Source organism: Phocoena sinus, chromosome 6 (assembly GCF_008692025.1).
Source record: "Phocoena sinus isolate mPhoSin1 chromosome 6, mPhoSin1.pri, whole genome shotgun sequence".
In the NCBI taxonomy this organism is placed as follows: Eukaryota; Metazoa; Chordata; class Mammalia; order Artiodactyla; family Phocoenidae; genus Phocoena; species Phocoena sinus.
In genome coordinates, this window is record NC_045768.1 from 6,528,258 (window position 1) to 6,596,418 (window position 68,161).

The 68,161-nt window shown below is 57.6% G+C and overlaps 3 protein-coding genes and 1 long non-coding RNA gene across 12 annotated transcripts; 2 read left to right on the forward strand and 2 right to left on the reverse strand.

The window, feature by feature from the left end:
• Positions 1-2,253: 2,253 nt before the first annotated feature.
• ASB6 (ankyrin repeat and SOCS box containing 6) lies at positions 2,254-7,523 on the forward strand. Of its 2 annotated transcripts, XM_032636205.1 has the most exons (6): positions 2,254-2,503; positions 3,540-3,721; positions 4,755-4,861; positions 4,962-5,070; positions 5,794-5,880; positions 5,984-7,523. In XM_032636205.1, exons 1-6 carry the CDS (start codon positions 2,391-2,393, stop codon positions 6,649-6,651), a joined length of 1,266 nt encoding a protein of 421 aa, XP_032492096.1. In that variant the 5' UTR covers positions 2,254-2,390; the 3' UTR covers positions 6,652-7,523. The 2 variants fall into 2 exon arrangements, with proteins under 2 accessions (XP_032492096.1, XP_032492097.1); XM_032636206.1 differs by lacking the exon at positions 5,794-5,880 and having other exon boundaries at positions 2,263-2,503.
• An 851-nt stretch (positions 7,524-8,374) lies between these two features.
• On the reverse strand, positions 8,375-36,059 carry NTMT1 (N-terminal Xaa-Pro-Lys N-methyltransferase 1). Of its 8 annotated transcripts, XM_032635682.1 has the most exons (6): positions 17,064-17,226; positions 11,986-12,046; positions 11,450-11,711; positions 10,823-11,035; positions 9,757-10,009; positions 8,531-8,918 (listed from the first exon to the last, which is right to left on the reverse strand). In XM_032635682.1, the coding sequence occupies exons 4-6, from the start codon at positions 10,982-10,984 to the stop codon at positions 8,662-8,664; spliced, it is 672 nt and encodes a 223-aa protein (XP_032491573.1). In that variant the 5' UTR covers positions 10,985-11,035; positions 11,450-11,711; positions 11,986-12,046; positions 17,064-17,226; the 3' UTR covers positions 8,531-8,661. The 8 variants fall into 8 exon arrangements, with proteins under 8 accessions (XP_032491579.1, XP_032491573.1, XP_032491577.1 ...); XM_032635686.1 differs by lacking the exons at positions 11,450-11,711; positions 11,986-12,046 and adding an exon at positions 15,365-15,452; XM_032635685.1 differs by lacking the exons at positions 11,450-11,711; positions 11,986-12,046; positions 17,064-17,226 and adding an exon at positions 35,962-36,059.
• Positions 20,397-26,757, forward strand: C6H9orf50 (chromosome 6 C9orf50 homolog). The gene is given in 11 exon segments (XM_032635302.1): positions 20,397-20,474; positions 20,476-20,700; positions 20,702-20,751; positions 20,753-20,882; positions 20,884-20,928; positions 21,090-21,268; positions 21,372-21,490; positions 23,970-24,257; positions 25,776-25,938; positions 26,092-26,178; positions 26,582-26,757. Coding segments are annotated over 11 exon segments (1,422 nt in total). The 3' UTR covers positions 26,640-26,757.
• An 11,232-nt stretch (positions 36,060-47,291) lies between the features above and the next one.
• On the reverse strand, positions 47,292-49,609 carry LOC116755993. The gene is made up of 3 exons (XR_004350502.1): positions 49,418-49,609; positions 48,311-48,429; positions 47,292-47,878 (listed from the first exon to the last, which is right to left on the reverse strand). It is a non-coding gene; the product is annotated as an uncharacterized LOC116755993 (long non-coding RNA).
• Positions 49,610-68,161: the final 18,552 nt, after the last annotated feature.

A 68,161-nucleotide genomic window follows, 5' to 3' on the forward strand; every position in this document is an offset into this window, starting at 1 on the left:
GAAGGGCCTTCAGGTTACAGGTGGGGAAACTGAGGCCCAGAGACCAGAAGGGCCATGCCTGGGGTCATCCATTGGAGCACCTTTAATTGTGTCCTCCAAAGAGATATTTTCAAGTCCTAACCCTGTGGAAACTATGACAGTGATCCTATTTGGAAATAAGGTTTTTGCAAAGGTAATCAAGTTAAAATGAATTCATATTGGATTAGGGTGGGCCATAAATCCAGTGACTGGTGCCATTTAGAAAGGACAGGGAGATTTGGACAGAGAGACAGACACAGGGAAGAAGGCCATGTGAACACAAAGGTAGGCAGGGATTGGGGTGACGCTGCCACAAGCCAAGCCATGCCCGGGGCTGCCAGAACCTTCCCTAGTGTCTACAGAGGGAGCATGGCCCTGCCTACACTTTGACGTCAGATTTCCGGCCCCCAGAACTGCGAGAGAATACATTTCTGTTGTTTGAAGCCATCCAGTTTGTGGTGCTTTGTTACCACGGCCTTATGAAGCCAGGGCAGAAGCTGGCCTCAGACCGGGCTGTGCCCACCACTCCCTGTTCTGCCCTGGACCCCATTCTAGGTGGGCCTCCTCCAGTTACCTCCACGTGCTCTAGTCTTCTCCAGGCCCCTCAGGGCTCTCACCTGCGCCATGGAGCAAGTGACCCGGGATCAAATAGGGCTGTGAAACCTGGGCTCTGCTGCACCATTCAGGGCCTGGGGACCAATTGAGGGGTGGGGTGTGGATCCTTCAGACAGGGGCAGACATTCCCAAACCCCCAGGGTAACGTCTGGAGAGACTGAGGCACTTCAGAGCAAACCCCCATCCAGATGCGCCTTGTTGCCAGATAGGAATTTGGGCCCAGGTGCCCGATCTTTTGATTTTACCAGACAAGCTGGAAATTGGCTATGTGAGCAAAAAAAATGTCCCAATTTCACTTAAGGAGAAGATACTTCTTCCTGGAGTGAGAACCAAGGCAGATGTGTGCTGGGAACCAGGTACCCTTTGGTCTGGAGCCCCTTCTGGCAACCCTAAGCTGGCCCGTCCTAACAGGGCTTAAACCCCACCCCTCTTTCTTGCTCCTTTAGGCAACGGAGGAGCAGGCAAAATGAGGCCTTCTGAGGCCCGATGGGGATTTTAATAGCTCATCACTTGATATGCACAACAACCTTGTAAACTGAACAATAATAACAGTGAGCAATTATCCAGCCCCTGCTGTGTACTCCACACTGCTGGGTCCCCATAGCTGGACCTGGAATACCTTGGACTGGGTTTTCTTGCTAAGACTGTTTTTGCTCTTGGCAGGGGAGCCTTATTCTATCTATCTCTTTACATTTAATCATAGACACACGGGGTTGTCTTTAAATTCATCTCTAAACGTTTTCTACTTCGCTCAACAACGCTTGCCTCTGACAGGTGCCAGGCGGGAGAGCTCCCACGCCCATGTGGTGGAAGTGGGGGTGGATGGGAGACCAGGGCTGCCACGGGCACAGCTGGGACTGGCGCACCTCTTCATAACGGACTTTCCAGAATCACGAAGACATCAGGGCTCCACTGTGGGCCTCAAGGTTGTGGAGGTTCAAATGCGAGGCCCAGGGCCGGATGCCTACACCCCAGAAAAGTGGCCCCAGGCTTGGGCTCCTTCCTGCTAGACTCCACTTCCACCCACAGTGACAGAGCTCTTGATCCAGGTTCTCGCGTGCGTTTGATTATCCCCATTATACAGATGAAGAAATTGAAGTTCATTGAGTCCATCAAGGCGGAAAGTGGAAGGAGACGGCAGCCTGTGGGGCCAGGAGCTCCAGGGGACAGAGACTCAGGAATCATCCCCATCGCCCGTCGGGCTGGGTGTGGTCCAGTCAGCGTGGGGCGAGGCGAGAGCCAGGCCCAGCCGTGGTCCGACCCGAGTCCATGGCGGCTCGCGGGCGCCGGGGGTTCGAGTCACCTCCACCGCGGGAGGGAGTTGGACAGGGGTCAAGCCGGTGTGCTCGCTCAATGGGCGGAGCTCGGACGACGCCCAGCGGCCGCGGGCGGGATCGCAGGGCGGAGCCGGGCCGGGCAGGCAAGGGACGGGCCCTCCAAGGGCTGGGATCCGGCTGGGCTGCAGGTCCGCACCCTCCAGTCCCCCAGGGCCGCCCGCCGAGACACCCCCAAGCTGGCGCGCCCAGTCGCGCCGCGGTCCTCCCAGCCCACAGAGGGCGCTGTCGTCCCCCGCTCTCTTTCCCGGGCCGGAGCGGGCCGGAAGTTTCAGTGTTACTTCCGGCGCGGAGCAGTTGGTTGGGCGGTGCAGTTGGCCGGCGAGGGGACTGGACCAGCAGTGGCTAAGCCTGGCCGAGGCCGCGGCCCCCGGAACGTGCCCAATCGGCGTCTCGGCCTCGACGGAAGGTGCGGCCGCCGCAATGCCGTTCCTGCACGGCTTCCGGAGGATTATCTTCGAGTACCAGCCGCTAGTGGATGCGATTCTGGGCTCCTTGGGCATCCAGGACCCCGAGCGGCAGGAGCCCCTGGACGGGTAACTCGCTCCCTTCCCGCCTCCGACCCGGAGCTGCATCCCTTTCATTGTCACTACAAACATGGCGGGGCGAGGCGGGCGGTGTCCCCACCTGACAGATAAGACAGACGGCGGTGGTGAGGGCTCCCAGCTAGCGCAGGAAGGGCCGGAGGGTGGGGTGTCGGTAGGGCCTCCGCCTCAGGGCCCCACCCTGCGCCCTGCCTGTCCTGTGCCCTCCACCTGGAGTTGCAGAGGAGCAGGGTGGAATCTGTGAGCAGTGCGAAATGCGCTTTTCCATAGCCGAGTTTGCACAGGAGCGGGTCTGTCCGTGAACCGGTGGGAACGGTGTTAGAAAGCGCATCGTTCAGGGCTACGTCAGTGAGCTAAACCCCCAGCCTTCATGATGCTTGTGCTCCAGAGGAGAGAGACCGACAGTCATAAGTGAACTTAAGTAAATAGTGTATTAGGTGGAACAGAGAAAAGAGCAGAGGAAAGGGGGATCAGGTGTGCGTTTTGGGGACCCGTTGGAATTGGCGAGGGAGGTAGGTGGGTTGGGACTTTGTGTGCGCTCAGCCTTCGGAACACCGGACGTCCCTGGGTGTGAGCGAGGGAGGAGGTCTGCTGACTGCCCTGGCTGTGGGGTTGCCTGGGCTGGTCTGGCGTCCTCTGCCACTCAGGGACAGTCAGTGTCTGCGGTGGGAGGGTGTCAGTGTCTGGTACTTGATCTTGGCCACAAGAGTTCCCTTCAGTGCCAACAGCCCAGGTGTATGAGGCTTTGTACCCAAGCCAGGGGCTAGATTCTCTGGGCCGCTTGGAGGGAGGCTGAAGACAGCCCCAGTCCTTTCTCAGCAAACCCGAGGGGTCTGCTCCAGTGAGCAGATCCAGCTTGGCCCTCTCTACCACCGACCTTTTCTAAAGAGACTTTCAACCCCACGGAGCCAGGGCCCTGCCTGTGTGTGACAGCAGGAGACTAAAGGCCACCTGCCCACAGGGTACCCAGCCGGCTGGTCCCACTGCTGTTCCCACCCTCAACTGGTCTGCCTCTCTCCTGCCCCAGGCCCAGTTATGTTGCCAGCGAGGAGAGCCGGATCCTTGTTCTCACTGAGCTGCTGGAGAGAAAAGCCCACTCTCCATTTTACCAGGAAGGCGTGAGCAACGCCCTGCTGAAGATGGCCGAGCTGGGACTGACGCGTGCAGCTGACGTTCTCCTGCGGAATGGGGCCAACCTCAACTTCGAAGGTCAGCTGGAGCCCAGAGGGGCCGGGGTGGGTAGGTGGCTTAAGTGTGGCCCTGCTTTGGGTGGGCGGCCAAGCCTTCAGGCTCTGCTTTTACTGTTCTCTTGGGAGATACTTCCCTCATTTATGTCATGGGTGATGACTAAGGAAACCCACATTGGGTGGCCTCCCATCCCCCTGCGGGCTTTCAAATGGCCCTTAACCACCTCTGATCAAGAGCGAGTTTGCCACTGCTTCTACCATGTGATTGCTTTAGCAAACTTTCCCCCAGCTCCCAGCTAAATCCCTGCTTCCATTAATGTGAAAATGTGGCTGCTGGCGCTGTGCCCAGAGCTCAGGGAATGTAATTTCTTGACACTCATTCTGTGCTACCTTGCATTCTTGTTCCTGCCACAGGGAGAGGGGAAAACAGATAAGACTCACTGGGCATAAATGACAGCAGGACGGTGTTGGCTTCTAGCTTGTGTGCTGGGGGTGGTGATGGAGCCATTATTCCTTCCCTCTTCGCTTTCACCCTGGGAGGGCAGGCAGAGTCGGCCAGGAGACATGCAGGGCTGACTTGGGGCCGACTTGGGGGTTTTGTGCTGACACAGGATGTGGCCAGGCGTGTCTCCCCTCCCCATTTGAGGACAGGCTCAGAGGCTTCTAGGCTCCTGGAGGGTCACAGAGCTGAGAGAGGTGGGGGGGGCGTTGTGAAGTCAGCCACTGGGAGACCCAGCTGTGAGAACTTGGCTTTTATTGCAAGACTTACGGAGCTGTCACTCTGCGTATTCCTCCCAACAGCCCTGTTTAGGTCCCATTTTACAGAAGGAACCAAAACCCGGATTAAGTACGATGTCCATTAATCAGAACACCCCCAGGACCCAAACCTAGGCCTGACTCCATGCACTGCCCGACGAAGACAGTGTGTCCTGACCCCTCGTGGTGCTGGGAGCCCTTAGGTCGGAGCACTGCGGCTGGGCTGCCAGGCTGGTCCTGGGACCCTGCGAGAGTGTGCCGACAGGCAGGGCTGACGTAAGCTGTGTCTGTGCCCTCAGACCCGGTCACCTACTACACGGCCCTGCACATCGCCGTCCTGCGAAACCAGCCTGACATGGTGGAGCTGCTGGTGCGCCACGGGGCCGACATTAACCGCAGGGACCGGGTAAGAGCCAGGCCCGGCCTGCTCTGAAGGGGCGATGTGGTCGGGGCCCTGAGCGGCTCACAGGCCCCCGGGCCGACGTGGCTGTGCTTTCTTGACTCAGATCCACGAGAGCAGCCCCTTGGACCTGGCCAGCGAGGAGCCAGAGCGCCTGCCCTGCCTGCAGCGCCTCCTGGACCTTGGAGCAGATGTCAATGCGGCCGACAAGCATGGTGGGTGCCTCCTGTAGAGAAGCAGGGTGGGCCTGGGCCGAATTGCCTTGTGAGGTTACCCGGGGTAACCTGGGGCGATGGCTTGGCAGGCAGGCTGGAGGCAGTCCCTCTGATGGCACAGCACGGCCGGGCGCACACTGGTGCATTTTGCTGACTCGCCGAGGCTTGAGAGGCAGTGCATCATCGGTCCCGTAAGGGCATCTGTAGGAGGAAATGGGGTACCTGTGTGCTCAGCTTCTGAGGGACGGGGCTCCCTGTCGGGAGATGTCAGGTAGCATCTCAGGGTCTAGAAAAGTCCTGCTTTCCCTGGCCCTTCTGTTCCCATTTTTGTGTGAGTGGAGAGAGAATGGCCAGAAACCTGTCATCTTCCACGCAGAAGTAGAGACACAGATGTAGAGAACAAACGTATGGACACCAAGGGGGGAAAGTGGCAGGGGGGCTGGTGGTGGGATGAATTGGGAGATTGGGATTGACATGTATACACTACCATGTGTAAAACAGACAGCTAGTGGGAACCTGCTATATAAAAAATAAATAAATTCAAAAAATAAAAAAAATTCAAAAAAAAGAAACCTGTCACCCTCAGCCCTAGCTGAGAGAGGTCAGTCATTTTTGAAGTTCGTTTTCTGATCCCGAGGGTCTGTGTTTCCCTTCCACCTCTGGGATTGGCCTGACCTCGGCTTCCTGGCCTCCCACTGCCCCCCACTCACTCTCCCTCCCTAGGAAAGACTGCTCTGCTCCATGCTCTGGCCAGCAGTGACGGGGTGCAAATCCACAACACTGAGAACATCCGCCTCTTGCTGGAAGGAGGTGAGCCTTGTCCTTCCACGCTGCCCCCCTGGAACACAAAGCATTGCTTTGCCAGGGTTTAAGGCCTCCTCCCACCGTCTCTTCTCCCTCCTGGTTCTTCTAGGGGCGGATGTCAAGGCTACCACCAAAGACGGGGACACCGTGTTCACCTGCATCATCTTTCTGCTGGGCGAGACGGTGGGAGGTGACAAAGAGGAGGCCCAGTTGATCAACCGCTTCTGCTTCCAAGTAACGCAGCTGCTGCTAGCTCACGGCGCCGACCCCAGCGAGTGCCCGGCCCACGAGTCCCTCACGCACATCTGCCTCAAGAGCTTTAAGCTGCACTTCCCTCTCCTGCGCTTCCTGCTGGAGTCCGGGGCCGCCTATAACTGTTCCCTCCACGGCGCGTCCTGCTGGTCCGGCTTCCACATCATCTTCGAGAGGCTCTGCTCCCACCCAGGCTGCGCGGAGGACGAGAGTCACGTGGACCTGCTGCGCAAAGCTGAGACCGTCCTGGATCTCATGGTGACTAATTCCCATAAACTCCAGCTGCCTGAAAACTTCGATATCCATCCCGTGGGCAGCCTGGCAGACAAGATCCAGGCCCTTCACTTCTCCTTGAGGCAGCTGGAGAGCTACCCCCCACCCCTCAAGCACCTGTGTCGCGTTTACATCCGGCTCTACCTTCAGCCGTGGCCTGTGGACGCGAAGGTCAAGGCCCTACCTCTGCCCGACAGGCTCAAGTGGTACCTCCTCAGTGAGCACAGTGGCACCGTCGAAGACGACATCTGACAGCTGCGACTGCAGGGAACAGGGTCTGGGCAGCTCAACCTGTTGGTGGATTTAAGTACCTGTGGCGGCCTTAGGGGGGAACCTTCAGCCCCGTCTGTCAGAAGGTGCATGTTGGAGGTGAGACTGGATCCTTACTGAGGACAGAGAAAGCCAGGTGGAACCCGGCAGCTGCAAGCACTCCAGTGGGGAAAGGCTTCCGTCTTCCAGGCAGACCGCCCCCGCTTCCCTCTGGCAGCACCCCCAAGTCTCACCCCACAGTGGAACAAGGGACCGGGTTTAGATTTGGGACACGTTTGTACCCTCTTAACCTGAGGGAAGCGCCAGGCATTTAGAGAAGCAGGGTAGCTCCGAGACTGGGCCCTCCTGCGGGCTGCAGGAAGCTGGCCTGTTCTGCATGGAGACGCGGCTGAGGCCGGAGAAGGCGGGAGGGGCCCGCGGGGTGCAGCCCAGCCGAGACCCTTTACACGCGCCTCCACTCCAGAGTCCGTCAGAAAGTGCGTGCTTCTGGGCAGGCAGGGAGGAAGCTGAGCCGACTCCTGCGGCACCTGCAGCTCTGGGCCCGGGTCGCCCACCAGGGTGCAGGGCTCTGCTCTGGCGGCAGCTGTTGGTGCCAAACCTGGGGTTCTGGGGACCATGCCTTCTACAAAGCAATCATGCGTGGCCAGGGGCTGTCCTTCCAAAGTGTCTCGCTTTGTGGGGGATCATCTGACGGAGGAAGCCAGCGAGACTGAAAGCCAGCCTCCGCCCTGGGCTGAGCCCTCACCAGGCTGTCTGCGAGTCACACAGGTGGTCACTGTGAATTGTGTAAACGCCTGGGAGATGAGCTGAGACAACCAAATGATATATTATAAAATTAAACTGATTTCCCTTGGCCTTAAAGGTCCTTGTATATAACACTTCGGCCCCGCTCCCGCCCCCGCCCCCCCCCCCCCCCCCCCCCCCCGCCGCCCTTTCCCGAGTTCAGGGTAAAGGATCCACGGCAGCCGAAGAAGAGGTGGGCAGAGGCACGAGGAGATGCCCAGCTCAGGAGAGGAGTTTCCAAGCAGCACAGCACTGTTGTCCCAGTAAAGAAAAGCACCACTCCAGACTGGCGAAGGCCTTTCCAGTACAGGGGGTCACCCTTTTATTTTTGACTGAAAATGCCCCCTAAGGAGGAGCCACAAGGCACAGCCGAGAGGGAAGCTCCAGGCCTCTCCCCTCCCTGCAGGCTGTGGTGACAATCACGTTAAGGGCCCCAGGGCCCCATCTCCAAATAGCACCCGGAACGTGGACATCCCATCAACTGCACCACTCGGCAGGCACCATGTAGGCTCAGCGCAGGCGGGAGGGTGCCGAGAGCCACAGGCTCCACGGGCCCAGCTCCGCTCCCCTCCCCTCTGCAGGCATAAAGTCCTCGGCAACCGCTTTAGTGGTTACTCTCTTCCTCTTAAGCCAGCCAGGCCTGTGGCAGGAAGGCCAGGTGGTGTTACTGGAGAGCAGGGAGTCTCACTTCTGATGGGACCGCCGGATTCCCACAAGGCGAGCACTGGAGGCCCAGGGGTCGCATGGGCCCACAGGGCCCAGTCCCCGCCGCTCACTCCGGCCTCGCTGCCCCATTCAGTGGCACCCCTCCCGACTGGGTCCCCTTATGCCTTTTTTTTTTTTTTTTTTTTTGCGGTATGCGGGCCTCTCACTGTTGTGGCCTCTCCCGTTGCGGAGCACAGGCTCCAGATGCGCAGGCTCAGCGGCCATGGCTCACGGGCCCAGCCGCTCCGCGGCATGTGGGATCTTCCCTGACCGGGGCACGAACCCGCGTCCCCTGCATCGGCAGGCGGACTCTCAACCCCTGCGCCACCAGGGAAGCCCCCCTTATGCCTTTTTAATAAGAGTCTGTATAGTGAGTGGACGGCAGACAGGTATATTTCGCGGCCCCGCTCAGCACCCCCGAACCATCGAGGTTGAGCGTGTGAACCGCATGCAGCTGTCAGTCCTTCCCCACCCACACTGGTCCCTCTCTCCTGCCAGCCCCGCTCATCTCAGGGCTAAGCTGTACACGTGGTAGATCTCGTCTGGAAGGTTCTCCTGCCGCTCCTGGGCCAGGAGGCTGAGGCCCGCGCTGCGGACGATCCTGTGGACCACGTCGAGGTCCCGGCACACGCTGCTGTCCACATCGTCCAGGATCACGCCCTCCTGGGCCATGTTGTCTTTGATGACGATGATGCCGTTGGGGCGGAGGCCCCGCTTGCAGCGCCGCAGGAACTCGGCCAGGTGCTGATCGGTCAGGTGGCCTGGGGGAGGCAGAGGCCGTCACGAGGGAAGGATGCCAGCCCCTCCATGCCACTGCGTGTCCACTTGCTGAGCACTTACTCAGTGCTGAACACACAGGGCCACTGGCTTTCAACGGCCCGGAGGGGTTTACCAAAGCCCATTTTAAGAGGAAACGGGCTCAGAAGTCACCTACCCAAGGGCAATCACAATGTATGCTGCTGGGATTTCACCCTGACTGGGTGACTTCCAGGCCGTGCCCAGCACCTACACTCCACCCGCCCCTCCTAGGCCTGGATCAGCGGAGTGTACCAAACAGAGTTCCTTCCCTACATCACGACTCCTAACAGGCTTTTGAGGACCACAAAATACAGGGCGAATCCAGCGTGTTCCCAGCAGGCCTGGGCCGCCCACCTGGGGGAGGTGGCCTGCTGCTAGGTCGGCAGCCGAGGAGAGCACCCTGGGTACGCCGTCAGGCCAAGTGGGTGCAGGACCGCGTGATAAAACGGCTCGCTCACCGCGAACAGCAGAGGGGCAGCCAGGGCTTCAACTTCTCCTCTTACTGAAAGCCCCTTCTTATGAAAACTCATTTCCACATTCTTTGAATGCAGCAAGTTATTGACAATTAAAACTTTTCGACCACAAAATCTGCCCCCAAATGGGTCACAGCAGGTACTGAGTTGAAACAAAACACGGAAGCAAGTGAACCTTGTAGTCCTGGCGAGTGCAGGGAGGATTCGAGGAACGCCCGCTGGCCGCCCTCTGCAGCAGCGCCAGAGCCTCAGCTCCACGGCCTCGGGAAGCCCGGCCTCTGCGGTGAGAGATGTGCAGGCAGGTGGAGAAGGGGTGCGGGATGCTCACCTATCACCCACTGGATCCAGATGACGTCGTAAGAGAGCGGCTCCGGGCTGAAGTCCTGGAGGCCGCAGCAGAAGAAGTTCCTCACTCTCTTGCCTTCCTCACCCAGGTAGGTCTTGGCCTTGACCAGAAAGTCCTCTGTCACGTCCACCATGTCCACCACTCCGAAGAGGGGCAAGAGCAGCGTCTTGGTGACCCTGCCGATGCCGGCTCCGCAGTCCAGGGCACACGAGGTTCCCGTCTTGTTTGGGCCTTCCTGAAAAAGCAGAGAAGGCACAGACTGTAAGGAAGGGTTAGAAAGCCACAGGGACCCTGTCACTGCGAAGGGGCCTTTCCTCACGAGCCCCTGGAACTACTCAGATCAGGCCTGGGCACAGGCCGGCAGCTGGCACCGGTGGGGCCAGCAGTGGGCGTAAGCACAGCACAGCCTTTTTCTGGGCCACATGTTCCTAACGTGAAAGCCAACCTCCACTTAAAGGTGTTAACTCAAATAGGTGCGTTCATCTCCTGTCACTCCTGAGACCCCATTAAAAGGACAGCAGCAGAGAGAGAATAAAGAATTCAAGCAGTGAAAGGATGGAAGAGGGCACTCAGTGAACAAATCTGGGAAGATGGAACGTGGGTGGAGCAGGGGGCAAGCAGCAGCCTCAGTGTTTGCTGAGGGACAGGCAGGGAGGCTCCGGCCACGGCGATGCCAGCCTGGCACAGAGGAGGGTGGCGGGGCGAGGAATGAGAAGCCAGTGCTGGCCGAACGGCCAACACCCACAGCCCAGATGCTTGCAAACACGGCAGGAGAGCAAAGGTTTTGCCTCTGGAAAAATAGAACAGTTTGTGAGGAGACTGCTCCGTTCCAGCACCGAGAGGCCCCAGCGTAACAGCTGCCTCCTGTCGGGTGACCTGGGGGCAAAGCCTGTGAGTCACCCCGCCCCACCCGCTCTTCAAGGCCTGGGTCGTGGACACACTGGGGTGACCCTGTGGCGGCGAGTGGGAAGGTGGCGCCCCACGCAGAGCAGGCAGTGCCACCGGCGCCACCGCCTCTCCTCCTGGAGAGCACAGCAGCCCTGCCTACCCTCAGAAACCTCTGCAGGAACTTCCGGGAGCTGGTGATGTCGATGCTGGAGATGTGGCCATACCCCCCGAGCATGCCGTCCACGGTGGCTGGGACCTCCTTCCAGTACGTCTTGGCCTTGGAATAGAATTGTTTCTCGTCCTCTATCACCTCGCTCGTCATGCTGTCACCAGCCACGTCTTTGCTCAGGCACCAGACTCAGCAGCGGTGTCCCTGAATACAAAAAGGAGGGAGGCAGCCAGGTTGAGGGCCCCGGGCTCCCCGCATGCCTCTGCTGGTCACACGATCCTGCCTGACGCAGAGGAGTGGCCAGTGTCCCACAACCCGCTTCCACCCATTAGAGGGCACTGCCCCCCGTCTCTTGCATTCAAGTCATTTTGCAAAGCTATCTTCATGTCAGAGCAGGACATCCAGAGTCCTGGCTTCTAGTTCTTTCCTTACCCTACATGACACCTGACTCAGTGGCTTCTGAACCCAAGGTACAGAGAACCCCGATCTACACTTAAGAGAAATGAAAACAAAGCAAGGAACCCAAGCCTCCTACAGCGGACATTCCGGGTGATCCCAGCAGGGCCCGAGGAGCCCCACGCCTCCCTTCCTCCGTCGCGAGCGCAGAAACAAGCTCACTTGGGGGTCCAGTCCACGGTTACCCATGAGCCTGACTCTGTGCCAGGTGCTGTCTGTGAACAGGGAGACGGCCAGGCGGATACACACGATCAGGCATGTGTGAGGGCTGCGGAGAGGTACAAGGTGCTGGCAGAGCACAGGTGTCAGGAGAAGTGACACACCAGCTAACATCAAGGATGAGGAAGCGTTCGCTCAGCAACCAAGAAGACTGTTCCAGGAAGACAGGTGCGTGCGTTGCCCTTCCAACGGGAAACTCGGGGTCCTAAGGGTCATGTTTACTAGTTCCGACTTCACAGCAAAGAACAGCGAGCCGGAACTACTCTAGGTTAAGCAGGGAGTGGCCTGACATGTGTGCCTCTGAAAGGCTGCGTTGGCAGCTGCATGGGCTACAGGGGAGAGTGAAAGCAGACGGCCGGGCCCTGATGGCAGAGCGGAGGCCCACCGCGAGCGCCACATTCAGCCAGCTGGGCCACACCACGTAGGGGATGGAGGGTCACACCTCTCCCGAGGCACCGCGTTCATCTACAGATGCTCACCGTGCGCAGGGCTGTTCCAGCTGCTGTGAGGCTTGTCCAGATAAAGCTCAACACCCAGAGGCTTACAGCAGGGGAGACAGGGAAGAAATGGAACCAACGAGAACACAAGGCAGAAATGAGGACTCTCGTTGAGACAGAAAGTGCTATGGGAACTTGAGGGATAGAGGAGTCCCTTCCGAGTGGCAGGCGGGGCAGCGGCCAAGAGAAGGCCGGGCCCGGAGGACAAGGAATGCTCTGGAAGGGGACAGGGACAGAGCAGAGGTGGCACGGCACGCGTGCCACACACAGGGCTGCGGACGGCCGGGCTGGCTGCAGTGTGGACAGAGAAAAGAGTGTGGGAGGTGAGCCCGTCCTGGCAGACAGGGCCTGGAGTACAGCGCCCTGAGTGCAGCCTGGGGCCATGGGTCCAGTCTGTCAACAACGGGAAACTGATCAGCTGAGTTTCTGAAGGGCAGGGGTGTGCGGGGACCCAGCCTGCGGGGGCTGAGTGGCGACGGTGCAGGAACGGCAGGGCCGTGCCAGGAGACAACGGGGGTAGCAGCCACCCATCCTCTGCCCACACGCATTGCGCACTCTTCGCTGGCCACTGGACCCTCACGACTCACCGCGACCCAGGCACCCCACGAGCCCCCTGTAGAGGAGGGAGGCGATGCACACGGTGGCATCCTACCCAAGGTCAGGGGGCCCGTGCGTTTGCCAAGCCCTGGGCCTTCCCCCGTGAGCAGCTGATTTTCAACACAGGGTTTCACTTACATGTCACCTCAAAGAGGCCTTCCCTGACCAGTCTAAGGTGCCTTCCTCCAACACGCTTACCCGATCCCCGTGGTTCCTGCCTTCAGAGTGCGTATTTCTAGCTGAAATGACAGTTTACTGACCGTCTGGCCTCCACTAGAATGGAAGCGCCCGAGGTAGGCCCTTGCCTTTTCCCCACTGCATCCCGGCACCGAGCCACAGGAGTCCCTCAGTACAGGGGTGAAAGCCCCCCAGTCCCCCAGGAAAGCTGTGCAAGTCTGTGCTCCCGGGGGCTCACTCCGCCCCCTTTATAGCACTCCACGGGGCTGTAGTTAAGTCACTGACCTCCCGGTATGGTCCTCAAAACCAGCTGAAACCCCCGTAAGACCGAGAAGTGCTTTAAGAGCTTCAAGAGAAGTAACAGAAAAGTGCCCCGAGGACAAGCACGGGCCTTCGACACATAACTTAGAGACCAGAAGCGAAGGGGAACAAAACATAAGAAACGCTGAAGATCTTCACTGCCATGTCTGTAGTTAGCCTCCAACATACACCTGCACTCTGAACTTGTCCTGGAAGACAAGGAACCTTCCAGAAGCAGCAGGACCACCCCAGCCAAACAACTCAGAAATGCTGCTCCCTGATGCAATTCCACTTCTGCCACGGCCAGCCCTTTCTGGAGACGCCAGCCAGCCAGTGGGGGCACCGGGGGAGGGCCTGGCCTGGCTGCTGGGAACAGATGGGAAGGGGGCCGCCGCCTCGTCCCCGGACCCGGCTCCTTCCGTGGACCCGGGCGTTCCCCGGGGACAGGGGTCACACACGGGCCTTCTGCGGAACGGGAGGGAGCCGACAGCATCCACAGGCCCCACCAGGGTCGCCCTTAGACCTGGACTCTGCCACTGTTTCCACCCTCCGTAGACCCCTTCCACTGTGCCCCCAGAGACCCCTGGCTCCCCACCCCCCCTTCAGGTTCTCGAATCAGCTCTCAGACGGATCCCCTCCCTTCCCTGTTCAGGTACAGGGCTTGGGACTCCAATGAGGACGGTTCCAGTTATGGCACCACCCCAAGAGCCCTTTGGGGTAACGGGCTGGGGGGGCCTCAGTTCTAAATACTGCCCCTAGCCCTGGCTCACGGCCGTGTCCCACACCCGCGCCCCAGCCCACAGGAGGAAGCGGCTGCTTGTGACAATGAACTCTCGTTCCACCCTCGAGGAACATGACAAGCAAAAGCACGTGGAGACCTGCCAGTCCCCGAGAATGCAGATGTGGCACAGTAAGTGTCACCGTAGCTCCCTGAGAACTGACAGGAAAGGGAGCCACCAGCTTGAATGTTACCATTCACTTTCCTGGGCTTGGGGGCTGCTTATGCGGACGCGGTCTGAAAGGCCAAGTGGGCTCCCCAGCCCCCGCCGATAGGCACCACGGCAACTCTTTCCCAGCCCCTCCGCTGTCATCCAGGAAGGACAGCACCAAAGCCGGCCACACAGCAGTGCTCCCACTCGGACGAGCACGGCGAGTTCGGCCCTGTCCCCCTCACACAAACTTCCGGTTTTGTATTCGCGTCTGTCACCCCACTGGACTGGGAACTCCTTAGAAAGCAGTGGCGACACCCTGAGACGTGTCACTGTATTTCTCCTGCGTCTCATGTAGCTCATAGGTATTCAACAAAGTTCCCTTCCGATCAGATGAACAGAACAAATCCGGGGCCAGACGCTTCCCTGGCTGTACTCTCTCTGCCTATCTGTCTGCCCTCCCTCCCAGGAGGCCCAGGGATGCTAAGTCTACACCATTAGCCTCACACCTGCTGCGAGGTGGGTGTTCACTAACTGGTTTTGCTGAATGAATCACAGAAGGACCTTTGTGCGGCCAGTCATTCTCCACTTTTAAGAAAATCCTACAGACAAAAATCGAATCATTCAAACCTGATATCACTGAAGCCCTTTACTGACGATACAATTTTTTGCTTTACCAAAAGGCTTACAACATGCTTCCTTTAAATGTCAAGGTCCCCCGAATAACCCAATTTACAAGAATTCCACTTACGGGTACATTCTAGGAACAAGCCAGGGGAGGCACATCTAGGCCGGGAAATGGCAAGTATAACCCTGACATTTGTCCTAACAGCTTAGATTCATTAGTAAACATGACTTCTGGGGCCCTGTCTACACTTTGCCTCCCAGCGTCCAGACTGAGGTGGGCAGGAGGTCCCTAGGAGTCAGAGGGAAGGGCGGGGCTGTCAGTCAACCCGCAGGAGGTCCTCCTGCACTCTGCCCTGCTGGGATCACGGCAAGGAAGGAGCCACATGGCCCCAGGGACAGGGGAGGGGCCTGGGCGGTCTGGCTTCGTGCGCTCCGGGCTAGCTTGGAGGGGAAGTGAGACCCTTTGCTCCTAGGGAACTTCGGCTCCTCAGCAAGTGGAATGTGTCTGTGAATCCTTCATGATCATCTGGCCACCCACCCACGCCCCCCTCCAAGGTGTTCAGGGCCACCCCGGCCAGCCGCCCCAGCTATTACTCTTTTCCCAGGATCCATGGAAGAGAATGGGGTTGGAACTGTCACCGTCAGGCTCTGCAGGCTCATCTCATCCTCATTTACCAGTCTCTAAGGAAAAGCCTGGAAGCATCGGGAGGCACGAGCCTGCCTGATGTTACCTCTTCCTTCCCACACCCTCGTGGACAGGGCCTGTTCTCCCTGGCTCTGTGTGGACAGCCGTTGGACTTCTGAGAATGGCAGGGTGTTCTATGAAAAAGAAAGGGAGGGAGGGAGTAAAGAAGACCAAAAAAAAAAAACAGGGTGGGGGGAGCGGGATTTAAAAACAAAGGCTCTGGGCTTCCCTGGTGGCGCAGTGGTTGAGAGTCCGCCTGCCGATGCAGGGGACGCGGGTTCGTGCCCCGGTCCGGGAGGATCCCACATGCCGCGGAGCGGCTGGGCCCGTGAGCCATGGCCGCTTGGGCTGTGCGTTCGGGAGAGGCCACAGCAGTGAGAGGCCCGCGTACCGCAAAAAAAAAAAAAAAAAAAAAAAAAAAAAAAACAAAGGCTCTGATGGAGTTGAATGAACCAGGTGTGAATCCTGGCTCTGCTTCTCACTGGCTGTGTAAGCGCAGATAAGACACAACCTCAGTTAAGTGTCTTCATCTATAAAATGGGAACAGCAACACTGACTTTATAGGAAGGCTGTGATGATTAAACGTGGATATACAAGCATAAAGTGATCCATACACTGCTGGGCATGCATTAATCCCAAAAATCTCTGTCAGATGAGATTCTCATCGATTCTCTCTGCCAAGTGTGAAGCCCTAATGAGAAAATGTGCTGAAAGGCCCTCTAAACCAGAGTACTGGCCACACCTAAGGGATCATGACTGTTACTGCTGGGTGGTCGTTCCAGTGACTCAGCTCTGCCAATCCGCAGAGGGGAGTGAGCTTCCCATCCACGGAAGCACGGAAACGCTGCTGGATTTGGTGACTCTGTCTTTGTGATTCTACGGCTTCTAGTCTCCACCAAAGCATTCTACATGTATTTCAACCCTCCCACAGTCCCTAGTTCACAGAGAGAAAAACCATTCCACTCATGGAGGGCTGCACACACACAGAAAACCAGGAATAGAATAAGGACGGAATCCAGACTTCTTACTGGGTCAAGGCCCTAGTTCTCCCAGGGGTTCATCCCATCTCACTGGGCAGATTCCATACATCCAGACCATGTGCAATACTGCCCAGCCCCACCCGCAAAAACTCTGACACCAGCTGGTTCTATCCCTTGTTGCACAGAGAAACCACGGTCCAGAGAGAGATCACACAGTTGATGGGCAGCAAAGTCTGGGCCTTCTGATATGGCAGCCTCTCTGCCAACAGGCTGACCTTGGCTCCAAGGGCTCCTCGCGGCGGGCTGTCTTTTGAGCGGCACCTATGTTGACCCCTAACTGGGGTCGGGTCCAAGGTGAAATATGATAGCAACGCCTATGTAACCGGGAACTGCCCTGTGCCCGACTCTAATCTGAGCATTTTACTGAATCCTCACACCCACCCTCCTAGTGGGTGCTCTCCTTACCCGTTTCTCACAGGGGAAACTGAGGCTCAGAGAGGGAAAAGAACTTGCTGCGGCGGGGGCCGGCGTGGGGGAGTGCCCTGATCAGGCTTGGGGGGCCTCGGCCTACCTCCTCCCACCCCACCTGGGGCCCAGGGCCGGCCGGCCTGCCGGCGGACCTCCCCGGAGTGCGCACGTGGGGCCCTGCCGGCTCGCGCCCCGGTCACGTGAGGAGCCGGGGCCTCAGGGCGCCCAGGCCGTTGGGGGCCGGGGCCTCCCCTCTCCCGGCGGCCGCCGTCCCCCGCTCCGCCTCGCGCTACTCACCCCACGCGGGGGCTCCTAGGACCCGGGAGAAGAGGACGGGGAAAAGGAAGGGAGGGCGGAGGCGGCGGAGGCGGCGGCGGCGGCGGCGGCGGCGGCGGCGGCGGCGGCGGCGAAAACCCCAGCAGCCACCAAGCAGCTCCACCTAACCTCTACCAGACGCTACACCTCGCGGCGCGCGCCGCCTTTGTCCGCCTACGTCACTTCCGGGCTCCCGGGGGCGGGGCCGCATCGGGCTCCGCCCCGTGGGCTCCGGACCTAACTCGAGTACTGTCCCGGGAAGAGCTCCCCAGCTCTAAAAAGCCGCCTCGCCGACCCTGTCCCGCCTCCAGCTTGCAGCTCATTAGGAGGCGGCAAGGCTGGACTTTTAAAAACGAGCGTTCTGTGGAGTTTCCACTGGGTAAAAAGGGGAGGGGGAGCCTTATGCAAGCCTTAATCCCACCCATGACAATTAATATCTTAAAATATACAGATCAAAAAGAAAAAAAAAGGAAGAAAAATACCCTTGACAGTGCCAAGGGGTTGCCACTCCAAATAAGCAGAGCAAATCCATGAAATTTCTGTTCCCAAAAGGTTGCCCTCCCCTAGGCTCCTGCCATACACAGAATTTCTGGCGCGCTCCCTGAAGCAGCCTTGATGGAAATGAGAGTTTGCAGGTAGGTAGACCTTGTGAACATTTCCAAGCCTCAGTCTCCACTTCTGCCAGATAGATGGAATGCTCTGAGGGTTAAATTTGTGGGATGTTATGCGTCAAGACTTCAGCCCTGTGCTTGGAGCCAGCCCTCAGTAAATAAAAGCTGATTCATAATATTCATCGTAATAGTCATCTATGTCATAATACTCACAGTATATTCACCATGAGTTCCTTTTTCCTAAACTGACATCCTGGCTTAGATTTACAGTGCCTTCCTCTGGGCGTTGCACAAAGGAGGGGCTTAAAATGTGTTTGCTCTAATGAAGAGAAAGCTATGGGGGGGGTGCCCTGAAAAGCCCCACCTGCTTTTGAGTCCCCCAAATCTGTCCATATTATGTGGCATCCTCGCTAGGGCACTGCAGGTCAGACTTGGTTCCCCTGGCCTGGGCTCCTCTCCCAAGCTTCATTTTCCATGTCACTATGGCAAGGGGATAAATCTTGGGCAATCTCAATCTGGAGGGTTCTATAATCTTTGGGGGGCAGCTCTGAGCCTAGCTTTTTTAGGGGTGCCTAAAAATCCACCCCTACCTTTTTTTCCTGTCAATGGAAGACAAACTCCCTTCCCTACACCTGGACTCCAAGGTCTTTCCAGGTCTGGCCAGTCCACTAACCTCAAAGCCTCTTGCATCTCTGAATTCCCAAGCCTCGCACATAGTAGATGCTCAATAAATGTTTGCAGCATGTAAGGGCTGGAGGCCTCCTTAGAAATCATCTAGGTAGTCTGGTGTTCCTCATCCATTTTTTAAAAACTCACAAACCCTTAGAATAAATATAAAAATTTATCACCTTCCCCACTCAATATTCTGTCTTCCCAAGGAGGTATGCCCTTCCATCCCTGGTTGAGGAGTATTTTTGGAAATGTATTACATTGTCTGGGATGCCTCCTCCAGGCAGACATCTTGTAATTTGAATTCCAAAGTCATTTTATTCATTTTCAAATTGTAAAATCCTACCAGGCCAGTGAAATTACTGGTCCAAACTACACTCGTCCCCCACTCAAGTTTTACAATACAAGCTTTTTCCCTGCCCCCTCCCAGCCAAGAGTCACAGGTGGAGCCCAACAATCCATTTTACCATGGAGCCCTGAGAAAGGAGAGATTTATCCAACACCACACAGCAAGCAGGAACAGAGCATGGACTCACAACTGGTTCCTCGTAGTTTCCAGGCCCACCGCATTCTTACTACCCAGGCTTCTAGTGGAAGTTCCACCTCCAAAGCCACCCAGCCCAAACATGACCCACCTGAGCCTCCCAGATCCAGAGAGGGTAGCTGAACCCAGGGCCCTCCATCCCTGGCTTGGGCCTGGCTGCCCTGGCCAGGAGTCCCGCGCTCCCTTGTGACTGCAGCCTTGGCATCCTGCGCACAACAGCCCCGCCCTCTGCCCCCCAGCCTCAGTGCCCACTTCACCTTGGGTGAGGGGTGGATCATAATGACCCTGAAGAGGCCATGGAGGCAGCAGGGAGGGGCCAGCAGAGGGACCAAGCCGGGAAGACGGGCTCTTCCAAGGAGCAGCCCACCTGGTAGGGGGCTCTAACGTCAGGGGACCGTCTCCGGCGCCGCCCCAAAGCCCCACTAGGGTGAATGTGACACTAGAAACCAGCTCAGAGCTGACAACAATCTGGGAGTGGGGTGTGGTAGGGAGGAAGCAGGATCTGAGATGCCAGGGTCAGAAATGGGGGGCGGGGGGCTTCCCTGGTGGCGCAGTGGTTGAGAGTCCGCCTGCCGATACAGGGGACACGGGTTCGTGCCCCGGTCCGGGAGGATCCCACATGCCGCGGAGTGGCTGGGCCCATGAGCCATGGCCGCTGAGCCTGCGCGTCCGGAGCCTGTGCTCCGCAACGGGAGAGGCCACAACAGTGAGAGACCCGCGTACCACAAAAAAAAAAAAAAAAAAGAAAGAAAGAAATGGGGGGCGGGGCTGGGGCTCTGTCTCCCAAAGGGAGAATTTGTTAAAAATATGTCTTGCCCCACCCCAGACCTCTGAATCGGAATCTGGGGCATCTGTATTTTCACTAAGCTCCCACCGAAGGGACTCTGGGGCTCCAGAAGGAATGGGCAGCTGCAGGGCAGGTCACCCTTTCAAGCTGGTTCCAGGTTTCCCAATTCCCACCTCAGCGCTAATAACAGTAACAGCACGTTGAACACTCCAGATGCTAAGTGCTCTCTACCATGTGGTGCTGTTTCATTCTCACAAAGGAGCAGGCGCTGGGTTATCCCCATTCTGCAGATGAGGGCACTGAGAGCAGTTAATTAATTGGCTTGCCCAAGGGTACAGCTAATAAGTAGTGGAACTGAGACTAAATCCTAAATAATAATTTTAAAATATAATAACAACAGCAGCTAGGCTTCCTTGTGCACGTACAACGTGCCTGTCGTTATTCTAAGCCATTTAAACGTCACAGTAACTCAAAAAGTGCGTACTCTCACCGTCACCGTTTTTCCGTGAGGTGAGGAGACAGAGCATCGGGACGCTCTAGCCTGAAGCCACTTACTGTCTGGCGAGCCAGTGGTAGTAGCCCCGAACCACGCTGTCCCGCTCCGGGCGCTACGGCCTGGAGGCTGGTCTACGCCCTCCTCTCCACTTCACACGGCACCGCCCCCACTGGCTTGAGGATGCCCTGGGCTGAGCGCAGGGCCAGACATGCCCCGGCGTCGGCCCAGCTCCTGTGCCCAGCAGGTGGCGCCCGAGGGGCTCCCCGGCGGTGGCGACCGCAGACGGAGAGAGAGACCCGCTGCTGCCGAGGCTGCTGCTGCCCGAGTTCCGAGCAGCCTCTGGCGCGGGGGCCTCCGGGGGCTCCAGGGCTTCGGAGGGCGGCGCCGAGTGGTGGGAGGCCTCCGCGTGTGAGTCCTCCCCCACGGATCCCGGGGTGGGCGTCAGGCGCCCCCGGTCGCGCCTGCTCGTCCTGCCCGCCGTGGCCCAGCGGGCGGCCCGGAGCCGGACAAGGGCTGAGGTCGCTGCTGCCGCCGCCGATGCTCTTGGCCGGCGAGCCCCGGGAACCGGCGCCCCGGGCCTGGACAGTGCGAGGACCCCCGCAGGGGCTCGGCCAGGGAGAACCCCGACTCTATGGGCGACCTCCTAGGAGAGTTCCTCCCTGGCCGGTCCCGGCAGTTCCTGCGCCAGCTCAGGGCCTGAGTCTGCGAAGCAGCCGCGACCACCGAGTGAGGCCCCTACGGCCCCCACGGGGGGGCTGAGTCATTTCCGGTGGGGGTCCCACCACCTGGCGTAGAATAATGGCAGTGTTAGCAGAGTATGCCTGGCAGAGTCCTGGCGATGGCAACCACCCCTGGAGGGCGGGTCTACCACTGCCCCTATTGTACAGATGAGTAAACTGAGGCCCAAGGCCATGCAACCAGGAAGAGCCTGGTAAGGATTGTCCCCAAGAGAAGACTCAGAACTATTTCCACCTCCTCCTGGCTCCCAGCATCCTCACCATCACAGCATCAAAGGGGTGTGTCAGAACATTCTGGAAGTCCTCCGCAGTGTCCCCGCTACTCCTTCCTCCCAGACCTGGGGTAAGTGTCAGTGACCTGCCGGTGGGGACAGGGTTGTCATCAATGCTCTGACTATGGGGGACCCTGGGTCACTCATGCCAGGTGTGGCCTATTTGTCTTCAAGGGGCCAGTCATTGTACTTCAAGAATAGTCTTAAGAAGATTTTGCTCCATCAGATACCTGCCCTGGGGCCCTTCAGGAGAGATCACTCACAATTCACCGTGGTTGAGAAGACCAATCTGCGTTCTGGGAGGATGGGGTAGGGGAGTGGGGAGAAAGGGCATTTCTTTCCTTCCTTTCTTTCCTCTGCCTTTCACCCATGAATGTATCCATCTGTCCACCTATTCATCCATCTGTGTGTCCATCCATGAATCAGGTCTTCTCCTAACCTGTTCAAGGATCATCCATCAACATCTGTGAATCCATCCACCCATTAATCAGGTCTTCTACCAACACCTTCATAATTCATCGATGAATCCACTCATATATCCATTCTCCCATTCACCCATTCACCCTTGCATACATCTTATCTGTGAACCAGGTCTTTTAAAACCTATTCGTGAATCTCTCCATCCATCCATCCACCCATGAATCAGGTCTCCTGTTGATCCATTAATCCACGTATCCAGCCAGCCAGCCAGCCAGCCAGCCAGCCATTCCCAAATTCCCACAATTCTATCCATCTACCCATAAATCCAGTGACTGATCATCTACCAATCCTTCCATCCACCTGTAAATCCAGGATGCTATCCATTTTTAGTCTTGAAGCCATGTACAAGTCTACACACTCATCTACGTAATCATTCACCCACCTATGCATCCATACGTGTGCCCATCCTCCTAAGATCCAATCCTTGTATTAAGACCTCTTCGAGAATTCCCTGGTGGTCCAGTGGTTAGGACTTGGTGCTTTCACTGCTGTGGCCCAGGTTCAATCCCTGGTCGAGGAACTAAGATCCTGCAAGCCACGTGGTGCGGTCAAAAAAACCAAAAAAGACCTTTTCATTAATTCATCTATCTGTCCACCCACCTACCCAGCTACCCAGTCTTCCATCCTTTCACACAACCCCCCATTCATTCATCCATTTCTTCCTCTAATCTTTATTAGCTTTTACTATATGTCACATATCGGGGGAAGTAAAATAAGGGATGGGGGTAGGAAGAGCCTGGGCATTAGAGCTTAACTGGGCCTAGATGCTGTAGCTCTAATGGAGGGGGGAAAGAATACAGAAATAATTCCTCCTGCTTAAACAGGCTTAAACATGGATGAAAGGTGAAGAGCATCGCCCATGAGTTTAAAGACCAGGGAGAGGAAATACACTAGACCTGCCATTCCTTCTCATCCTGGACCCATGGCAGACAGTACTAACTGATCACAGCACTTTTCCCCCACTGAGCCTCAGAACCCTTCCTGACACAGTGCTCCAGGCAGACACCACCAGTGGATCAGAGCAGGTGCCAGAAATGAAACACATTTGCCAACCCAGGAACTTTAAATCAATCGGACCAAATAAACACACTACTTCTCATAAGATGTAATAAATAAGAGTGTGGAACTCATTATCTTGAATGTAAGCAACAACAGGGATGGATACCTTCACAGTGTTTCCCATTCAGGAGCTAATTCTTGAGCACTTTAAGGTGTGTGGGGTTCCCTAGTAGGCCCTGCTGGGGACAGCTACGCTCCAGCAGCATTTGAGAGGAGACGCTGAGATTTCAGACCAGTGGGCACAGCTGGGGCAAGCCTTTGGCTGGTCCTGAGGCCAGCACCAAGCAGGCATGGATAAGCAAACAGCTGTTGCATAACTAGGTCCCAATGCCTGTAGCCGACACTGTCTTGGCCATCTCCCGGATGCCTGGCTCTTCAATGGGCTTATGAAAAGCGTCCCCTCTGTGTCCAAACGGACATAAAGATGTGGACAGATACCTGGAGTCAGATATATCAATAAGCATTGTACGTAAGGTCAAATGTGGCATTTCTGAATAACAGAGCTGTGGATGAATCCAGCAAGCCCTCCTGCAGCCTTGCTCTGGAGGCTGAAATTAATAAATGTACCCATAACAGATCCCCTTTGTTGAGCACAGGCCCCTTGCCAGGCCCTGTACCAGATGCCTCACGTAAGTTATTTGATACTCACCAGACTCTTATAAGGATGCTCTTATCGTGTCTACAATACATAGTACATAATTTAAAAGGGAAAACTGTAAAATGGAGACTTGAGGGCAGTCTGCCCCATGTCACAGGACTGGGAAGGGGCATAATTGAAATTGACGATCGTAAGAACGGTTCTCAGTTAGAGATGCTTACCCTTGGCCCTGCAGACCCTGGCCTGGGTGGTGGTGCGGGGGACGGTGCTTTGCAATCTCTGTCATCTCTTCACAACCCTGTATGGTGGGCACAACAATGATCCCAATTTTACAGACAAAGGGACTCAGGCTCAACAGAGTCAGAACTGAAACCCAGGACTGCCTGACTCCGGAGTTCATCTCCTTATTTTCTCTGCCGAATTGCTTGATATATAAGAGAACTGGCTCTGGAACCAGAATTCAGATCTCAGCTCCACCCCGAACCAGCTGTGCGATCTTGGGCAAGTTGCAAAAAACGAAAAACAAAAACGCTCTATGCCTCAGTTTCCTCATCTGTAAAATGGGAATAATAATCGTGTTTCACAGAGTTGTGTGGGTTTGGTGGGCTGATGCCTGGTGGGCTGATGGGCTGGAGAGGCCAGCTGTGGTTGTCAGGATCCCACAGGGAGCTCCGGCCTGCTGGATGTGTGTTGTCAGGGTGGCATGAGGGGCTGGGGCCTCAGGCCCTGGTCCTCCCCTGCCCTTCTCATCTCTCTCACCAGGCCCCACACTACAGAGGCCCCCAAGCTCAAGGCCGTGCTCACCCACAGCTCCTCGGGGGAAGGCTCAGGGCACCGCAGGCGGTGTTGCCCTTTCCGCGTGCAGTTTGCAGATGAGACGCTACGGGACACAGCGCTCCGCTACTGGGAACACAGCTGTGCAGGTGAGCAGACAGGAAGGGGAGCTCCAGGACTCCAGAAAGTTCCAGCCTGAAACCTGAAGAGCAGAGGCTGTGGCCCTGGGTCCTGGGAGTTAGGGGCCGGCCAAAAAGCCCAAGAGACCATTGATCCTGTGGAGGAGGCCCTTGAACTGGCCTCTCCGGAGGCTGTTAGGGTGACCTTCAAGGACCAAGTAGAGGGTCTGAGGTCCAGCAGAGATGTCCCAAGGCTGCAGCTGTGGCCCAGGAAACAGTGGCTGTCCAGGCCTGGCCACCACGGAAGGATTTCTCACTGCCAAGGGTTCCCACACGCTGTATCTGCCCACCTCGGAACCCACAACCTCAGCCTGCAGACCCTGCACATGGCCTCCACGGGCTGGAGAAGGTAGGAAGAAAGGCACCCGAAGCATCCTTTTCCCATATCCCTGAAGGCAGACCTCAGAAGCCTGGCTTGGGAGGTGCCCAGAAAGTTCTAGAAGGTCACGCCTCCACGGAAGGCTGGCACTGCCTGGTCCAGCAAAGAAGCTAGGAACCAACCACCAGGCCCAGGCCCCCAGGCAGAGCTTTGCTCGTGTTGGCACAGTTTCCAGTGTTTTCTGAAGTGGGTGTCAAGCGGTGGGAAGAATACACGTCTTTGCTCTGGTACGATCTTTCCTAAGGCCTGCTTTCCCCATCTGCCCGGCCCCTTCTCTTCTCAGGATCCAGCAGTCCAACAGCCTCATCTATTTATTAAGCACCGACTGTGTGCGCTTTCAGGGATCGGCTGCCCCAAAGCCTCGCTGGGGGCAAAGCCCTCAAAATCCAGGACCTTGGCGGATTCAGAAGGAACCCGACCCATCCCCCTCAGGGTCACAGGCAGTTGGAGGTGGAAGCTGCAATTCTGCCCAGCTTCTGGTTGTTCGAAGGGGCAGCCAAGGCCCTGAGGGCAGATGACACAGCAGCTGAAAAGAGATGCCAGAGTGCCCCCTGGCCACCCCTGGGAATCCAAGGAAAGGGAGCACCTGGAGAAAGTTTCTTGGGAATGGCCGTTGGCTGGCACGGGAGACACCTCCTTGACAGCCACTGGGCCGTGGTCATACCCCAGAACACCAGAGTGGAGCTCAGCAGCTGCGTCCCAGCCCTTCCCATCCTGAGGAATTCGGGGTTCCTGACCAGCCGGAGGGGGAGCTGTGGGACAGGAAACACTCTCCGTCCCCATAGGATTCTCAGCATCGTCTCTTGGATTTACATGGTGGGACGACTGGCCTTCCGACTGTGGGAAATGGGGCCCATTTTGGGCTGAAGCAGGAGTGGGGGTGTGGGGAGGGGGGAGGGGGCACAGCTTCGGTAATAGAGGCAGAAACAGTCATGCGGGATAGTTTTAAAACCAGAGCCTTCCCTGGAGGCAGCCAGAAGGCCCTGGGAGCCTTGGGTTGCCATGGAGACAGGACTCTGCCAGATCTTGCCTGCCAGAGGGAGGAGGAGAGAGGGGGGTATAGGTGCCCCGCCTGGGTAGAGATCTCACCCGTGCTCGCTCTCCTCCAGTCCTGCAGGGCACCCTCGAGAACAGGACAGCCAGCGGGTCAGCAGCATCGGAGCAGGTGTTCGGGAGTGTCGGGAGATGGCTGGAGAGTTTGCCCAAAGCCCTGTATACCAGGGCCAAGGAGGACACCATGGCCAACTCATTCGGCTGGGACTTGCCTGGCCTGTGAGGCTTTGTGGAAGGGGATGGGATTCATGCATCTCCTCATCCTGTAAACCTCCCTGTCCAGCTGTGGTCTGGGCCCTTGAGGGCTCTGCCAGCCATGGGTGGGCCTGGGACTCAGGGTCCACACAGTTCATGGGCTCCTGTCCCCCTTAGGTCCCCCCTGGAGCCGAAGCGCCACCTCTCTGAGGACACCTCTATGAACAGCAGCCTGCCCTTCATCCCCAGGCCCACCACCCAGAGGTAGCGGAGTGGGGGCACCTGAAAACCTTTCTGGAGCAGGTGGGCAAATCACCCTGTTCCTGGAGCCGGAAGCTAGTGAGCAACTGCTGGCAGCCAGCCACCTGGAGCCCCCCTGCCTGGTGGGGGTTGGTGCCCAGTGGGGTGACCAGGGCTCTGGGTAAAACACCCGTATGTGCTCGGCTAAGGGGTGGGCTCTCAGGCCAGGCTGCCTGGGTTCAGATCGCAAGCTCCTAACTTTCGATCGGTGGGGTCTTTTTCGTGTCAGTTTCCGCATCTGTAAAATGGGGCTGACCACAGTGCCTGCCCCCTCGGGCTGTGGTGTAGAATCCCCCTGGGCCCAGGGAACCCCATCTCCTGCCCAGAGGCCCCCAAAACGCCCAGCTGGTCCCCCTTCTTGCCTTAGGAGTCCTTCCTGCCCAGCTTGGTGTTGCACACACGGTCCTGAAACAAGGCTGCCCTAAGGGGCACCAGCTTCCCCTGCCGTCCACATCACGTCGCGCTCAGAGGTGAATGGCTGCTGGTCCCCAAGCCCAGGTGTGGACACGGGTGAGGGGTGAGGAGAGGCCTTCCCTGACCCACAAATAAACGCACATCCCCGGTGGCTGATATCTGCTGTCAGGGCTCACCTTACAAACCTCTCCTAGTTGCTGGTCTTTGGGGGTCCTGGGCCAGGGGGAGGGCTGGGGCAGAGTCACAGCTGGGATGAAGATGGGGGGGCAAGGCATCTTCAGGGGTCAGGCTTGTTCCAAATGAGCCCCTCTTCTGGGGGGTGGGAGACCCTGCCACACATCTCAAACCTGGGACCAAGCCTCTGTCAACCTAGATCAGCCCACACCTGAAACAGGCACCTGCCCCAACCTCCCCCAGCCCAGCCTCCATCTTGGACGGGAACCAAAGGCTGCTTGCCGACCTCCCCTGTGGGGTGAGGGCATCCAGACTGTGGCCAAAGGGACAAACATTTGTCTTCTGTGTTCCCCAGGCCAGAGTCTTATCCCTGGAGGGCAAGCATCTGGGTGGGCAGGGGTCAGATGTTTCTCTCCCACTTAGGGGGTCAGTGTTCAGGGTCACACAGGAGGTGGCGCAAGACAAGGTGGCAGGAACTGCCTGGAGCTTTTCCGACCGCTGCACTGACCCAGCAGTTCCACCCCCATTTGCCTGTCTGCCGGGTTTGGCCCTGCCACACACCTGCGTTCCAACTGCTGGGCAAAGTTTGGCCCCCTCCCCTCTCTCCTAGAAGCAGCGCTACGGCTCCAACCCCTCGCCAAGGCCGGGATCGAGGTCTTTATCGCCACCTCCTGGCCAGTGAAGAAACAGCCACGGAATCCACACCCAGGCGCAGTGCTGAATAGCAAAGGCTGGGATTTGGGTTGGACCGGCCGTGGGGATTTTAGGGCCAGGACGGGTTGTGGATGGGGGAGAACTGTTTCGAAGGAGGGCCCTGGCTCCAGAAAAGGCCATGGATCTACCAACACTGTGGGGATGGTATGGGGCAGTGCTACCATTCCCCTTCACTGGGGAGTGTAGTGGGATTTCGATCCCTGGGATGACCTATCCCCTCCATCCCCACTTTCTGGACTTTCACTCCTCCCCCACTCCCCCCCCCCCAGTACTTATATTTCCTGGAGAGCCTGCGGGTCCCGGAGGAGGCCTGATTCTACTGCACCTTTTCTTCGTGGCCTTGCACAGCCCACCTCGCCCTCTCCGAGCCTCAGTTTCCCCGGCAGAGCCGCGGCGGACCCCAAACCGGCCACCGGCTGCATCGTCGCGCCGCGCCCACGCGGGGGCAGTGTTGGCCTGGCTTTGGCGCCGCCCGGCGCGGCCGAAACTTCTCGGCCTCTTGCTAAAGGGTCGGAAACTTTTCCCCTCGCGCGGCGCTCGCGTCTCCGGCCCTGCGCCGCGCCGCCTCCTTCCACCTGCCCGAGTTCGCTGCCGGACCGCGGGGCGGGGAGGGGAGGCTCCCCAACCCCCAACTTCTCTTTCTCGCTTTTCGTTGTTCAACCAAAATACTGCTAAGCTTGCATCAGCGCCGTCAGCCACGAGCACTGAAGATTGAGTCCCGCGTGCAGCGCACAGGGGCGGGGAAGGGGGCCGGGGGCGGCCCTGCGGCCTCGGGGCTCCCAAGGCGGGGCGGCCAGACAGCGGCCTCCCGGCGGGGACCTGCCCGGTGGGCTGGGGCTGGGGACCCGGCGGGCGGCCACGCGGGGTCCCGCACCCCGGTTTCTCGGGGACCCCTCTGCTCCCCGCCGCCCGCCTCGCCGGCCTACCTTCCGCTCGCATCGCCCCCCTCGCCCCCGCCCCAGCCCTCCATTTCTTCCTTCCCTCTCTCCATTCTCCTCCCCTCTCCTCCCTCCGCTCTCTCTTTCCCTCCTCGACAAACATGGATTCTGTGTCAAGAGGACCTTCAGCGGCAGCCCCGAGCCTCCCCTCCCGCCACTGCCAGCAGAAACGCGGGGACACACAGGGACAGCCGCAGACAGGCCCCCGGAGACGCGCCCCACGTGCACACCACACACTCGTCGCGCACACACGTCACACACGCACACAGATAGGCACCACAAACACCTCCACACCCACACCCATGCAAAGACTCACACCACGACACTTAGAAACCCCACATACTCACAGAGGACACGCGCACGTCCTCCCCAGCTAGGGTCTCCCAGCGACCCCACCCCGACATTCCAGAGTCCACTTGTTGCCTTGGAGGCCGCAGATGCAACCTCCACCCCAGCCCTCTGTAGACCTTTCCAACATGCCCCTGCCCCTCTGCAGGCAGAGCTTGAACTTGAATGTGGGGTGACCAAGAAGGGGGAGTGGAGGGGAGGGAGTGCTGCAGGGAGGGGATGGACCCCTCCCCAGGGTCCCCAGCAGGGTCCTTTTCGCTGGTACATTTCCACTCAGGGCTGGCAGGTGGCCAATCCTGCCTGGGCTCCTGGGAGCAGTGCGGCAGGAAGGCTGGGTAAGTGGCCGTGGCTGGAGCTGGTGCCCCAGCTCTTGCTGCCTACAAGCTCAGAGCCCCCCTGAATCTCTGGGGGTGGGCAAGGCAGGCGTACTCCCCACCGGTCTCTTCCAATTCCTGTCTGCCCTTATCACAATAGCAGCCTGCACCCCATTCCATCTGCCACCCACACCCCGGCCCTGGACCATGGGAAGACCGGGACCAACCCAGGCTGGGGGGCAGTGGGAGCTGGTCTAGTTTTGGAGGTGGTGGGGAGGGAGGAATGACTCCCAACCCAGGGCAGAAGGAAGTGATGGGAGAAGCAGGAAAATGCTCCTTTCTCCCGGCGGTCCCCACCTCACTGGGCCTCTCCACCTGCTGCAAGGGCATCTCCTTAGCTCCTTTGCAGATAAGGAAACCAAGGACCAGAGAAGTTAGGGGGTCTTGCCCAGGCCGTGCCAAGCGCAGGAGCCGGAGCTGGGACTAGGTCCACGCGTGTCCTATGCCAGTGCCCAGCCTTCAGCCACCCACACCCGTGTCCTCTCACAACCATTTGTCGCTGGGAAACCGAGACCCAGAGAGGTTCATCTCTTTCTCAAGGTCACTTCGTTCTGAAGGGTTGGAGTCAGGATTCAAATTCAGCAGGAAGAGATGCCGACGATGTACAATCCTGGGGCTCCCTCGCCCCAGGGCAAGCAGGGGGGTCTGGAGGACCCTTCCTGCCCCGGGTCCTTGCTCCTGCATGAAGAGCACCTTGGAGGCAGGGAGAACGGGGGCAAGGTCGGGTAGGGAGAGAGATGCATTTGGAGGTGGTGTTTGCGGAGGATGTGGAGACTGGTAAGCGAAAGGACAGAAGCAAAGGGTCCTGTGAGCCGCAAGCCTCAAGAATTGCCCAGAGGGTGGGGCTGGACCCGCGGGGAGGTGGGAGGGCAGCCTGCCTCCAGACAGGGGCGTGGTCAGAGAGGGTCCCTGCCCCCCAGCTCGGATAGCAATGAGGTGCCACTGGAGACATGGAGCCCGAGAGAGCCGGTCCCGGTCCGGTCCCACGGTGAGCTCTGGGGACATGAGCTGCCCCAGGGGCTCATTCACTTTCATTCTGCCGGCAGTTCGGTGAGCACCTACTGTTTGCCACACACACGCTGGGCCCTGGGAGCGCGGTAAGGCACAGCCCTGCCCTCAGGACGCTACAGTCTGGTGGGGGACACGGACTCGAATGGGCGATTGCAGGACACAGTGACAAGTGCTGTGAGGGGAGGCCCGGGCTTTGGGGGCACAGAGGGGGGACCAAACCCACAGTTTGGGGCACGGGGTGGACACCTGGGCCTTTTGACGACAGCGAGATGGAGGCATGGTCAGAACCAGACAGCAGACCAAGAGCGCAGGAAGGGAGGTGATTGCTGCAGGCCCTACAGCGAGGCTGGTGCCACGATTCTTAGCACGGGTCAGGGTAGGGCAAGGGGCCCAGGAGGGCTGTTGATGACGCAGGAGGAAGGGCCGGAGTTCCCCTAGCCAAGACAGGCACACATACACACGCCCACTCTGCCCCGGCCATGTGGGGCTGCGCACAGCTCATTCCTACTGCCTTTGTCTGTGCCATTTATCCTAACTCCCCGCGACCCCCTGCCCTGCCATGTCCTCCCTTTCCCTGACATTTCTGCCTTTTGGGGTCCTGTTGTCCTTCCCTCCCAAATATGCCTTAAGTGACAGATGGTCTGCAGCTTCCAGGGGCTCCTGCGGGGGCCCATCAAACCCCTCCATGGAGACAGTGCGTGCTGACACCTCCACAAGCCTCAACATTCCCCTGTAAACAGCCTCAGGAAAGGGGGTGACACTGGTGATGTTCACTGAGCCGTTTGGGCCCATCGGAGCCAGCTTCGGACGCTGGGTGGAGTCCGAGCCAGCAGCAGAGATTGGACCCAGCGCTGGGTTCTGGAACCCTCTTGAATGGCGGCACTTGGACCCAAAGAGCCAGGGGCAGCTCATCTGCCATCTCCCATCATGAGGCCTTGGGGACCCTTAATGACTCACCCGCCAGGGTTTCCGGATTTATTGTCTGCACCTGGCAGCCCTGGGGATTGCAGTGACACCCGCAAGCTCGCAGGGAGCCCCCATCTGGGCTCTGGGCTGGCTTCCAGCTCCCCCAGCTGCAGGGCACAGCAAACCCCAAACAATCTTCTTCCAGGAACCTGCTGGCCCAGGCAGCCCGGATCCCTAGTGTGCATTCTCCAGGGCACGATGCGTCCCCAGGATGGCTCCCGAGTAACTGCTGACAGCCCACAGCCATTCCATCATGTTAACCAAGAGTCCACGTGAGCAAGACAGACCTGGGCCCTGCCCTCACGGAGCTCAGAGTTCACCGGGGATCACAGAGGCACAGTGACAAAGGCTATCGAGCAGGTCCTTGTACAGACATCGCTCCAAAGACTGCCATGCTTCAGAGCTTACTGATCCATGAAGGAGGGCGCAGCTCTGTGAAGTAGGCACACCCTTAGCTCCATATTACTGATGAAAAAACCGGGTCACAGAGAGGTTAAGTCACTTTCTCAGGGTCACACAGCTGAGCTCCAGATGAGACGTCAGTGAGAAGTGCTGTGATGAGGGATGTACAGGCAGGTGTGCAGGGGAGCCCCGGGCAGCTGCCTCCTCTGAGGTGAGGGTTTCCTCCTCCAGAAAAACTAGCCCCAGATTTCCTCTGGCCCAGAGGGAAAGGCCCAGGAGGGCAGGACTGTAGCCAACATACACAGGCTGCCTATCAATGGTAAACTCTGCCCACGCCTCAGTTTTGTTCCTTCTCCCGTATGCATTCACAGAACACATTTATTGGGTATCTACCGTGTACCAGGCTCTGTGAACAAGACAGACACACTCCTGCCTCAGGGAGCCCACATCGCGGTGGCCAGGCAGGTACAGATGGGGCTGGGCTCACAGTCTGTGACCCCTGCAGTCAGCCACACAGGGGCTTGCCTAAAAGGACCCTCCACTGAGTTTCAAGCCGTCATCTTGAGATTCTTAATTAATTTTGAGCAAGGAGCCCTACATTTTCACTTTGCCCTGGGCCCTTGCAAACTGTATAGCTGGTCCTGGACACAGACATTACACTGTGGTGAATGCGGGGCTGGGGCTACAGGGAGGGCTGGCAGGAGGGCCCACGAGGTTTGCTGGAGGTGGCAGTAACACATGGGCTTAGGAGCAGGCTTTGTCCTGACCCCAAATCCTTTCATGGGTCCCCAGCTCCCTCAGGGCGGCTCCCTGGGAGCTGGGTCAGCATCAGGCAGGAGGTCAGGACCAGTAAATCTCCAAAGGGACTTTGAAAATACCCCTGTATGTCTGTATCGACTAAACAACGCATGCCCGGCATCGGTAGGCAGAGGCCAGAAACCAGAGAGAAGAAAGCCCTGCTCAGCCATCCCCCACGAGGCCCTGGTCCCTCCCACTAGGTAACAACGTTTCCTGGGCACCTTCCTGAGTTATTGTGCGTCATTCAAGGAAGTGCTTACGCCCGTGTATTTTTGTGTTGTGATACTGATTTTTGGTGTTGATTTTATATCCATTCTGTGCTGCACACACACTTTCTGCCCTTAGTGTTCCCACTCGTCAGTCTAACTGGGAAATCGGAGAAGGCTCTTTCAAGGTCTTTGAATTGTAGAGATGGAGAAACTGAGACCCAGAGTGTCACAGCAAGTGTGGGTGTTCTGGTGGCCCAGGCGTGGCTCCTGGCCTTGGCGTACTGAGACTCATGGTCCTTCCACACGCTCATATATGCCCAGGCCTCCCTGACAGCCTCTCTCCTGTCCTAATTTCAAGGACTACCGTGGAGGGAGCCAAAGCTCCATCCCGTGAAGGAGGTACTGTGATGATCTGCATTTCTACATGAGGCTCAGAGAGGTGTGGCCACCGTCTTGGGGTCACACAGCTGAACCAAGGTTGGAACCTGCAAAGCTGCACTACCTCCCAGGAGCAGGTTCACATTTCCCGGCGGGGGAGGGGCACTGCCCCTTGCCATATACTCACAACTTCCCTGATGCCAGATGGGGAGGCCCCTGACTTCAGCAGGTGAAAATTGGGCAAAGGACCCTTCCAGCCTGACAGAGCCACCAGGATGGAGCTGGCGGGAGTCCCAGCAAGGCCTGGAGGGTGGGGCTGAGCCAGGTGGCCTGCTGGCGGGGGGGGGGCAAGGGGGGGCAGGTGTGGGTGCCTGTCCCCTAGGCCCCAGATGCATGGAGGCTCCTGGCAGGTGCCCTTGGTGGGCTGTACCTGTCGAGAGGGCTGGCATCAGCTGGTTGAATATGCCTGGGGCTGCCGTTCAGCATTTGGGTTCTAAGGGTTATTTTTATTGTGTTTTGTTTATTCAAAGCTCGCCTTTGAAATCTGTTTTCGAGCCTCCCCCATCCCGGAGAAAGGAGCTGGTTTAGATACAACGCGCTGCGTTGTCTCAACCTTAAAAAATAATTCCCCTTGAGTTGGGGGCTCATTATCCCTGGGCACACACGGCCTCCCAAGTGTGGGTGCCAGTGGTGGGTCAGCAGGACAGCCCGACACCCGCCTGCCCTGCCGAGCCACCCCAGGCAACAGGCAGCCCCAGAAGTTGGGCCCTCCAAGCACTGGGGGTGCCATCGACGCTGGCGAAGGAAGGCGCAACTTTGGGGGGAGGGGTCATGAAACCTTCTGACGAAAGCTAAGGACCTTATCTGTCCAGAAAAATGTACCCACGCACGAAGCTTTGCAGTCAGTTCTAGAAGCTTCTAGGACTTACTGAGGCCCATCCACAGACCCCCCTCCCTCCAGTTTAGAACGTGTTCCTAAAGGAATCCCACAGTCAGCCTTTTTGGAATAATAAAGAATAATAATCGTAATAGCCAAAATTGAGCAGTTACTCTGTTTCAACGGCTGTACCGCAGGGTTCCTCAGATTAACTCACATACGCCCCATGACTGAGGGTCGCTCACCCAACGTCACACAGCTGGTAAGGGGCTACGCCAGGATCTAAGCCCAGCCAGTCCAGCCAGTCTGAACTCTTAACCTAACCTAACATATACACATGTGTGCGCAGGTACACACACGTGTGCGTGAGGGTACACACACACACACACACACACACACACACACAGTGCCTCAGTACACCTGTGGGTTAGCCCCAGGGAGAGTCTGCGTGGGGAGCCCCAGGTCAAGCACCCAGGCTTGGGAGTCTGGTCAAGCTTCACGACTGGGGTCCAGTCCTTGTGAGGATCAGATGAGACCCACCTGGAGATTCCCCAGGCTCAGGGCCAGCGTCCGGGCTCCACCATCCCGGGATCTGATATTATTTTGAGGGAAGGAACCAAAGTGGGTGTCCCACAGTGCAGACACCCCTGGAAGACTGCCACCCAGCACGAGGCGGTCTCCTCCTCTCCCTCCCTCGCCCCTCTTCCCTCCTTCCCTTGCTACTGTCTCCCTCCCTATTCCATCCTCCCTCCCTCCCCCATAGCCCCCCTCCCCCCTCCACAAACAAGGCAAAGACCAGGGTGGAAACAGCTCTACCCACACTTGTGAGAAGCCCAGACCCCGTCCTGGGGAGCCACCAGGTCTACCCAGTTTGCATGTGGGCTGAGCCCTCAGACCAGGCCAGGCTGCCCAATCCAGTTGGCCCCTCCCTCCTACCCCAGTGCAGGGTGGACAGGGCCGGGCCTCCACGGGCCTTCGAGGCTGGGATTTTCAGCGTTTGTGGAGTTAAGACCCTAATACTATTTTCCAACAGCTTTTGGTGGTTTAATAGAGTCGCGGGTAAATCTAACTTGTGAATTTTCCCTTTTGATCTCCTTCCTTCTTCTTTTAGTAGCTCAACAGAGTTGGGTTTAGGACAGGGCTGGAGACAGCTCCCACCTCAATCCTGCTCCCAGCCAGGGATCTCCCAAGGAGACCTGAAGTCCTGGGGTGTCACCGACGTGGTTGCCGGCCTTCACTCTCCCCTCCCCCCACCTTGCCTCTTATCCTGCCACCAGGCACTGACCTGGCCCACGCAGGCTTTTCCAAGCCGCGAGGTCCTGCCCCTCCGCCTTCTCCGTGGCTTCTCCCCTCTTCTGCAGCAGGCCAGACCCCTTCACGCCCCCAGGGCCTTTGCACATGCTTTCCCCTCGGCCTGACATGCTCTTCCCACTAGCTTCACTGACTTCTGTTAAACATCAGGCCTCAGCTTAGATGTCTCCTCCTCAGGGAAGCCCTCCTGGATCAGAACCGAGCAATGGTTACATGACTGGTGCACAGAGGGCCACTCTCAGTGGACACGGAGTTCTAGGAGCACAGGGACTGAACAGGTCCCCAGCCCAGACCCTACCACACAGGAGGCCCTCAATAAATGCTGGGCGAGGGGGCTCCCTGCTGTGCCCTGCGCCTCAGTTTCCCTGCCTGTAAGGTGCTGTGTGATGATTCTCTGGTGCTCCCTGTGAGTTTCTGGCAAGGATCACACTCATTTCACAGCATGTGACTTCCTTGATTATCTGATTTTCCAGGGAGGAATTCTAAATCTCTGGGTTGGGGTGGCATCTGCCTGATACCCGGGCACCCATCCCATCCCCCCAGACTGAGTGCACCTGACATCCTGGGGAGGCCCATTAAAACCGCCCTCTCTTGGCAGATAAGACCCTGCACAGAGAAGCACTTCCAGGCTCTGTAACTGTATTGTTTGACCCGTGAGGTGGGGGATGGTGGTGGTGACACCACTGCTCTCTGTGGCCAAAGCTATCAAATCAGGTACCGTGGCTCAGTATGGGTTCAAATTTTGACTTGGTCATTTCCCGTGAGACTGAGGCCCACCCTTCACTCCTCTGTGCCTCAGTCCCTTAGCTATATAATGGGCATAATAACAGTACCTCCAGCTGGGGTTCTCGTGTTGACTGAGATGGTTCCCTGCCTGGGCTCTGGGGAGCCCTGCCCTTCTCATCCCGGAGGCAGCAGCTAAGCTTCAAGTCTCTGGAGAAAAAAACAAAACCACACAACAAACAAACAAGCAAACCCAGGTCAATACCCAGCTCTGCTACTTAGCCGGCTGTGTGACCTCCTAATGCCAAGGTTTTCCCATCTGTAAAATGGGGGATGATAAGTATAGCTGCCTCTTAGGGTGGCTGCTGACCAAGGTGAGCCCTAGCTCCCTGCTCGGATCTCAGTAATCCAGACATTAGGGAATCTGCCCAGAATCTTCCCGGTGCTAGGGCTTCCTGGGCAGGGAGGAGGGTAACTGTGGAAGCCGAAGCACAGAGAAGGCAGCGACAGGCCCGAGGTCACACAGCCCGACCAGGATGGAGGCTCTGTCCCCGCTGGGCCCAGCAGTGCAGCCTCGCGGCCCCCGCAGCCCCTACCTTCCCTGAGTGCCAAGCCCTGTAGGGACATGCCCTGCAGGGACGTGCAGGGCCTCGCGGAGGGCGCGCCGGCCAAGCCGCGGGATGAAAGGGGAATCCGCCCAAACCTGCCTCCCTCCCGGCTCGCCCGCCACTCCCGCCACCGGATCAGGCCGGGGCGGCGGGCTTTGATGTCGGCGGAGTCGCAGCGGCCCCAGCGTCCGGCCAGCTTGGAGCCTCCGGGAGGCCGACTTGAAAGGGCAGCGGTGGGTCCAGCCTTCCCGGACCTCCCGGGGGAGGGGATGAGGCGGGAGAGAGGGTGTGGAACGTCCAAGCCCCGCCCATGGAGCTAAGAAGAGGGTTGTCCTCGGCGTTCAAGGCCCCGCCGGCGGGTACCATGCCAGCGCCACCCGTCGTGACGCTCCCACTAAGCCCCTGGGCCAGACAATAACTGTGGTTCCCAGATATTGCCCTATCTCGGGCCCTAGCATATGCTGTTCCTCCTGCCTGAAAAGTCCTTCCCACCTTTTCCTTCCAGGCCTCAGGGTCAGCTCTTGGGTTGGGGCTTTATCTCTTCTTGTGAGCCTTCCTCGGAACCGCTCCCCAGCCCTGCCAGGTGCCCTCCTCCCGGTCCGCTGCCGCAGCGCCCCCCGCGGCAGCCCACGCTCTGGTAACCGGCCCCCCTCCACATCCTGATCAGCTGTGGGTTCGCACTTGGCAAACAGGGAAAAGGAATCTTTCAGTAACAGCAGCCATAATAATAAGTCTTAGGGGCAGCCCGTCTGGTGGGGGCAGGTGGAGGGCGCTGAGAGAATGCCAGGTTCCCAGTACACCGTATCCTCCAATTACAAAGCTGTGTGGCCTTTCTCCCCACCTCCAGCCCGGGCCTTGCCCTCACTGCAGAGGGGCTCAACCACGGACAGCTTCCAGAAAGCCCCAGCCTCCTGACTCCCTGCTCCAGTGTCCCATGATGCCTCCTTGAACCCTCTCCTCTGCCCGCCCAGCTGACTTCCCGCGCCTGTCCCAGCGCCCCAGAGTGGCAGGCTGGGGACAGAGTTCTGGTTCCAAGTTGCAGATGGGGGCACTGAGGCCCACAAAAGGGTCAGGTCCCAGAACTTGGGGGACAGAGCTGGCAGTGCTAGGCCTCAGGAAAGAGAGGGAGCCCCTCAGGCTAGATTCAAACCTAAGAGTCCATTCAACCAAGGCCTCCTGGGTCCAGGCACCATCCTTTTGTGGAGGGGGGCCGGGGCTTTCATATACTAAATACAGGAACAAACTGGCCGCAAGCCTCAAGACAGGTTTCGGTGTTCTGTCTCAGGAACTGCTGTTTAGATGCTGCACGGCACCATATAACTGGCCGTATGTACACACAAATCCAAGGGCAGGTCTGGAAGGGCCCTCGGTGCTTCCCCGGGGCGGGGGGGGGCGTGGTTAGGCGGGGTGTAGAGGTGGATGTGAGGCCTAGGTGGGCCAAACCAGATGCCAGCTTCAGCCTCCCCTCCAGCTCCAGCTTTCTGCCTCCCCAGGGGACTGGGTAATCTGTCTGCAGCTCCCCCCACCCCTCCCGCTCCTCCCACCCCCATCCCACCGTCTGCTGTCTCCTGGGTTAAGCTGGCAGCGGGGAGAAGGGAGAGAGAATGGAGGGCTCACTCCGGGGGCAGGAGACCTGACTCCCGCCTGGGCCAAGCCTCTCAGCCTGTTTTCTCATCTTTCCTGGAAGTTTGGACTAATTCTCCTACTTCCTCCCTTTAATGAGTGTTTGCTGAGCACTTACTCTGTGCCAGCCCTGTGCTAAGTGCTGTCATGCCTCTGTGGACAGGATCGATTCATCATTTAGTGGGGGGAACAGACGCGAATCAAATAGATCCACAAATACAGGCTATGATGGTAGAACTACAGACGGTTCAGAGAAAAGGCTCTACTCCAGACATCAGGAAGGCTTCCTGCAGGAAGTGGCAAGGATGAATTGAAAGCAAAGGCCAGGGCAGGTGAGAGTAAGTGGTGGCAATGGCAGAAGGCAGAGTGGGTGGGTGGGCTGGATTTTGTGAGTGTGAGAGAGGGGACTCATGGCAGGAGGGAAGAGCAGGGTGGTGTGGCAGAGGCCAGGGGACAGCAAGGGGTCTGGGCAGGGTCCTGGTTCAGCAGGGCCTTGCCGGACCTGGGAACCCACAGAATCCAGCCCAGAAGGTCCTCACTGCCCGGCTGAGGGAACGCAATGGGTGTGACCAAAAGAAGCAGGAGGGATTAAATTGGGGTTAGAAGACAATCCCAGCCTGTATTTCAGACCCCACCTAGAATGGACTGGCCAACGGAGAAACCAGAAGCTAGGCTCTGAGGAGGTATGATGGGTGGGGCTGGCTCCAAAGTGCATGGCAAGTAGAAAGGGCGTGTGATCCACGCTCCTAGAAGACTTTTTCTTCCCCTAGGCACGTGGGTTCTTCGTACTGTGGCGTGTGGGCTCTTTAGTTTGCGGCCTGCGGGCTCTCTGGTTGAGGCCTGCGGGCTGTCTGGTTGACGGGTGCAAGTTCAGTAGCTGTGGCGCACAAGCTCAGTAGTTGTGGCGTGTGGGCTTAGTTGCCCCGCGGCATATGGGGTCTTAGTTCCCCAACCAAGGATCGAACCCGAGTCCCCTGCATTGGAAGATGGATTCTTTACCACTGGACCACCAGGGAAGTCCCCCCTCAGGACCCAATCTAAATGTTCCCTCTACTGTGAAGACTTCCAGAACACACCTCCACCCTCTGCCTCTGTCCCCTCTATGATTTCATGCACGGTTCAACCATGTGTTCTAAAACGGCCATCTTTCATTGGACCCCTACTATGTGTCAGGTACTTGCTGAACGCTTTGACTCAGAGAGAGAAATAGCTCGCCTGGGTGCCACAGCTGGGAAGAGGCAGGACCAGGCTAGGGGCCCAGGACCACCAGACTCCACACCAGGCTTGTGCTCCTCGAAGGGTGGGGTCCATCTTCATCCCTTTACCTCTCCTCTCCTCCCACCTCAGATCTCAGCTCAGCTGTTCCCTCCTCCCGAGGCCCTCCGTGGACTGTCCTCCAAGTCAGTCAGTGCCTCTTCCACCCCCCATGCTGTTCTCCATTCCCTCGTTTCATTTCCTTCACAGCTCTTGTCACAACTGCAATTATTTCCTTCTTTGTTTACATGGTTATGGATCCGCCACAAGTCTCAAGTCAACTGAAGTCCCCACGAGGCAGGGACTGTATGTCTTCCTCACTGCTGCACCTCTGTGTTAAAAAGGATTTGGTTGTGGGCTTCCCTGGTGGCACAGTAGTTGAGAGTCCGCCTGCCGATGCAGGGGACACGGGTTCGTGCCCCGGTCCGGGAAGATCCCACATGCCGCGGAGCGGCTGGGCCCCTGAGCCATGGCCGCTGAGCCTGCGCGTCCGGAGCCTGTGCTCCGCAACGGGAGGGGCCACAACAGTGAGAGGCCCGCGTACCGCAAAAAAAAAAAAAAAAAAAAAGGATTTGGTTGTGCTTCACACAGGGCAGACTTCAAATAGTAGTGGTTTAAGCAAGAAAAGTTTCTATTCTTTGCTGAAATAAATACAAGCAGTCAGGGCTGGTATGAGAGTCCATGGCCACTGGGGACCCGGGCTCCTACTGTCTTGTTGCCCTGCCGTCCTCGACACACAGCTGCAGCCTCGCAGTGCACAACGGCTGCTCCAGCTTCAGCCTCCATGCTCACAATCTAATCCCAGAAAAGAGAAAAAAGGGAGAAGGTGTCCCCCCTGTCCTTTAAGGAGGCTCCAAGGGAGTGAGCCCCAGCACTTCTGCCAACATCCCATTGGTCAGAACTTGGTCACATGGCCACATCTAGCTGCAAGGGAAGGTGGGAAATGTAGTCTCTAGGCCAGGCAGTTCTATGTCTAGCTAAGAATGAGGGGTGCTATTCGGTTTTTTGTTTGTTTGTTTTTTTAATTTATTTTATTTTTGGCTGCGTTGGGTCTTCATTGCTGCGCGCGGGCTTTCTCTAGTTGCATCGAGCGGGGGCTACTCTTCGTTGTGGTGCGTGGGCTTCTCATTGCGGTGGCTTCTCTTGTTGCGGAGCATGGGCTCTAGGCGCGTGGGCTTCAGTAGTTGCGGCACGCGGGCTCAGTAGTTGTGGCTCGTGGGCTCTAGAGCGCAGGCTCAGTAGTTGTGGCGCACGGGCTTAATTGCTCCGTGGCATGTGGGATCTTCCCGGACCAGGGCTCGAACCCGTGTCCCCTGCATTGGCAGGCGGATTCTTAACCACTGCGCCACCAGCGAAGCCCAGGAGTGCTATTCTTATGGTTGAAGAGAAAAGAGACCTAGCAGCCTGTGTCAACAGTTCTCATCTCCTGGCTTATAACAATAATAATAATGATAATAATACCAGCTGACGTGTATTTATTACGTTACTTTGCAGTCGTTCATTTAATCCTCACAATAACCCTCAAGGTAGGGAAACTGAGGAACAGCATTAGTCAAATCACCTGCCCAAGGCCACCCGGCTGGTAAGTGGTGGAGCTGGGCTGCGAACCTAGGGCCTTCTAGCTCTAGAGCTGGTATGTCTCTGCTTCTCTGCAGCGCCTGATAAATAGCTGCACAATGAACTACTGACCTGACTGAATTTGCTCATCTCCATGTGCCCCATAAATGCACTGGGCACCCCCTCAGTGTGGGTTCCCCCCTTGGGCTGGCTCAGGGTCTGGGCTGTGGCCTCCAGGACTGAGCCTGGCCTGATGCAAGGGGGCTCAGCGAGGCCAGCTCCTGGACAGGGCAGGGGGGTTTACCACTTGGAGGGGACGGAGGGGCAGGGCAGCTGTGATGGAGGGTTCCAGAGAGCCAAGGGGGAGGGGCGACGTGGAGGCAGCCCCTGGCCTCCTTCACAAACTGGGACTGGATCAGTGTGAAAAGATCTTTCCAGGGCAGTGTGGACGCTGGGGTGGCCCTGCCCCAGCTTCTGGCTCCTGGGGTGTCCTGATTCTGGGGGAGCACGCAGGTGAGCCTGGGGGTGGGTAGGAGCCTGGGGATGTTGTCTCACCAGCGTTTCTCCAACGCCTCCCCTGGGTGGTGGCTGCCTCCCCGTGGGGTGTCTTGCCAAGGAGCTCTTCCTGGGGACATCTTCCTACTTAATCCATCTGGGTGTGGTGCAGAGAGAGGAGGCCTGGAAAGGCCAGTCTCCAGCCTTGAGGCTCCACCCCTCAGGGAGAGAGGCCCAGACGACCAGAGAGCCCCGTTGTCTCTCCACCCAGCCCCACCTGGACACCAGTCGCCCATCTGCTGGGCCTCCTGCCAGATTCCGCAAAGCTCTTCCTTCTGGCTCACGGCAGAGGTCAGCTGAGCGCAGGAGGGCAGCAGCTCCGCTGTGTGTCACCTTCTCTCCAGGATCCAGGTGGAGACATAGCTGTTTTCGTGGTAAGCCAGGGTCCCTGCCTACTTTGCAGGTTTGAACTGTTCTTAATACGCAGTACGTGCTCAACCAGTTGCCCTGAATCCCCACACAACCCAGGAAGAGGGCTCCACGATTATCTCCATCTTCCCAATGGGCCCGTGGGGCTCAGAAAGGGGGTGAGACTCCCCATGGGTGGCCCACCAGGGACATGGCAGAGTAAGGACTCCCTGCTCCAAGCTCCCTGGAGTGCCCTTGGTTCCAGGTCCTGGAGCCCCCCCTCCCCTTTGCCCCCGGGAGAGGTCCAGAGCCTGGTGGGGCCCAGCTCACTGGCTGCTGGCATTGTTTCCCCAAACTGGGAGATGCCAATCAGGCCTAGGGGAATTCATACAGGACTTACGGGTCCCCAGCGGCTCAAACTTCAACTCCTCCTTGGCCAGCTCTTACCTCTGGCAAGGGAGAGGCAGGCCTCAAGTTGGAGCCAAAGAGCCGAAGACCTCAGGAGCATCTTGACTGCTTCCCAGGAAGCCTGGAAGGCGCTCCCTGTCTTCTAGGCAGCAGTGGTGGGCCCCGTGCCTATCCCGGGCAGTGTGTAAAGGCTGGGGGAGGAGGACGTGGGAGAAGCACTGCCGAGCCCTCCAGGGGCTTACAGTCAGGCTAGGCGGGTGGGCCCATGGTAATCACGAGAGGCAAGAAGCTCAGAGTCAGAGAGATTGGAAGGTGCTGTGCTGCTGGCTTTGAAGGAGGATGGGGCCACAGCCAAGGAAAGTGGGCAGCCTCTAGAAGCTGGAAAAAGCAAAATTCTCCCCTAGACCCACAGAAGGAACACAGCCCTACTGACATCTGGACTTTGGGCTTCTGACCCCCAGACCATAAGAGAATACATTTGGGTTAAGCCACTAAGCCCATACGGGGGTGTTGCACCAGCTCTTCTCCCAGGTCTTAGCCAGCCCTGCTGTTCCAGAAAGAAAAGAAGTAATATGCAGTGATGCAAATGATTAAGGGGCAGAGGTGGGAGCTTTCTGAGGTCATGGGGTCACAGAGGAGTCCTTGTCTGGGACTTTCCATCTGTATTTCCTCCAGGAAACAAAACTAGCCCGTTTGACTGCCGAGCCTGGGGCTGCTGGGGAGCCTGAGAGGTGAGTAGGAGAAACAGGAGAATGTGCTTCCGAAGCAGAGCTGTGGCGCCCCTCTGGGCTGCTGTCGGCCGCTGCCTGCCTTCACCAGGAGGCCTCAGGGCCCAGGGGTCACAAGCTTAGCCTGGAGACCGGAGCCCGGGCGCTGCTTCTCCGCTGTGCTGAGCTGTCACCTGAGTCTCTGGACAGGTTCCCCCACCTCTCCGAGCCTCAGTTTTCTCTTCGGTAAAATGCAGACAATTGGTAGGACTTAGCTGTAGGGCCCAACTGGATGCCACGTGTGTGAAGAGCTCAGCACAGGGCCAGGCACACAGGTGTATCCCTGCGTGTGTCCGGGTGGGCAGGCATGTGTGTACAGGTGCTTGTGGACAGGTGTGCACGTGCAGGTCTGCGTGTGCCAGGACCTGTGTGCAGGTACATATGCAGTCTGGATGAGTATTCTGAAATTCACCTTTGACCTGTCACTGCCCAGCTCACAGCCCGCTGTTGGCCCAGGGAGAAGTTCACCTCTTCACCATGGCCTCCAGGACCCAGCACCGTCTAGCACCTGCAACCTCTCCACCTCCCCAACGGCCCAGCTCGCACCCTAAGATCCAGCCCTGCCTGCTTCCACTCCGTTCCTTAGGTGGGTCACGTTCCTGTGGGAGTCCAGGCCTTCGCCCATGCTATTCCCTCTGTCTGGAACACTTTTCCCTTTTCCTCCTCACTGACTAGCTCCTACTCAGTCTTTGGGTCTTGGAAAGGTTACCTCCTCCAGGTAGCCTTCCCTGACTGCTACCCCCACTGGGATGATTACCCTTTGACCTCACAGCAACTCCCTCCCATGTGCTCCCCTGGTCTCAGCACTAACCACAGGGTAGGATAATCGCTTGTGAGCATCCTTCCTCCTTCTGAGGTCCTGTTCTGAGGGCAGAAACCCTGTCACCAGCACCCAGCATGGGGTCTAGCCCAGAGCAGGTGCTCAGAACTTTGTGGAATGAATGAATGAACGAGTGAATGCACAGGTGTGGGTACATGAGCGAGGAGGCTGCGATCACACGCGTGTGCACGTGTGTGCTTGCTCGATGCTGGAGGGGTGTGCAGCCCGTATGTTCCTGCAGGTAGTGATGGGGGACAGTGGTGGAGTCAAGACTGTGCCCTGGAGGGCGGCTGGAGCAGGGGGAGGCCAGAGCGCTCCACTCCCCACTCCGGTCCCCTCTCCCCTGCACAGAGCGTGGACTCAGGGAGGCTGCTTTACTGTCGGAGGGGGAGGAGAGAGTGGGAGAAGGAAGGAGGATGCCTGCAGCCTTCAGCAGCTGACACGTTCTTCTCCTTCCTTCCTCCCTGACCTCCCCATGACCTCCATCCCCCAGCCTGGGCTCCTCCACTGAATGGGGGAAGGGGCAGAGACCTCCCAGTGTCCGCAGGGGACACCAAGCCAGGCACTACTTCTCCAGGCAGCCGCCCCCCCCCGCATCCCCCCAGCTCTGGCCGGGGTCCTGGGTCCTGGGTCCTGGGTCCTGCGGAGGACCTGATCAGGCCAGGAGGGGGGCAAGCTGGGGTGCGGTGGCCCCTTAGCCCAGACAGCCTGCCTGGTCCCTCCCTCATCCGTGGGTGAGGCAGGTCATGCCACCTCTCTGACTTTTAATCCTGTCATCTGTAAAATGGCACCACAGCACTCCCTTGCAGTGTTGTAGCAATTAATGAGATCATGTTTACAGAAGGTTTGACACAGTGTCTGGGGATGGAGAATGCTTGTGAGTATAATTTTTTTTTTTTTTTTTGCGGTACGCGGGCCTCTCACTGTTGTGGCCTCTCCCCAACAGGCTCCGGACGCGCAGGCTCAGCGGCCATGGCCCACGGGCCCAGCCGCTCCGCGGCATGTGGGATCTTCCCAGACCGGGGCACGAACCCGCGTCCCCTGCATCGGCAGGCGGACTCTCAACCACTGCGCCACCAGGGAAGCCCTCGTGAGTATAACTTTGTCAATATCGTCATCACCCCACCTCCTCCCCAGTAGCCATCCTGCCCTGAGAACCGCGCAGATTTGGCGTCAGCGCACCCCGGGACCGTAAGAGGGCTCTGTCTTGCTCTTACTTTTGTCCCCAGCCTCTTGCACAGTGTCTGGCACCGAGCAGTTGCTCAAAAAATGTATGTTAAATGAATGAACCAGCAGACTCATGTGGATTTAAAGCACTTCCTCTCTCCAGGCCTCAGTATCCTCGTGTGTAAAACTGTGTGTCCACAAACTAAGAATCTCTGAGGTCCCTCCCAGCTTGAAATCAGGACTGGATTTTGTTTTTCATTTTTATCGGGGTTTAGTTAATTTAAAATGTGGTGTCAGTTTCAGGTGAGGACTGGATATTATTGTGCTGAGTTTTGCGTCTTTTTTTTTTTTTTTTTTTTTAATATTCATGCCAGCTAACACATCCCCAGGCCCCCTCCCCTGGACACACTGCCGACCTGCCTTGACCCCATTCTCCATCATGGAGAGCTGGTGCAGGGGTCTCAAAACACAGATGTCTGCCAGAGAAAGACAAGAGTCTAACGTGCTCACAGGGCCCCACATGTCCCAGCCCTTGGGAGTTTTTCCAGCCTCATCTGAAGCCTCCACCAGCTCCACTCCACAGGGCTTCTCTCTGCCCCTTCTCCCCGTGGCCCTCCCTGCGGCCCTCCCTGCACAGGTCCTTTGAACAACACATGCTGTTCCCTCAAGCTGCCATGCCGTTCCCTCCCTCTTTAGCTAGGTGACTGCCACTCAGTCTTCAGATCTCCACTCTAGGGCCCCACACTCTGGGAAGCCCTCCCTAACCTCTCCTGAGACTGGGTCAAACCACCCCATTACTGACTGCCTTTCTCTCCCAGCATCTGTTCTGATCAGAAAGTTCGTTGTGTGTGTTTTCCCCACTAGACCACGTGCTCTTGGAGGTCAGCCCTGGTCGGCCTCTCCCTTCCATTGCTACAACACAGCTAAGAGCCTGGCACACAGGAGGTGCTTGATAACGGTTGGCCACTGCCAGCATCCCCCGCCACCCCCCGAGGGGGAGTCTCTGAGGGTCTCTGCATAGCACCCTCACGGCCGAGCGTCAGGCGGCCCCATGATAATGAGTGTGGGCAGGGTGGAGGTTCATGCTTGTCCTTGGGGGAGTGGAACACCCACAGGGGGAGGATCAGGGCAGTGGCAGGGAGGGGCATGACCTCCGGGCGCACATGCCCAGTCCCTGCCCTCTGCCCTGCATCATAACCTGCTCTCAGGGAAAGTCCCGTGTCGTAGCCACAACATTTTGGAATTAATCCCATTCTTTGAGTTTGGCCTCTGCTGGAGAGAGCTCGGTCCTGAGACTTGGGATGAATCCCAGCCCCACCTCTCATTGCTGTGCACCGTTAGGCAGAGCCCTATCCCTCTCTGGGCCTCAGTTCCTCATATAGAAAATGGAGACAATAGTAGTCCCTGCTGCAGGGGGTAGGAGTTAGTGAGGTGCTCTGTGCACAGTGCCCAGCTAGGACAGGAGGGTGCTCACTGCAGAACTGGGACACAGGGAGTAAGGCAGGTGTGGTCTTCAGGGGGCACCCCCAAAGCCACTCTGTGGCTGGTCTGCAGCAGGCATGAGGGAAGGTGGTAGAAAGAGCCTGAGTGCTTAGGTGAGCTCAGAGCGCCCGTGAGTGTGTGTGTGTGTGTGTGTGTGTGTGTGTGTGTGTGTGTGTGTGTAACGCTGCTGGAGAACAGACTTCAGAGGAGAGGCGGGAGGGAATGAGCTGGCAAAGCTTAGCGCTGCAGCAACAGCAGAGCCAGAGGCCCAGAGGCGGGGAGCTGGAGGGAGCTTCCCAAGGCCAATACAGTCAAGGCTGGAGAAGGAGGGGTGGGTCTGGATAGAGGGAGGGGCTTCCCAGACGTGGGAGGGGAGACTGGGCCAGGGCGGGTCTGAAGACTTGCTGGGTTCCTAGTATCCCTAGCGTGGAGGGCTTGCACTCTGCCGCCCAAAGACCCCTGTTTGCATTTGGGCTCTGCTACTCACCAGCTGTGTGACCCTGGGCGAGTCCTTTGCCTCTCAAAGCCTCTGTTTCTTTGGTTGTAAGATGGGACGATAATAGAATATACCTGTGTATTGGTTTCCCAGGGCTGACATAACAAAGTGCCACAGACCGGATGGCTTAAACAACAGAAATTTATTTTCTTCCAGCCTGGAGGCTGGAAACCCATGACCAAGGTATAGGCAGAGCTGGTTTCTTCTCCCTCCTTGGCTTGTAGACGGCCATCTTCTTGCTGTGTCTCCATGTGATCCTTCCTCTGTGCGTGTCTGTGTCCCAACCTCCTCTTCTTAGAAGGACACCAGTCATATTGGATTAGGGCCCATCCTGATGACCTCATTTTAACTTAATTACCTCTTTAAAGACCCTGTGTCCAAATATAGTCACATCTAAGGTACTGGGAGTTAGGACTTCAACCTACTAATTCGGCGGGGAGGGGTTAGGGACATAATTCTGCCCATAACACTTGTTTGGTCTGGGCTTCCTGAAAGCAGGCTAAAATAAAGGCTGAGGTACGAGTAGTTTGTTTGGGAGTACAGTTGCAGGGGAAAGAGTGAGGGATGGGGAGAGGGGAGAGGGAAACAGGAGAGGAAAGAGAACCAATACAAATGTGCATTCCTGAGTTCACCATTAAGGCAACCTGGGTGACCAGGCCCCCAGGGTTGTCCGGGATTCCTTATGAAATGCATCTTGGGACCATCTGCCTGGGGAAGAAAGGGGGAGGCACCCCATAGCTCCGTCTCCCTCGGATCAAGGGTTGGCCTGAATGGTGTTACAGCTGATCTCTGAGCGGGTTCCTGATGGGGAGAGGGACATCCCATATGGGGCATCAGTGAACTCCCAGGGCAGGAAGAGAGATGCAGCTCAGGGTGAGGCACTGTTGGCCTGCAGTTGTCTGGCCAGACCCTGCAGGGGCTGTTTATTCACCGCCACTGGGCCTGGATGAAGAGGCAAAGCCAAGACGTTGGAAGTAGCGCAGGAAAGGTATTCAATACAGTCCACCCATTGCAGGACTCAGCTCTGCCCCTGCCCTGCACTGGGCCCGGCCCATTAGAGTCCCCTTAAAGGAGCTGGCCATCCACAGTCCCTGCAAAGACTTGACACAAGCCTGTTACTGAAGCAAACTATTGCCCCCGCAGCTGGATCTGGGGTAGATGACCCACCCCTGAACAGTAACTCCTTTCTCGGCCTGCTGGTCCCTGGCGTGAGGCCTCCAAAGTGGTCAGATGGCAGTCACAGCTTTGAGTTCAGCGGGACCCATTCTGTGCCGGGTGGAGCCCTCCCTCCACTTCCTGTTCCCTCCCTCCACTTCCTGTTCCCTCCCTCCAGCTCTCCCCCCCCACCCCCACCCAGTCCCAGGGAACCGGTACCTCTTCTCTGACAAAATCTCAGGCTGCAGGGAGGAGAAGTACAAATCTACAAGTGAGGCACTGGAGTGATGGAGGCGGGCACAATCCCATTTCCACAGCTTGTTCCTGGACAGTGTGTCCTAGTTTTTGGGGTCACAGCACCATTGATTAGCTGTGGGTTCTGGACACAGGGTGTCGCACGGGCTGGCTGCCCCAGCGTTCTGCCAGGCCCATTGCTCCAGGGTCAGACCAGTGGCTACCGTGCTCGCACACCCACTGTGCTCTTTCCTTGCCATAAAGTAGGGCCCTTGGTCCAAGGCCCAGGGGGACGGGATCCCATGTCTCCAGATCAAGAATTCTGTAAGGCCTTGGATGTCATCTGCCATGGTGCTCTGAGAGATGGGACGGACTGAATATACATCTCTCTGAAAAGGGAGGCTTGGTCTCACTGTGGAGGCTGAAGTTGCCCTGGATGGCCTCCCAGGGCATCAGCCACCATTGGGTGTGGGCAAAGGGGCAGCTACTAGGCTGACCCACACAGGCCCTTTCTGAGATGACTGGCGGACAAAGCCACCAGTTGAGAGACAGGACAAGGGGACTCTGAACGCTGTAGCCTGGTTTCTGCCTGGGATCCTCAAATCCTTCCTGATAGGCAATCGTTCCTCCCAGGCTCGGGACAGGCGGACAGGGCACTGGGTCAAGCACAGCCTCCTGGCCACGGGACCCTGGGTGGGTCCTGGTCTCCGATCCCTCGTCTGGCCTTAGGGGAACTGAGGTACTGACATGATGCTGGGAGCCAGACCCTTGACGTGGCTGTTGTTAGTCCAGCCGAGGCACAGAGGGGCACCCAGGGGACATCAGTCCTACGTTGACTCCCAGTCCAATGCTCCTTCGACCACTCCTCGAGAGAAAGCGTGGGGGTCATGGGGGGAGGGAGAGGATGGGAGAGGCAGGACCTTATGCCCACTCCCCTCCATACTGCCCCGCACATAGTAGGTGCTTACTGTGTGTTGAATGACTGAATGACTGTCTGGGTGGGTGGGTGGATGGACAAACAGGTGGGTGTGGCCTAGCTCCGTTTGTTCCAAATCCCAGCCACCCAGTCCAGCCCTTCCCTCCCCTGCTAACCTCATTCGGTTGCTAGCAGTCTCGAGCTTTCATTTCTGCCGAGTCACTGCTCTCAACCCCGTGATGGGGCTGGGTGTGCCAGGAATCCGGAGGGAAGGAGACAGACAGAACCTTAGAACTTCACCACTAACTCCATTTTCGAGATGAGGAAACTGAGGCAGGGGAATGTCCTGAGGTTTGTTCAGCCCCAGAACAGCCCACCACCCCAGAAGCCAAGGGCCCCGCCCCCTGCCTGGCTCACTCACCATCATGCAGAAGCCTTAGACTCCTCTGTCAGATTTGGGTAACTGGTTTGGAGGGGAGGTGGGGCGGAGGGAGTCTGGTCAGCAGATTGGGTTCCCTGAGTCATTCCGAGTCATTCCCAGTCCTCCCGAAGATGTCCTAACACAACCCATGTTGCTCCAAGGAAGCTCCCAGCCCCCCTCTGACCCAGCCTCTGGGCTGCCCGCACCCTTCCCTACCCTCGCGAGTCTCTCCTCTCTTCTCTCTTCTTCTCTGGCCCTTCTCACCCTTCTGCAGGGTCTGGAGCCAAGACCCAGGAGCCCACCTCTGACCCCCACATGTACTGTGGCCTTGGGTAGGCCTCTGCCCCTCTCTGAGCCTCCGTGGCCCAGCTGGGGCGGCTGGCTACCTGAGTCCCGTCTGACCTTGACCTTCCAGGCCTCCTGGCCATTGGAGCCCTGTCCTCCCTTCTCCCTCTGTCTGTACACCCCCCTTCTCTCTAGACACCCTCCTATCTCACCTTCTCCCCGCTCTGCTCTCCTTCCTCCTGCCCACCCTTCTCAGAGAATGCCAAGTCTGCAGCTTTCCCTGACCTTGAGCAGACAGCAGGCTGGGAGCTTTGCAAAGGGGGCAGCTCAGAGCTTTGCAAAGGGGCCTCTGGCAATGAAGCCCTGCTCAGTTGGTCCTGGGGGGCTGCACTGCCCTTGCAACCCCTCCTCACACCCTATGCCACACGCCCTAGTTTACTTTTCTCCATGGCTTTTCTCGTCTTCTCACTAGTTACTTCACTTACATGTTTATCGTTCATGCCCTCGTTAGAAGGTCAGTTCCACGAGGGCAGGGACTTTTGTCTGCTTCATCACTGCTCTGTCCTCCAGCCCAGAACAGTACCTGGCGCACAGTAGGTGCTCAGTGAGTGAGTGAAGATTTCGTCCACTCTCTAATGACCACCGCCATTTATGGGGCACGCACTTGCGCACACCCATCTACAGCCCTGCGCACCGACGACTACGCCAGCCCCTTTGGGCAGATGGGGAAACTGAGGCTCGGAGAGGAAGAGCCCAAAGGGCAGAACCAGTCCAAGGTCACACAGTGGTAACTGGTAAAGGCCGGATTCGAACCCACGTGTCCAGACCACGGCGCCTGCGCTGTTGGTCCTCCCTCCCAGAAGTGATGGGGGGGCAGATGCACCGCTGGCCCGCCCAGGGAAAGCCGAGGGGGCGGGGTCAGTCCAGGTCCTCGGCCACGCCCTTACTTGTGGAACAGAGAAACTGAGGCCCTCCGGTTGCATCGGATACCCTGGAAACCTTCCCAAACTCGAGTCAGTCCGGGAACCGGCCCGCGGTCCCCCCCACCCCCCCCGCCCCGGCCCGAGGCGGAGCTTCTCCAGCGCCCACCGGGAGCCGGGGAGGGAGAGAAAAATGAGTTTTCCTGCCGCCCGGTGGCGGTGTCAATTGATCGGGCGCGGGCGGGGGCCGAGCGCCGGGCTGGGGGCCTTGCTCGCAGCTGCAGGCGCACAATTATCGGGAGAAAACTGGGGCGGCTGCCGCGGCGAAATTAGTTATCGATCCCACGGCGGGGCCGCGGGGCCGCGCTCTGCGCTGAAGGCTGCAGACCCGGGCCGGGGCCGCCGGGCGGGCTGAGGGGGGGAGGAGGAGGGGGCGGGCCCTGCCTCCCCTCCCCTCCCCTCGGCCGTCCTCCACTTCCTCCTCCCCTCCCCCCGCCCGCCCTGCCTCTATGCTCCCTCCTCGCCCATTCATCCCGCCGCTGTATCGACCCAAGGCCGACCCCGCGCTGATAGGCGCCCCCACCCACTACCACCCGCTCTCCCCAGCTTGGCCCCGGCCCCGGCGCTGGCCGCCCCGTCCCGTGGGCCTGGCACCCGGAGCCCCGCTTGGGTGCGGAGAACGCCCCTAATGTGGGCCCTGCCCCTGGAGAGCCCCAGAGCTGGCCGGGGAGGACCAACCCCTGCTCCCAGATTTTGGAGCCCTGCTGTCTGGGAAAGTGCGTGACCTCAGCCTCAGTTTCCTCTCCCGTATAAACCCGGGCAGTTCCTACGTCTAGCTTGTTGAGAGGATAAAAGGGGAGGCTTTATGAGGAGTGCCTGGGCTTGTCGCCCGGAAGGAAGCGTGTTGGGGGTTTATTTCACGTTTATACCACCATTTCTTACCAGCGACTCTAGGAGATGTGTCATAACCCCATTTTATAGATGAGTAAACTAAGCTCAGAGAGGGGAGGTGCCCTGTCCACCCCATACAGCCAGCAAATGGCCCCATGACACTAGAACCCAGCTAACAGAGGGGAGATTGGGGGAGTCTTCTCAGTGGGTGCTGACATATCAAAAGGCTGGGGGAGTGGTCAGGGAGGGAGGGGGGTCAGGTCAGGTCCTCCAGGCCCACTTGGCTCAGGGCAGCTCACCTCTGCAGCCTCCAGGGAGGAAGGAAAGGGGAGGAGTGGGGGAGGCCTCTCCTTTCCCAGTACTAGCCTGGTCCAGGGGAGGTGGTTCCAGGCTGGAAAGTAGGGAATCTGAGCTCTAATCCTGTCCCTCCACTCACCAGCGTGTGACCTTGGGCAAGCCCCGGTCCCTGTCCCAGGCCTTCAACAAAAAGGGGTTTGGACCTTATGTGCCCCCAGGGAGAGGTTGGCAGGGCCAGATCATGGAGGGCTTTGGAGTGTCCCAGCGAAGGGGAACACAGAAAGGCTTTGAGCGGGGGGATGACAGGGTCAAGTTCGCCCCCACAGCTGGAGTCCTGGCTCTGCTCGTAGTCTCTCTGAGCCTCAGTTTCCTCCCCGGTGAAATGGAGATAATGATCTCCACCGCTGTACGGGCTGTGGGCTTTGGACTGGGTCAGCCCTGGGTTCAAGTCTTCCCTTAAAGCTATGGGCCCTTGGGTACTACCAACAAGTGGCTCAATCAAAGGGGCAGGGTGGTATAGAAACTTGAGGTCTCCGTGCTCCCTCTCCCAAGATTTCCTGACTCCCCAAATGGGACTCCAGAGGCGGTGCTGAAGGGGAGGTGGCCCCTATGCTGGCCACAGGGGCCCTGGCCTGAGGCTGAGGAGAGGTAGGGCCGGAGCGCTGGAGGCTGACGGGCTGTTCCTGCCTTTTCTCCCTGTGGGTGGCAGGGACCCCGGAAAAGGGGTCCTGAGCTGAGGGGACAAAGTGCCCCCTTGCTGGCTGTGAGGGCAAATAGAAACTTATGGGGGGGGGGGGCACAGGCTGGCCTGCGGGGGCCTTAGGTTCTGTAAAAATTGACCTTCATCTGCTCTGGGGAGCTGGATGTGTGCTATTATTTTTATTTGGTTGCTGTTTAGTTATACAGGTGGGTTCACTTTGTGAAAATTCTTACAGCTGAACACCTAGCATGTAACTGAGGCCCAGAGAAAATCAGTACCCTGGCCGGGTCCCCCAGCGCTAAGGCAGGGCCAAGCAAGACCTGCCCTCCTGGCTGCAAGGCCATGGGTTTTCTGTGACAACCCCCTCCCTCCTGCCCCATCTGACATTCCACCTGCCCTCAGTATGTGTAGCGGAGGAGAATCAACGGGGAAGGAGGGGAGGAAGAGGAGGGTGGGAGGAAGGAGAAGGAGTAACCATCCTGAAAGTCCCCCTTCCCTGCCACCGGGCCCATCCCAGCCCCACTCACTCACAAGGGACCCCTGGCCACTCCCCAGACTGTCTGTCGCCCTCCTGCCTCTGAGCTGTTGCCCAAGCTGTTTCCCAGTGTTCGGCTCTGCAAACCTCTGGGCACCAGGCCCTGAGCTGGGCTTCAGGGGTGCAGCCGTGAACGAAGGGGCCACAGTCCCTGCCCCCATGGCGCTTTCATGAACGTGTTGAACGCCTTTAGTTAGGCTTTTCTAAGCACCCAGGTATGAATGAGGACATATCTGCACGTGCATTTTTGTATGTGTGTATTTGGGCGTTGTGTACCCGGGCATGGCTGTGCACGTGGGCATGCATGTACACATATATAAGCACGAGTGGCTCCGTATATGCACAGATAACTGTGTGTGTGTATGCATGTGTACATCTATGGAAATGTGCACGTTTGTATGTGCGTCTTGCATGTGCCTGTGTACATCTGCTTGCGCTTAGTTCTCAGTGCACATTTGTGTGTGGGGTGAATGTCTCTGTGAATGCTTATAAGCACGTGGAATGGGCACCCCTGTGGATGCACGGAGCTACAGGGATGCGTATGAAATGGCCGTGTGTGCCTGGACACCTGCTCTGTGTTTGCATTCTGGGTGCGTAATGTGTGCGCGCTGGCACGCATGGGTATGCAGGTACACGTGGTGCAGGAGCTCACCTTTGTGGTTTCATGCCTTCCTTGTGTTTGCATACGCCCGTGTGTAATTCCTCTACACGCATGCCTGTTAGTGTAGGTAGCTCCTCCCAAGCGCATGCACGTTTCCGAGGTTGCTTACGTTTGTGCCTGGGTCTCTGTTTGTCTCCACGCACGTTTGGAGCATACACACAGCACCCTGGGTGTGTGTAACCCCACATTCATTAGGGAGCACAGCACGCTCCCAGGGGGAGGAGGGCACTTGCCGGTCTTTCAGCAGAGTGCAAAAGGACAGGGAGACCGGGGCAGGGCTTGCCTGCTACTTACCTGGTAGAAGATTCTGAAGAGGGAGGTAGAAGCTGGACAGGACGGCCAGCTGCCCCCTGCACCCGGCTTGGGTCCAGGGAAACGGCCTCCTCCCTGCACCCCCCGGGGCCTCTAGGGCTGGCAGAGGCAAGAGACATCAGGTGGCCCTGCCGAGCAGGCTGAGTCCTCCCCTGGGCCCCTTGCCAAGAGAGGCTCTCCTGAGCCTCTGAGCTTAGAGAGGCAGGCCGCCGCATGCCGCGTCCCTGCTTGGGCCTCTCACACCTGCGTCCCGGCCTGTCTGCTCTGAACATCCTCGGGCTCCAGTGGCAGGCCGTGGGGCCTGGCTCCTCTTGACTTTTGCACCATTCCACCTCCCTGGCTTCAAGGCCCAGGTCGGGGCTGGGCCAGAGCTCTCCTCTCAGGAGCTGGAGCCTCCTGTGAAGGCATGCACGAGCGCATCCTTCCTTAAGCTGCCCGCCTGGGTGGGAGTGATGGAGCCCGGTGTGCAGAAAATGAGCTTGCTTGCACTCTCTTTTTCTCTCTTTCTCTCTCCATAGGAATCTCTGTGGTTCCTAACCCAAGTCTGTGATGCTCTTCCGCCCACCACAGCTTGCCTCTCCCTCCACCCCCACGCAACTCCCTCACCCGTTTGTGGTTCCTGCACCCTGGTCCCTGGGATCACCTCCTCACCCCTGGCACAATGCTTCATGCTCAGAAGACTTTGGGGCCTCCCACAGTCCTCCTCTCCAGGCTCAGTGTTCCTCTGGCACCACCAGGACGCCCTGGCCAATATGCTGGTCTCTCCCTTTCTCCATCCTGTTGTTTCTGGGGGCCTTAGCTGGGCCCCTGCACTGTGGTCCACGCTGACCTGGTCATCACTTCCACGGCTGCACTTCTGAGGTCTGAAATTCAGACGTCCCCGCCTCCACCCCATCTCCCACCCATCTAGTCCTCACTCTTGCGAGAATATTTTATGCTTGCCACCCTCTTCCAGACCCCTGTGGTCCCAACCCTCCCCAGAACATCTACCACTTTCTGTGCAATATCCTGAGACAGTCCTGCCCTGGGGCCAAGCCAGCCACGCCAGACTTCACCTCTGAGTGACAACATGGCCACTTTAGACCAGTCTCTCAGCAGGGCCAGTCCACCTGGGTACCGTGCTCCTTGGGTTTCCCTACTCCCTCTCTGCATGTCCCTTCTCAGCTCCCCATGTGGCCCTCAGGCTCTGCCTCTTGATTAACTGATGGTGTGTCCTGGGGTCTGCCCCTGGCCCTCAGCTCTCTCCAGCAGGACCCACCAAGTCCATGGCCTCCTGGACTTTTATCTCCAGTCCATTGCCTTCTGGACACTAGACCCATCATGCCTGCTGCCCTTGACACCTCCATCTGTGTCCCTAAAGCTGACACAGATCCCACCGTGCCTGCGCCCCCTGCAGGCCTCCCCCTCAGAGAATGGTACCCCAGCCGTGTCTCCTGGGCCAGAAGCGAGGGCATCACCCTTGTCTGCTCCTCCACTTCCAGTCGGTCACCAGGCATCTGTGGTTGGGGTTCATTGAGCTTCTTGGATACAGGTTTCATTAAATTTGGAAAATTTTCATCCATGATTTCTTCCACTATTTCTCCTGTTCCCCTTCCTCTTTTCCTCTGGGACTCCCCATATATTCGGCTGCTTGGAATTATCCTACAGCTGACTGGTGTTATCTCCATTTTTAAAAAAAATTCTTTTCTCTCTGTTTCATTTTGGATAGGTTTCATTGCTGTGCCTTCAGGTTCATTAACTTTTCTTCTGTTTTGTCTAATCTGCCACAAATCCAATTCAGTGTATTTTTCATCTCAGACATTGTAATTTTCGACTCTTAAAAGTTAATTTGGGGGCTTCTCTGGTGGCGCAGTGGTTGGGAGTCCGCCTGCCGATGCAGGGGACACGGGTTCGTGCCCCGGTCCGGGAAGATCCCACATGCCGCGGAGCGGCTGGGCCCGTGAGCCATGGCCGCTGAGCTTGCGCGTCCGGAGCCTGTGCTCTGCAACGGGAGAGGCCACAACAGTGAGAGGCCCGTGTACCGAAAAAAAAAAAAAAAAAGTTAATTTGGATCTTTTTTTTTTAATTAATTAATTTATTTTTGGCTGTGTTGGGTCTTTGTTGCTGCACGCGGGCTTTCTCTAGTTGCGGTGAGCGGGGGCTACTCTTAGTTGCGGTGCACGGGCTTCTCATTGCAGTGGCTTCTCTTGTTGCGGAGCACGGGCTCTAGGCGCGGAGGCTTCAGTAGTTGTGGCACAATAGTTGTGGGTTCAATAGTTGTGGGCTCAATAGTTGTGGCTCGCGGGCTCTGTATTTGTGGCTCGCGGGCCCTAGGCGCGCAGGCTCAGTAGTTGTGGCGCACGGGCTTAGTTGCTCCGCGGCATGTGAGATCTTCCTGGACCAGGGCTCGAACCTGTGTCCCCTGCATTGGCAGGCAGATTCTTAACCACTGCGCCACCAGGGAAGCCCCTGGATCTTTTTTCATAACTTCATGTCTCTAACATTTCGAAAATATGGAATACAGTTATAAAAACTGTTTTAGAATCCTTTTCTGCTAATTCTAACATCTGTGTCCGTTCTGGGTCAGGTTCAATTGATTGATTATTCTTTTCTTTATGGGTCATGTTTCCTTGCTTCTTTGCACACCTGGTAATGTTTGGTGGACGCCAGATGTGATTTTTGGATATTTTTGTATTTTTATAAATCTGCTTGTGGTTTATTCTGGGAAGCAGTTAAATTACTTGGGATCCAATTGATCCTTCTGGGGCTTGCTTTATGATTTATTAGGTGGGTTTTTAGCAATGCTCCGTTTAGGGCTAATTATTCCCCACCTCTGAGACAAGACCTTCCTAAATGCTATACCCACTTCCCTGTGAATTATGAGTTTTCCAGCCTGACTGGTGGGAACAGGCAGTATTCCCAACCCTGTATGAGCATCAGACACAGTTCCCTCTAATCCCTTCAGATGGTTCTTTCTTGAAAACCACTGTTTCATGTTTTTTTTTTTTTTGGTCCGAATTTTTTGGTTGTTTCAAGTGGGATAGGAAATCTGGCCTCTGTTACTCCATCTTGGCCAGAATCAGAAGTTAGTTACCAAGTCTTAATGATTCTACTTCTTAGTAACTCTTGGATCTATCTACTTCTCTCCCACCCCCTGCCAGCGACCCAGACTCCACTGCCTCTTGCCTGGGGTGACACTCATAGCCTCCCAGGCTGTGTCTACTCCATTCAGTCATTCCATGCAGCAGCAGCGGCCAGAGCCATCTTCCCAGCAATCTGACCACGCCTCTCCTTAGTTTGAACGCTTTCACTCCTCACTGTCTTGGAGTTAATTTCAAACTCCTACTTGTGGCTCATCAGGTCTTTTTTTTTTTAAGATTTATTTTTTTTAATTAATTGATTTACTTATTTTGTTTCGGCTGTGCCGGGTCTTAGCTGCGGCACGCGGGATGTTCGTTGTGGCACGCAGGACCTTTTGGTTGCAGCATGCAGACTTAGTTGCGGCTTGCGGACTCTCAGTTGCGGCGTGCAGACTTCTTAGTTGCGGCATGTGGGATCTAGTTCCTCGACCAGGGATCGAACCCAGGCCCCCTGCATTGGCAGCGCGGCGTCTTACCCACTGGGCCACCAGGGAGGTCCCGCTCATCAGGTCTTGATACAGCCAACCAGACTGAACTGCGTGTAACTCTCCCAACGGGTCATTCTTGCTCTGTGGGGCCTTTGCTCTGCTGTTTCCCCTGCCAGGAGCCCCTGCTTCCCCTCTCCTCTTCTCCCCCACCTGCTCTCACCTCTCCCTTTTGCGAACCTGCACAAATTGCTCTGGAGTGTAGCTGCCTGGGAGGTCTGTGTCCCCTAGTTTGGGCCTCCCTGACGGCAAGACCCTGGCCCCTCAGGCTGAGCCCTGCCTAACTTATCACTGAATGAATGAATGACAAGAAGAAAAGAGAATAATGGACAACAAGGAGGGCTGCCATGGAGGGGAGGGAGACCAGGACGGACTATGGCTCAAGAGACTGTGTCCTCCTCCCAGCCCTCCCCCAGTTGCTGTGTGATCTCGGGCCCTCACGGCACACGATGAAGTGGTCTCTGAGGTCCCCTCTGGATCTGTCACAACACCCGCCCGTTTCCGCAGCATCGTGGAATGAGTCGCGGTCACGCTGAACCCATCCTCCTTGTTTGACCGATGGGGAAACCGAGGCCCAGTCGTGGGGGCGAGCTGGACCCCCAGGTCACTCAGCGCGTCATCGGCAGAGCCCAGCTTGAGGCCCGCATGCTGGCTCAGTTCAGGGATTCTGGGCTTTGGTAAAGAGAGTGGAGAAAAAGGAGGCCCTACTCTCTGTGTCCTGGGGTGGGGGGCGGGTGGCCTCGCGGGCAGGCTGGGGCACTCCGGGGCTGGGGCCAGGCCTTCTCCGTGCCTGACGCTTCCCCAGGATTCAGAACCCACCAGCAGAGAAGAGGAGAAAAGGGTCACCACGAAGCAGTCACACATCCGACTCCGGGATGACCTGCGGAGAGGCTCAAGGTCAGCCTGAGGTCAGCCCCTGTCCAGCTTAATTATTTATTAACCAGGCAAGTCCAGGCACTGCGTTAATGACCAACACGAGGCTGGGGAAGGGGTAAATTCTTCCCCCGAGTGTGGGCATGACCTGCAAGGGCGGGGAAGCCCGTAAATGAGCAGCTGGTGGGAAAGCTCTTCCCTCATTCATTCATTCGTTCGTTCATTCATTCACTCGCTCACTAATCCACTTCTCTCTCACTTTTTTTTTTCTTTTTTGTGGTACACGGGCCTCACTGTTGTGGCCTCTCCCGTTGCGGAGCACAGGCTCCGGACGCGCAGGCTCAGCGGCCACGGCTCACGGGCGCAGCCACTCCGCGGCATGTGGGATCTTCCCGGACCGGGGCACGAACCGGTGTCCCCTGCATCGGCAGGCGGACTCTCAACCACTGCGCCACCAGGGAAGCCCCTATTATTTTTATTTATTTATTTATTTTTTATTTTGTGGTACGCGGGCCTCTCACTGTTGTGGCCTCTCCCGTTGCGGAGCTCAGGCTCTGGATGCACAGGCTCAGCGGCCATGGCTCACAGGCGCAGCCACTCCGCGGCATGTGGGATCTTCCCGGACCGGGGCACGAACCCGCGTCTCCTGCATCGGCAGGCGGCCTCTCAACCACTGCACCAGGGAAGCTCCACTTCTCTCTCTGTGCCTGTCAATGAGCAGAATCCTGGAGCCCCAGCTGGTGGGGGGACAGAGCCTTGGAGACAAGGACAGAGTGGTCAGTGATGTGGCAGGGGAAGCACAGGGGTCTGGGAAGGGCAGGGGAGACCCCCAGGCCAGCTTGGTGGAGTCGGCGAAGCTGCTTGGAGAGGGGGAGGCCCCCGAGGACACCAGCAGGTCTCACATGGCTGGACCACATCTGCTGGTTTGTGTGGTGTGGAGGCCCTTGTTGGGCTCTCAGTCCCACCCCACCCTGGCTCAACTTCTGTAACATCCCTGCCCGGCAGGGATGACGCCATCAAGCCCACTTCTATCCTTGCTTTCCCTTCACCAAGAGACTAAGCTGGGGATTTCCTCCAATGGTCCGGCCAGCTCCTGCCCCCATCCCCGGCGCCTGGCCCCCAGCTAATACCCCTGGACAGATGGATGAGACAGGGGCCCAGGGTGGTCCAAGTGTGGGCTGAGGAGGAAGGCGGGGGGCACCGCTGAGGTGGAGGTCCTGCCCGAGGGGAGGCTCCGTGGATGGAGAGGCTGCAGGGGCCATGTGGGCCTGGCCTTGGGGAGCCTTGTTTTAGGGCCAGGGTGCAGATGGGAGCTGAGCTGGGGGGAAGGTGGGGCTCAGCGGTGGGAGGGCAGAGAGAGGGGGAGGGCAGACTGCTGCAGGGCCAGCGGGTGGGGCAGGGGTCTTCTGGGAGAGTGGTGGGCTCTGCTGGGGCTTTTTAGAGGACACTGCAGGGGTTGGATTGTTGGGACTGGCCTGGGAGCTGGGGGAGCGGGGGAGGGGGGCCAGGTGCCTATGCGTGTGCTTGTGTGCGCACTCGTGTGTCATTACGTGCGTGTGTCACCGCGTGCGTGCGTATTGCTGGTTTCCCTGTCCTGTCCTGGTAAGCTCTCCCGCCTGGCTGCTCCCCAGCACCTCTGGAGACGCCGGAGAGGGGCTGGAGCCTCACTGTTGCCCCTCCCCACCCCCTTATTTATTTTCTGAGATTGGGAAGCTCCCAGAGCGGGCCCCGCCCGCGGCATCCTCATTCCATCCTGACCGCGCTTCAGGGAGCTGTTGGAAGGCCCGCAATAAAGGTGGCTCCTCTTATTGAAACTAAACAAAACAACGCTGGGGACACTTCACAGCCCTTGCCTCAGCCTGTCCGGGTTTGAGAACCAGAATCCTGGCGCTGGACCCATGCAAGCAGGCCTCACCGGGGTGGGCGAGGGGAGAAGCGACCGGGGTGCATGTTCCCCCCAAGCTGGCCTTTAACCCCACGACCTCAGTCTCGGCCTCACTGCCAGCCTCAACCACTGCGGGAGGCCCCTGATGCCTCCTGCCCCTGGACCCCCAACCTGTGGGGCTGAATGTCATCCCGACGACGGGTGGGCCTAGGTTTGGAGCCCATCGAGTTGGGGAGGAAGCGCTGGACCTCGTGCGCTGGTGGGCTTTGGGCAGCCGGCGGGCGTAGCTAGGCCTGGAGGTTGGGTGGTGGCAGGTGAGAGTGGAAACGCAATCCCAGCCCAGGCAGGGGCGGGCATCAGACTGTCCCCACTCCAATCCCGATAAAGGCCCAGCGGGCAGGAGAGGGAGTGTTTGTTCAGCTCTGGGGCTGGGGGGACAGGAAGCAGAATTTCAAAGCCGTTGCACCTTTGTTACCCCTTCCCGGGCCACCCTCCACGCCCCAGGCTGCATTCCAGAGCCTGGAGGGTGGGGGTCCTGCCCCGGGAGAAATCCGCGTAACCGGAGGCTCGTGTTACAGCCTAGCTGCTCGGGAGGAGCCGGGCCCTTCCCAGCCTGACACCGAACATTCCGGAAAGTTGGTCTCCAGGCTCACCCCATCCCCACCCCGGGACCCCCTCCCGGCCCTCGAACCTCGAGGCGGAAGAACTGGGAGACGGAGGCAGAATCAGGGAGGACCTTCGTCCTCACGTGTGCGTTGGGCAAGGCGGGGTTTGGGTGGCTTTTGCGGGGGTGGGAGGGGAGCCAGGACCCTTCTGCCCTGGCTGTGACATCAGGCAAAGCCTGCAGGGTGACTCCCGATTTGGAAGTGGTGGGCTGGGGTGACGCGGGAGTCTTTCTCTCCAAATCGGGCAAACTGTATTTCTCCACCTTTCGGTCCCTTCTTGAGGTGGACTTTACAGAAGATAAAGCAAAACGCTGTCGTGTTAATGTACAGCTCTGCAGTTTCTTAAATTCGTGTCACTGTGTAAGCGCCACCCTGAGCAAGGTTGCATCCAAACATCCCCATCGCTTGGGGGAAGCTCCCATCGTGCTCCACTCCACGGATCCACTAGTCTGACCTCCGTCCCCACGGACAGTTGTTCCTTTACACACAAGTGTAGTCAGAGGACGGTCTCTTTTATGCTTGGCTTTTTCACTCCACATATTCTGTGGATTCGTCCATGTCACTGAGCCCACCCGTACCTTCCTTTTACATCGCTCAGTTGAATTTCACTGTTGTTTTTTTTAAATTAATTAATTTTATTATTTTCTGGCTGTGTTGGGTTTTCATTGTTGCGAGTGAGCTTTCTCTAGTTGCGGTGCCAGGCTTCTCATTGCGGTGGCTTCTCTTGCTGCAGAGCACGGGCTCTAGGCGCACAGGCTTCAGTAGTTGTGGCTCACAGGCTCTGGAGTGCAGGCTCAGCAGTTGTGGCGCACGGGCTTAGTTGCTCTGCACCATGTGGGATCTTCCCGGACCAGGGCTCGAACCCGTGTCCCCTGCACTGGCAGGCGGATTCTTAACCACCGCGCCACCAGGGAAGCCCTCACTGTTTGTTTATCCAGTCTCCTGTCAATGGCTATTCTGGTTTCTGGTCTCTGACTCTGATGAGTGAAGCTGCTGGGAACGTCACGTACCTGTCCTTTTGTGGAGAGGGAGGGACTTGTGACAGTTTTGCTTATCCCGTGATTCCCGACTAGGAGCATACAGAGCCACAGGGCCTTTGCATGTGCTGTTCCCTCTGCTCTGATGCTCTGCTCCCACTCCTTCTCAGAGAGGCCCTCCCTGGTCTAACCAGCCCTCTGGTCTAATGATATCCCCCAGTCCTTCATGCCAGATTCCCGTTCCTGGATCTGTTGTCTTTGTGGCACTTGTTCATCTTACCCCTGGACTTGTTTCTTGGGTGCCAGGCCCCTCCCCAAAGGTTCCTGCTCTCTGGAGGCCGCCATTTCTGCCTCATGTATCCCAGTGTCTAGCAGAGCCTGGTGCGGGGTGGCGGTCCATCAAACATTTGTGGGTGTGTCTGGCGCTGGGAGGTGGGGACCCTGCTGGGCTCTCGCCCGGGGAGGCTTCCTGCAACCATGACCCCTGTCCCAGGAGGCCAGCCAAGGAGGGGTGGGAGGTCTGTGGGCTACACTCATACCTTTCTTATCTTTTGGCTAATGGTTTGCCAACACTAGCAAACCATACAAGGAGAGGCGAGGTTGGGGGCAGAGTCCAGTCTTGCCCTCGCTCCTGTCTCAACCTGGACTGCTTAGCATTCTTCTGTTTTATAAACACAGGTGTAGGAGAAAGTCCCCCTGCTAGAAAGGGAGGTTTGGAAACGACTGCTCTAGCTCATAGGGAGCCATGGAGGGTTTAAGCGGAGGAGTGATACGGAGGTAGCCAGCAGCGGCCATCTATCCCGGGCTGGTAGAAAGAAGGGCTGGACTTGATCATTTCGCCATCAGCCTTCCATGGGCTGGCACATGGCCACACTTATTTGCAAGGTTGCTTTAGGCCCGGGAGCAGAATGGGGAAAGACCTGCAAGTCTTCAGAGCTGGGGGAGTTCAGTGAGTGAAAGCAGCAGGTTTAGATAACACGGCCTGGAGGAGCAGACCTGCTTGGAACTGGGGAGTAGAACATGTCCCCACAAAAGACACTTGGGGACTTCCCTGGCGGTCCAGTGGTTAGGACTCTGCGCTTCCACCCCAGGGGTCTCGGGTTCGATCCCTGGTCGGGGAACTAAGGTCCCGCGTGCCATGTGTGGTGCGGCCAAAAAAAAAGACACCTGGGTGGTGTGCATTCTGATGGGATGCAGGGACCCTGCTCCTGGGCTCTGGGGACCCCTGCTGTTGACACTTTGGCTGAAGGCGGAGGACCAGGGAGGGAAAGGGATGGGCCCACGGCCAGTCTCCCAGCTGGTGAGAGGCAGGGAGAGGTGAGAAGTGGTGTCCTGAAGCCGAGGCCGTGCTGGTGCCCTCACACTCCTATCCTTTCCAGCCCCCAAGAGCCAGGCTGCCGTGGGTTCTTCCTTCCCAGACTCCTCCTCTATTTACCTGCTGGCAAGCCACCCAGGGTGATGCTGGGGGAGAGGCAGGGAGGGTGTGGAGGGGCTCTGCCTGCATTCCCATGAGCATCTGGGGGGCTGGCGAGGGGACCAGTACTTGCCCAGCCCCTGTCTCACTGCCAAAAGGTCTGGGGGGGTACAGAAGGTTCAGTGACGTCATGGGCACATTCAGGTGTTTACAGAGCGCTCAGTGTATGCCAAGAGTCATGTAGGGACCCTGGTGGTTAGGATAGGACTGGGCCTGCCCTGGGGGGCTCACAGCCCCGGGGAAGCCACAGTCCACTGCCGTAATCTGTGATAAGGGACACTGAAGACCGGTAGAGGAGGGGAACAAGAAATGAGAGGAGGGGAGGGGGCCCAGGCGGGCCCAGGCCGGGACCAGTATATGCATGGCCTTGGGGCAGGGCTCCTGGGAGAGCTGATGAGTTCCAGAGGACTGGGTCCTCGGGACCCCAAAGAGGCTGCCATGAGTCGAAGCTAATTCACGCCAGTGTTTTCCTGTGTGGATCAAGCCCAGGTCACCCTTCTGTTCCAATGCAGAGTTTCTTCCTCACACTTCAGTGTGCAACGGTCATGCAGGATGGGGGGGTGGGGAGAAAAGCTTGCTTAAAATGCAGAGTCTCTGGCCCAGCACCCAGTGTTTTTAGTTTGGAACCCAGTAATCTGCATTTTAATAACCATCCTGTTTCCTAGGGCTGCGGTAGCACGTGACCTCCAACTGGGTGGCTTAATACAACAGAAGTGTATCCTCTTGCAGGTCTGTAGACCGAAGTCCAAACTGAGGCTAAAATTAGGCTAAAATTAGGTGTTGGCAGGGCGGGTTGCTCTGGAGGATCCAGGGGAGAATCTGTTTCTTGCCGCTCCCAGCTTCTGGTGACTGCTGGCATTCCGTGGCTTGTGGCCACATCACTCCAATCTCTGCCTCTGTCTTCAGATCACCTTTCCTCCTCTCTGTCAAACCTCCTCTGCTTTCCTCCTATAAGAACACCTGTGATTACATTAGGGCCTGTCCAGACAATCCAGGATAATTTCCCTATCTCGAGATCCTTTATTTAATCTCATCTGTCGCGTCTCTTTTGCCCTATAAGGTAGCATCCACATGTTTCAGGGATTATGACCTGGTATCTTTAGGGGTGATTAGATTTTATTCAGCCTGTCACCCATCCAATGTAGAAGGTCCAGACACTCTCCTGAGAAACCCTGGTCTGAAGGCTTGTTTATTTAACTGATGGCTGCTCTCTCAAGATTCTCTAAACTTACAGAAATAGGGCACTGTTCAGCATTCATTTGACAAACCTTCATGGAGCACCCACTCCATGCCAGGCCCTCTCTCCCTTCCGCTGGACTCCAGGAAGGAAACAGGTGGCCTCCACTATTCCCTGAGGATTAAGCTCTGGCTGAAGAAGGGACAGCACCGACCCGGGAGCTGTCCTCGCCTCTGGACTGCCTGTTATGTTTTGTTTGGGTATACTTATTGCTTATGCCAGCCTGAGTCAGCATGCCCGTTACCTGCAGCCAGGAGCATCCTCACTGATGCAGCGTGTGGAACAGGCAGCCAGCTGTCCAGACCTGAGGCTGCTCAGATCCAGGCCCACCCCGTCTTCCTCCTCAGTTGCCCCTTGCCTATCTGCCACTCCCCAGGTGCCCCTCTGCTGCCACTCCCTTTCCTTGAGCCCTCCAGTTCTTTGTCCTACAATGTTCAGTTCACATGGTACCTCCATTCTGTCTTCCCAACCTCCCAGGGCAGAAACACCACAATAATAAAGGATCGCTGACAGCAGAGCCCTTGCTGGGGCCAGGAACTGGCTAAGGCCTCTCCAACTTGATCAGCTACAAAGGAAGTGCTGTTATTATCACACCCATTTTACAGATGAGAGAGTGGAAGCCAGACAGCAGACCTGAGTTCTGCCTGGCTCCAAGTTCACAGTGGAAATTGACCACCAACCGTGAGATTCCTCTTTCTCCAGGCTCAGAATTTAGTTCCCCAGCCTCGGGGATTCCTTGCCCCTCATCTCTCCTCCACGCAGCCCAGGAGCACGGTGGGGATTGTAAAAAGTAAATTCTTGCTGAGGCCAGAGGCGCAGTGAGCAGAATCTCCTTACCACCTCTTGATGGGCAAAACCGAATAGCACCGCTAGAGCTGCATGTGGAGGGTTAGACAAAGGCTGGGTGCTTGGGGAGGTGAGCGAGGAGGGGGCATCGGGCAGCATCACCACGGACCCTTTAGCAAAAGGTGGCGACGATCCCTCACTGCCATTCGCAGCAACAAATGATCCTGTCTAATTTTTGCCAGGTTATAGAAACCACTTCTATAGCGACACTCCATTTAATCTGGCGTCAGCTACGATCACACCGATCGCTTTCTGGGTGCAGAGACCTCTGTTAAACACTCTATGCCCTTGACCTCACTGGACTGCAGCCTTGTGAGAGGCATGCCTTTATTATCCTTGTACACAGAGGGGGAAACTGAGGCCCAGAGAAGGTAGGTGAATTGCCCAAGGTCACCCTGCTGGGAGAGGCAGAGACAGGATGAGAGCTCAGGCCTCCTCGTCCAGACTAGAGCATTTTGCACTGTACACCACCACACACTGTTGCCTCCACACAGAGCCTGCTAACCAGTCCTCAGGAAGGAGGTGGGGGGCTGGGGGGGCAGGAGGTGAAAGGGGAAAGGGTGGGGGCAAGGCCTGGATTCCAGGGCCTGCTTTGCCTGTTCCTAGCGGGATGACCGCAGGCCAGAAGGAATTTCACTTTTCTGAGCCTCAGTTTCCTCATCTGTAAAATGGGCACAGTGGTGGTGTCCACCTCCTAAGGTAGTTGTAAGAATGGCGGAACCTCTTTGTGGATTGTTACCCCTGCCTGGGAATTTCCTCTCTGGCCCTTCAGGGGACCAGCTCCTTCCCACCCCTTACATCCCAGCTTGAATACCCCCTCCTCAGAGATGGCATCCCTGACCATCCCTAGCCAACCTAGCTACCACCCACCTCCTGCCTTGCCCACTGGTTGCTGTCTCTCTCACTGCCTTGCTTATTTCATCCCCAGCCCTTGTCACCGGCTGTGACATCTTTTAATTGTCTGTTGTCTCTTCTCTACCAGACTGTGAGCTCCATGAGGGCAAGAAGCACCCCCAGTGGTTTATCCTCAGTGTCTGGCAGGACGCCTGGCAAGAGGAGGGGCTCAGGAGACACTTGTCCAAGCGGCGAATAAGCCAACGAAAGATGACGCATGTAGAATGCTGAGCCCCGTGCCTGCTACAGAGCAGCCGTTCAGGGGATGCTCGCAAATGTTCTTACTACAGAACAAGCGCAGACTCACATTTTGAGCCTGTCTACATAGCACACGGTGACCTTTGGGTCACTCTGCCAGCTCTACTGCCTTGAAGAGGGCACAGGGTGGGGCCATAGTGTCCCCCCTGCCCCCAGCCCCAAGCATGGTTTGAGTGCTGTTTATGGTGGTGTGGGAACAGAGTGGGGAAGGGCTGCACCGGCCTGGCGCCTGCGCTGGGAGTGGTGAGGCTGGGGTGCAGGCTTTGTAGGAACTGGGGCACCTGTGAAGTCCTCAGACCACCCCTCCACCTGCCCCAGCCCAGGTTCGGCTCACCTGTCATTCCGCTCAAGCTCTCCCCAGTTCCTTCCCAGCCCCAGAGTGCCTGTAATGACACATTTATAGTTTGCCTAATATGAGGGTCCTCGTCTCGAGTTCATGGCTATATGCCCAGGACTTAGCACGCACCTGGCACGTAGTAGGTCTCAATAAATGTGTGTTGAATAGATTCATTAAGATGAATGGGAAGCATCTCTAGGGCTGTCATTTTTTAACCTTTCTGAATCACTGACTGCTTTGAAAAACCCACGAAACCTTTGGACAATCCCCCCTCCCACCCCGCCATGCACCCAAAGTGGGACATAAAATTTTAGGGATTTCATGGACTCCTCCTCCGCCTTAAGGTCATTCATGAAGCTCAGCTTAAGATCTTTCTATCTGGGGCGGGGGCCGGTCTTGAGATCCCGGGGAGACGGTGGAGAAGATGTTACCAAGAGGCGCCCTGGGGAGCCCAACCTCCCCCCAGTAGGCTGGCGAAGAACGGGGTGAATGAGCCCCTTTTCTTTGACTTTCTGCCGTCCAAGAGAAGGAAAGGAAGCGAGCCCGAGGCCATCTGGCAGGAAGGGGAGAGAGCGGGAAGCACAGGGCCAGGAGGAGAGGGAAAAGAGAGGAGAGGACGAGAATCAGGGAGGAGAAGGGGGCGTGATGGAGAGGCGCAGCCCCGCGGAGGGAAGAGCTGGGCGAGCCGGAGGAACAAAGAGCGGGCGCGCAGCGAGCGAGGCGCGGAGGCGCCGGGAGGGAGAGGGCCGAGGCCGGCCGGCCGCCCGGGCTGTCTGATTTTCTGTCAGCCGCCGCTGATTAACGGGCCGCCTTCCAGCTCCGAGCGCGCCGCGCCGCGTTCCTGGCAA

Bases quoted from the DNA above. Each gene is read 5' to 3' on its own strand.
- NTMT1 (XM_032635685.1), bottom strand. From the start codon at position 10,984: ATGACGAGCGAGGTGATAGAGGACGAGAAACAATTCTATTCCAAGGCC. The intron at 10,010-10,822 runs GTAGGCAGGGCT...CTGCTTTTTCAG, and splicing joins TCCTGCAGAGGTTTCTGAGG to GAAGGCCCAAACAAGACGGG. The intron at 8,919-9,756 runs GTGAGCATCCCG...TGCCTCCCCCAG, and splicing joins CTGGATCCAGTGGGTGATAG to GCCACCTGACCGATCAGCAC.
- ASB6 (XM_032636205.1), top strand. From the start codon at position 2,391: ATGCCGTTCCTGCACGGCTTCCGGAGGATTATCTTCGAGTACCAGCCG. The intron at 2,504-3,539 runs GTAACTCGCTCC...CTCCTGCCCCAG, and splicing joins CGGCAGGAGCCCCTGGACGG to GCCCAGTTATGTTGCCAGCG. The intron at 3,722-4,754 runs GTCAGCTGGAGC...CTGTGCCCTCAG, and splicing joins GGCCAACCTCAACTTCGAAG to ACCCGGTCACCTACTACACG.